The 71,600-nt window shown below is 38.3% G+C and overlaps 3 protein-coding genes across 4 annotated transcripts; 1 reads left to right on the forward strand and 2 right to left on the reverse strand.

Moving 5' to 3' along the window:
* Positions 1-571: 571 nt before the first annotated feature.
* On the reverse strand, positions 572-4,012 carry mpc1 (mitochondrial pyruvate carrier 1). Of its 2 annotated transcripts, none has more exons than XM_076882319.1 (4): positions 3,816-4,012; positions 2,252-2,348; positions 1,835-1,967; positions 572-1,490 (listed from the first exon to the last, which is right to left on the reverse strand). In XM_076882319.1, the coding sequence occupies exons 1-4, from the start codon at positions 3,888-3,890 to the stop codon at positions 1,466-1,468; spliced, it is 330 nt and encodes a 109-aa protein (XP_076738434.1). In that variant the 5' UTR covers positions 3,891-4,012; the 3' UTR covers positions 572-1,465. The 2 variants fall into 2 exon arrangements, with proteins under 2 accessions (XP_076738434.1, XP_004539507.2); XM_004539450.4 differs by lacking the exon at positions 3,816-4,012 and adding an exon at positions 2,916-3,718.
* A 10,724-nt stretch (positions 4,013-14,736) lies between these two features.
* ddx21 (DEAD (Asp-Glu-Ala-Asp) box helicase 21) lies at positions 14,737-24,148 on the forward strand. The gene is made up of 16 exons (XM_004539873.5): positions 14,737-14,973; positions 16,366-16,602; positions 16,770-16,898; positions 16,998-17,073; positions 17,427-17,605; positions 17,701-17,818; positions 18,320-18,505; positions 18,836-18,981; positions 19,329-19,478; positions 19,589-19,750; positions 20,638-20,757; positions 21,058-21,131; positions 21,392-21,551; positions 21,826-21,960; positions 22,473-22,517; positions 22,659-24,148. The coding sequence occupies exons 1-16, from the start codon at positions 14,764-14,766 to the stop codon at positions 22,923-22,925; spliced, it is 2,394 nt and encodes a 797-aa protein (XP_004539930.5). The 5' UTR covers positions 14,737-14,763; the 3' UTR covers positions 22,926-24,148.
* A 1,409-nt stretch (positions 24,149-25,557) lies between these two features.
* Positions 25,558-49,465, reverse strand: chs1 (chitin synthase 1). Its single transcript, XM_023152231.3, has 35 exons — positions 49,382-49,465; positions 49,142-49,222; positions 43,172-43,307; positions 42,296-42,481; positions 41,638-41,839; positions 40,593-40,753; positions 40,387-40,462; positions 39,493-39,605; positions 38,777-38,957; positions 38,354-38,447; positions 38,011-38,107; positions 37,671-37,792; positions 37,077-37,172; positions 36,232-36,396; positions 35,989-36,136; positions 35,192-35,257; positions 34,926-35,101; positions 34,659-34,717; positions 34,149-34,349; positions 33,873-34,041; positions 33,565-33,680; positions 32,194-32,373; positions 31,995-32,099; positions 31,773-31,890; positions 31,191-31,272; positions 30,881-31,116; positions 30,512-30,612; positions 30,272-30,353; positions 29,948-30,101; positions 29,676-29,780; positions 29,254-29,364; positions 28,947-29,084; positions 28,730-28,809; positions 28,336-28,402; positions 25,558-26,771 (listed from the first exon to the last, which is right to left on the reverse strand). Exons 2-35 carry the CDS (start codon positions 49,186-49,188, stop codon positions 26,694-26,696), a joined length of 4,248 nt encoding a protein of 1,415 aa, XP_023007999.3. The 5' UTR covers positions 49,189-49,222; positions 49,382-49,465; the 3' UTR covers positions 25,558-26,693.
* Positions 49,466-71,600: the final 22,135 nt, after the last annotated feature.

The following is a 71,600-nucleotide window of genomic DNA, read 5'->3' on the forward strand; positions in this document are numbered from 1 at the left end:
GCAGGCGGTTTCTTAATGTTAAAAGGAAATGTTTCCTTCCCCATTGTCAACAAGTGCTTGCTCATAATGGTTCATTTGATTGCTGAGATTTTCTCCGCATTATTGTAGTCTTTATCATATAATATAAATTGCCTTGAGGGGTATGTTTTAATTTGGTACCAATAAAAATGGAACTAAAAGATCAGAGTGCCTCTTCAACCACTGGTTATTATAGTGCAAACAAGCTATTTGTTCAGCATTAAATATGGACAAAATGTTATTGCTTAATATAGTATATATCAACTGTTTTCACTGAAAGCCTTGGGTGTACATGTGAACAAAAAGTCATAAAGAATTCACGTAGTTATTCTGATTTGTACTTTCTATCTTTGCGGGAAAAAAAAGTGTCTTCTGTTTATTCAACAGTGGCAATGCTGAGTGTAAATACAGAGAGGTGACTTCTTGACTTTTCCATAGCAGAAATATCTGATGCAATTAAATGTCACTGGATCACCAAGAGTGACAGAGGACATGACTGAGACAAACAAAAAGTTCAAAGTCAAAGTAAAACAAACAAAACTCAGAAAATAAATCAATTTTGTCGTAGTCAGTTTATTTTAACAAACTTATAGAATCCAAATATTAATCAGGGAAAATAACGTGAATTATTCAGTGACAATAAATTAATGGGAATGACACATAAAAACACACAGTGCATGTTTGAAAAGCACCGGCAGAAGCAGCAGCTCCTCTTGTCTGGTCATGCCAGATGATAACCTAGCCAGTCTGAGTTTGTACCATGAATATACTGCTTTATAACGTGGACAGTTTCACCACATGAAAAGATGTAACTATTGATTTTGTTTTAAACATTTGTTTGAATGTATTTTGACACTTGTGGGAAGCTAGTTTGACAAGTTTCCCACAGATATACTCATATATACAATTTACAGAATAACTTCCAACTCAAAAGACAAACAGCTTAACCCCCGTGTGTTCTGAATTTAACAAAAAAAAAAAAAAAAAAACAACAAAAAAAACCCCCACACATTTCAAAAGCGTTACCTCAAGTTTGCCAATATTAGACAAATAATCGTTTGTTTTGTTTAAAAGTGTGCCAAAGCAAGTAGATCTTGGGTGCAAGACATCTTACTGTCAGGCTGCTTAGCCTTGTGTACATTCTTCCACATTATATTTTGGTGCGTCATATTGAATGTTGCCAAAAAAGTAAAAAATAAAAATTATAACAATTATTCACACCAATAGACCTTAATTTATAGAGCAAAGCATCAGTTTTTAATCCCTGTTTTTAATAAAGTGGCTGAAACTTAAGGTACAAATCATGATAACGTCAAGTTTGTTTTTTTACTAAAAAGAACGGAAGTGCAGCAGTTTACTAATTAGATAAGTTCAGAGACAAGATTTCAAGGTTTAGGTGAGTGTTGAAGCAGCACAGTGCCACTCTGGAGTCCATCTGCATCAGGGACTAAGAGCCCATCTTCTTCTCCATGCTGAAATACAGAAACGTAAGGCATTAATGTTTCTATTACCATATCTAATGTTGTTGGGGTTTTTTGTTTGCTAAAATCTAAAGCACTGCAGTTAAATGATGAAATACTGATCTGGGTTAAAGGTCACAGTGGGAAAATAGCCAAAGTAAACAAAAGCTGTACCCTCAGTCAGAATTTGAACCAGGGCTCTTGAATCAGAGTCCTGATATGTGACATCATGTGCACAGACTTTGCCAAAAACACAGTCCTCATATCTTGCAGAGTTATGATCTTCTATGAACGGGTGATTGAAAATTAGAATGTACTTTAAAAGAAACCAACCCCAGAACAGAAAAGTTTCTTACTTGTATTTGATGAGACGGCTACCCTGGATCAGTTGGGCTGACTCATTGGTCAAATGGCAAGCGAACAGTAGCCAGTTGCGAGGTTGCACTTTGTAGGCAAACCTCATGAACAGCAGCGAATAACAGCACAGAGCTGAGGAGAGAAACCATACATTTAATAGAACCATATTTTCTTATATACCTACTACAGCTCTAACGTTAAGTCTTTATATAAGACTCTTCGGCATCTTAACAGGAAAGCATGGAGATCAAAGAAAATCTTAAAACAAATCAAAAGACCAGTGCAGACATCACGGCTTCTCTCAAAGCCTTCTTAGTAGCCTTGAGATAAAAGAACCACTCACAAAATATATCAATACTAACTAGAAAATTATTAGAATATTGCATGTATACTGGATGTATCTGTGACCATCTTACCAAAGGTCATTCTACCACTGATAATTTCAGGGCTCTTCTTCATATCTGTGATGGCAGCGATAGGAAGACCCCAGTTTGCTACAGGACCCCAGAAATGCTGCAAAAAGTCACAACAGTCATGTCAATGTAGAGAAGATACAGTTACTAATAAATTACATCAAAAGGATAAAAGTAGAAAAAGGGAAAAGAAAAAATAAGCCTTAATCTATTAAACAAGACTTTTCGAACACCACAAGCAGGAGAAATAATCAAAACTAGCATAATTTTTTTTTCTTCAGCCACTTTTTCTAAAGTGGGCTTTAACTCCTTCAAGCGTAAAATTCATTTTAATTTAACAAATGGACAGAAAATGCAAAAAAAAAAACAAAACAAAACAAAACAAAACCCCCCCCCCCCCAAAAAACAAAAAAAACAAAAAACAAAAAAAACAAACACCTTCTGCTGCACAAGGTAGCACAGACTCATTGTTTTAACTATATGTGAATCAGTCAAGCTTGTGCACTTAAAGCCAGACATAACCGTAAGATAAGGATCTAAAAACTCAGTGTCATATTTTTTAAGTTAACACTGTAAATGACATACAAGATCAATAAATAGTAAGGTACAGTTAAAACTACAGCCTGTCACAGAAAAGGATATACTAACAGAAAAGATGGTAACTTACTGTGCTGTTTGGCGTTTGTTTTATTTTTTTCAGTTCCACATAAAAAAAGAAAACAAATAAAGATAAGTCACAAAGACACGATGTCTTTCACACATCATTACAACTTCAAGTAGGTAGCAAATGTCAATATAATTTTGCATTTCTTAGTAAGGATATAATGAGCGAGGTAGCATTTTAACACCCGCATAATTCGGTGGCAGCTGCAAGTCCTTAACAAAAGTAAGCAGTAAAACTCGTTTGTGCAGACTGCCAACACACAGTAGTTTTGATTTAAAAGAACAGATATTGCACAAGTATACACCAGACGTCATAACGCTTGCCCATCGATGGTTTTAAAGTGTTAAAACAGGCAAAGCTCTTCAGATAACAGTGATAACAACTGTGTATATTTGTGACAAACGCAAACAATGCTGACCAAAGATGCAAAAATTTGGCCTTTACTCCAAATTTCAGACCTGTGGCTAATATGTGGCATGTAAACACACTTACACATTTACCAATATCTTGACAAGTAGCAGGAGCAGATTTCTCCGCCAGCTTTTGACGCAGATTCAGACTTTTAAAGCCGTTCACCACCATCTTAAGAAGCTAACGTTGTTTCACCGTCAGGGTTCGGCCCACTTTCTAGGTTACCTGTTTGTTTTAGTGGCTTCCTTATAAGTTAACAATCAAGCTGATAATGTGGAGAAAATACGGGAGACATGGTCGCTCTTGAAAACAAACCAACTTAAAACGAAGTAGAAATCTATGCATGAAGAGAGATATCAAAAGAAAAACAAACTGTTTAAAATGTTCATTAAAATTTTGTTATAACTTTAGTTAGGGCAGGTGAACGTTAGCTAACTCTGCATGACTAGCTTAGCTGCCGTGCTAACAGAGAAATGTTCCGGCTTCTGACACAGACCTCGTCAAGTAGTCCCTGAACTCCTTGCTCTTCAAGTGTTCAATAGCTTTCCGTGCAATCGTCCCTGCCATGGTTTCACGTTAGGCTGGTGTCTGTCTTGGGCGAGAAGAGCGATCTTTATGTTTCTTTCTGTCGGCTGAAGGGCGACTGGGAGATCCGCTCAGAGGACGGTCAAATTTCCAACCAATAACATTACGTTTTACGACGCTGACGTAAATACGTGGCTCGACCTCAAACGGCTGGGTGCTGCCCAGCATAACAACCAATCACTGGAGACCGGCACTCCTGTTAAAACCAACGCCCACTATGGCAAATAAATAAATAAATAAATAAATAAATAAATAAATAAATAAATAAATAAATAAATAAAAATTATAAGATCAGGTCAGAACTATTACTCCAGGTAAGGCGAAGTAACTAAAAAAGTGGTGAATGTGCCTTTCTTCAGTCCCGTGTAAAGGTTGGCTGACGCTTTAGGAATTGCTGGAAGACGGCATCTGACCTCTAGAACTTTAGACTACCAAAATATAGTTAGCAAAGATGTTGGTGTAAACATGTGTAAGTCAGAGAGGATATCAGAGACAGATATACTTTAGATGCTTCAACTTTTTCAGTTACAAAAAATAAGTATAACCTCCGGGGGGGGGGGGGGGGGGCACGTTTTTGGCGACATCAGTTTATGAGGTAAACATGGAGGTAACTGAGTTTAGCGTTTACATTTTTATTTAGTACTGTTTCAAGGTGATATGCAGTAGAAGCCAGCTGTTTCTAATAAAAAAAAGAAAAATAACGACATCTTCTTAGTTAGGAGTTTCATGATAAGACAGCTTCCTCTTCTCTGTGGAGATTTGGGTGAATGTAAAGTAACCAGAAGTAGTATAATGTGTAAGGCAGAATTCACAAACAGAATTCTTCCGAAATGGCTAAGGCTCACCTTTAACTGATTTTGAAACTACATCTGTCAGTATCTCCACGGGACTCTAGAACCAACGCTCTCAGTTCAGACACACACCTCCTCAAGAGGGATTGGATTATTTTGAATGATGTAGAAGTTCACACTGGAGTCACGTTGTAGAAGATCTAACCTGTATCTGATTTAGATGCATATGAAAGTAACGCTAATCAGAATTTAAAAAAGAAAAAAAATTGCAATATTCATGCTTGTATTTACCCCATACACCCCAGTCAAATATGTAAAAAAAAAATTGGTCACCTCCTTCATTGTGAATGCAGCCAAAGTTTGGGACAAGCCTAAATGTGTATTATATGTCTGCTGTAGACATATGGTTGTGTTATGATCTTGAATTATATAATTTTTCTTTTATTAATTAAGTGCATTTTCTTGAGATTAAACCGAATACATATGGAACAAGATGTTGCACTTGTCCACCAAACCCGGTTTTCATCTCTAGTTTAGTTTTAGCAATTTAGTTTTGAGCACAGAAAAATGAGCAGCAGCAGCCGTAATCAGGCAGTGTTTTGAAAACCTTCATAGCACATAGTGCTGGTGTGTTAAAATTGGTCCAGGATGACAAAAATGCACAGGTGTTGTTTTTAAAATATCCTAACGGAAACACATCCGCTGATTTCCATTTGAATTTAAATAACAGTTTTTATCTTTACTTGAATTTACGATCATAAAAAAAAATCACAATTCACATTAAAATATTTTTCTCTCATTAAAACCTCAAATCTGCTCTATCTGTCAAGATTTATGAGTCTGAATCTAGACATAAACTAATCTTTTGCAGTATTTTTGTTACACGTACATTAATGTAAAAAGCACACATGCTAATATTGCACATGCTGCACACATACTCTGATACTTTTCCTTTTCCTGTTTTTAATGTAATCATAATTAATTTGTTATCCGGGGTGGCTGTAGCTCAGGTGGCAGAGCAGGTCAGCCACTAATCAGAAGGTCGGTGGTTTGATCCCAGGCTGCCTCCTGCCTGCATGCCAAATATCCTTGGGCAAGATACTAACCCCGTGTTTGCCTACTGGTGGTGGTCAGAGGGCCCGGTGGCGCCAGTGTCCGGCAGCCTCGCCTCTGTCAGTGCGCCCCAGGGCAGCTGTAGCTACAATGTGGCTTGCCATCGCCAGTGTGTGAATGTGTGTGTGAATGGGTGAATGACTGAATGTAGTGTGAAGCGCTTTGGGGTCCTTAGGGACTAGAAAAGAGCTATACAAATGCAGGCCATTTACCATTCATTTTCAGGGGCACCTTTGTACATAAACAAAGCAGAAATGGCATTGTCAATCACACATCAAACATAAGCTCCAGTTTGGTCAATGAACTCATTATTTGATGTGCACAGTGTATAGAATTAAAACAATTTGACTCATGGTATGTTAGTAATGCCAGCTTCCCACTGTGGGGGGGTCCTGCTGTTGTACATGCCGGATCATTGTCGTGGCTTACTGAGAGACTGACTCGTGCTTTTCCTGCTGTGATGAGTCAGGGGACACTATCTGTTGTCTAGATTCATGATTAGGTTGGTGCACTCAAACAACACCAGGGGGCAGTATGTGAACATCATGATCTTAAAGCAAGAAAGTAAAGGTTAGAGAGTTTGCCATGAAAAATCAGATTCTGTGTACTTGTACCATGAAGAAATCCCCCCATAAATAATAATAAAAAAAATTGATAAAAAAAAAAAAAATTAACTCGGTAATGAATTCTGATTTCAGAATGTTTGAATTAAATTTGAAGTCACTTTTGTTAAACCATTTACCCACTGTTAAGAGGTGCCACCTGGCTTCAGTTCTTGAATATTTTTGACATCATGGTCTATGGTTGAGTTACACCTCAGCATAGCTCTTGACCAACTGGAAGATCCCAATGACTTTAATGTCTGATCGAAGGCCCTCTGGAGACAGCACCTTGGTTTACTTTTTGTATAAAAGAGGAAACAAAATGCACTCACTATACCTGCTTAAGTATGAGTGGAGATATGGTGTAAGTCAAGAGAGTTAAGAAATTCCAAGGTAGATTCTCTTTTCACACATAAATTAGTATTAATATTGACATTGTACATGTTAAGGTGACTCTATCTACCACACTGATTCTTGTCCTCCTCTGTAACAGTTTGAACAGTTTTTTCACAGTTTCTGAGAAATTACAAGAGGAAGCAACAGATAAATTATTGCTGTAAATGTAATAGGAACTATGTTTATGAAATTACAAGAGGAAGCAACAGATGAATTATTGCTGTAAATGTAATAGGAACTATGTTTATTTTTATTTTTTTAAAAACAGGCAGTGTTTTGAAGGCAAATCTTTTTGTCCTTTAAAGGTCTAATTCAAATAAAAAATGGGTTTTGGTACTTGAGAAGAATGTACATGCCCTCAGGTATTCACCCCAGACAGCTGCAATGCAAACAGTTTCCTTCACCAGGAGAGATGTAGACCTTAGTGATGGGTCAGTCGCGAATGAAATGGCTCTTAGAGCCGTGGGGTTTTTTTGGGGGGGTTTTTGGGGGGGTTTTTCCCCCCTTTCTCTCACCCTCTCTCTCGCACTTTTTTTCCGCTTCACTCAGCATGGGAGCCTTGTGCTTTACGCTGGGAAGAGGGGGGAGAGGCGGTAGTTACACTCAGTAGCACAGGAACAGAGCAGGAGTGAGAGAGAGAGAAAGAGAGCCAGGGACAACAACGTCACATTAGAAAGGTATAGTAATCATCCACAACTATTTTCAGTTGCAGATGATAAAGGATTCAGAAAGTTAGTCATGCAGGTTCATATGACAGAGAATATGCATGTTCTTTTTGTTTTCACATTATAATTTATATTTAATTGTGTTATGGTTTGCAGTGTTTTGTGTGTTTCACTTTAAATTTATAAAAGGAAAAAGCTGAAAATTTAAATAGTTAAAAGTTGAAATGTGAATAGTTGATTTTTGTATTATATGATTTATTTATTACATTTTATGTGGAGTGAATAAATAAAAGTATATTTACGGTGGCCCCTACAGACAAAGCACACACAAACTTCAAATCACGTATAAACCCTGAAGCACGTACAAACTCCAAAACAAGTAAAAACTCCAAAACACGTAAAAACACGTACAAACTCCAAAACACGTAAAAACTCAGAAGCACATAAAAACTCAAAACACGTACAAAAGACAACAGAAGTGCTCCAGGATGCTAAGGGCAGTGTTGAGTTTTTGTTACCTAGTGGCTACACAAGCCAGCAAGTACCAACGACCGGATTTGGTGTGTGGTAATAACAGGTAAATGAACTTTTTTTATTATTATTATTTTTTGACTATATATGAATGCTTGTGTATAAATACACAAACAATACACATATGCTTTCATGCTTTCAATTGTGTAATTTAAGTGATCTAGGTAGCTCTGTTTGGAAGTTCAGTTCATGCTAGAAATGTGTTTTGGAGTTTGTATGTGCTTTTTAGAGTTTATACATGTTTTCTCTCTAGGGGCCACTGCATATATTTATATATTAATATATATAAATAAAACCACTTTTTTTAACATTAGTAATTCCTTTTGTGCATAATTTTATATTATTGTTAATAATAAATTAATTAAAGCAACAAAACAACCTGAAGAGCCGGTTCGGAGCCGAAAGAGCCGGCTCTTTTTAGTGAGCCGAACCGAAAGAGCCGGTTCTCTAAAAAGATCCGGAAATCTCATCACTAGTAGACCTTGAACTGGGAAGTATGAAGTATGCCTCAGGTTAAGTCAGTGGTTCCCAAAATTTTTGCTAAAAATGTTCGCCCCCCCCCCCCCCCTTCCGACGTGTGCACGCGCGCACGCACAAACACATCCTCCAACCACACACACACCCATATTTTGCTCCATTGCGGTTTCTTTCACACCTCAAACATTTAGTAAACAATTAAGCAAATGCAAGTAATCTGCAATAAATTATAGGTAGTAATAAAATAAACTACTAACTCTTTTAGGCTATGTCCACACCTACACGGGTATTTTCGAAAACGCAGCTGTTTTGTCCACATGTAAACGGCGTTTCGAATCACCGAAAACTGAGATTTTTTTAAAACTCCTTTTTTTCGTTTACGTGTGGACGAGGAATACAGAGTTCCTCGCAATGTCAAAGGTATGTGCCTTTTTTCACGTCATGCTGTGCACACGTTATTGTTTACATGAGATTAATTGCAGAATGGCAGAGACAAAATACTGTTAATCTGACTATCTTCAGGTTTTACACGCTTACATATACACGCAGTTACTGTCCCTCCATTTAGAAAGGCAGAGGCGTCACGATGTGATTATTTTACTGTAGTTGGTTTTTTTTTTTCATGTGTAATAATATACAACATTGCTATCAATGCATTTTTCAAAAAATGCTGCTCTGTGCAAAATGGGTTTAAAAACATAAACAACTGTGGGATACTGTTTGTTGTGATTTGAACCGGGGGACAAATTGTGGCAGGATCAGCCTGATATTATTTGTATCCTGCTGTAACTTTACTGTATAAAGAGCTAGAATCTCCAAAATGTCAGGAGTAGTTAGTCGTCACAACAAGTGTTTGTGAACTAAAAATCAAGAATGTGGGATACTGTTTGTCCCTGATTTGAAGAGCCCAGCGCTGCTCCCGACAAAGGGAAAACCAATTAAGCAGGGGAGACCTACCTCAGCACTTGTGCAGGTGAAACCAAAGGGAAGATATTCTTCACCATACTTTCTAGTCTTTGGCTTAGAATGAAGTTGGTTTGGAAACATATTCAGCAATGCTTCATGTCCTGCTTTGCCCGTGCTAGCAATGTCCAAGCGTTTAGCCCCCCCCCCATTTTCATACCACGCCCCCCCCCCCCCCCCCTAGGGGGCGGGCCCCACACTTTGGGAAGGTCTGGGTTAAGTTGAGTTTACCAGACATATTGTGGTTTATAACTGTGTCAGACTCAAGACATTGGATATGAAATGTCATCACTTCATGATGCATTGTTACTGGACGCTCGTGTAAAGTTTTTTCATAATAAGTATGTGGTTATTCTTATGGTCAGTGGTTGGACAGACAGACTGCCCAAAAGCATATTGTTTCTTTCCATGACTATCACTGAAGCATAAAAATGTTTAAAGGCCTTTGCTATACATTAAAGCATAGCCTTGGATTATCTTTAGAACATCGGGGTAAACAATGATACGGTAAATCATTCATAGTATAAAAGGTGAAACCATGAACAAAACAACATAAATGACAACTTCCATAAACCTGAGGTACATATGATGCAGGAAAAGAAATTCAAACCTTGTAGTGGCCACGATGAAGAACAGCAGACAGCCGACTGAGTGACTCAGCTTCAAAACAGTTATGGAAGAGACTGTCCATCATAAAACATAATCTGCCTCATTATGGATCTGAAAACATGTCAAACACAGTGTGAAATTACATAACTCACAGAAAAGCCTGTATAGAATGTCCAATAACTAATATTTAAACATTTACATAATGTAAAGTTTTTTATATATCTCAGAGAGTGATTACACACCTGTTCATTAAACCTGCTTATTTTTTCCCCCTCTTTTGTACAATCTGTGTACATTGTGACAAAACTGGGCAAGAAAGAGTTTAAAGCATCAGGTGCTGTAACTAGAAAACTAGAAAAATTATTGCTTTTCTTGCTGCGTGCGGCTAAACTGCTTGTCAGTACTGATGGTGGCACATTTCATCGTGCTAAGTACTATATTGTGCAAGCAGTTTGCACTGGGAAGATAGACAACAGAGATCTCGCCTTTACCAAGTTGAAACTAAAGTGATTACAAAAAATAAAAATAAAAAAAATTCCTAAACAAACAAATGAATTATGCATCTTCTAGCAACATTTACAATAATACCTTCAGTGGCTACTTTATTAGTTACAACTTGCTAGTTTGGGGTTGGATCTCCTTTTGCCTTCAGAACTGGCTTCAGTGTTCATGCATAGATTCAACAAGGTGCTGGTAACAGTCCTCGGGTCTTGTTGGTCCACATTAACACAATAGTGACATACAGATGCCACAATCCAAGCCAAGATGTACCTATACAGTGGCTGTTCAGTGTATACAGAACAAAATTGTAGCTAAATGACTACCCTTCACTCGGCCAAATCAAGTAGAAAATCTAAACCAACACTTTTGTTTTTTTAATAATATATAAGCCTAACGCCATGGTGGCAAAGAAAAACAATTATTTAATTTCAATTTATTGTTCCAATGAAGTGTTTCATTTGGTCAGAGGCTTATACAAGATTTCATTAAAAAGTTATATGGCACCCTGGAAATAAAAAATTGGCTAAACTCTTGAAAACCTTAAAAGTCTGCCACTGTGTATTCAAAAGGCAGGAGTATCTTGGTCATATCCACTGGAGGAGTTCCAGCATATACCTCAGATGCAGGATTCCCACAGAGCGATCTCTAAACAACAGGAATAGATAAATACAAGGAAAAAACACAACTGTAACTGCATTAGGGGAAACATTTCCATTATTATCTTGTGAGGCTGCTGTGTCAAAAGACGTTCTCTGTTTCTAAAATTATCATGGCTTTAAAACTGTGCTGTCTGTTTATCACGTATGGATTGAAGTTTTTATCAGTCACTGCAGCTGTCAATTCCTGTGCAGGGATTTGGGAGTTTAAAGCCCTTCCCAGCAAAGATTAAGTTCCAGCCATGTACACATGCAGGGGTAGTGTGGTAGCAGGGCATTTAACTGGCAAAGCTGAATCCAGCGTGTGCAGATGCATGAGAGCGTAGTTACTGTGTGGAGTGCAAACCTGTAATAAGGTAAACCAGCAGCAGAGGTGCACCAGTTTTTGTTTTTTTGCCATATTATACATTTATGAGACATTTTACTGCCTGATTTAACAATGGTAGAGCACTTTATGTAGATTTTCTTTACAGCAACACAATGGATGTCAAGTGTACGTCAACCAGCTATTAACACTCTGGATTCTCATCTACTTTGCATTATGAGGTCTCCAATCTTCCATTTGCAATTGTCTGAGCGATGCTTTTTATCTTTTTTCTTGCTGAGCTGCTTCACATCTGGCTTGGGGTTATCATTATATGAGCTGCAAAAGCTCAAAAAGGAAACAGTATTTTTTAATATATGACAAGATGTCACTGATAAAATATATAACAGCAAATTGTTAAACAGTTTCTAAGAATTGATCAAATTCATGGGATGATTCGGCAGTGACAGCAGTAATGAATACATTTCAGTGTGCAGCTTCATTTTAAAATATTACATTGCCTGCTGGGTGTTTGTTTTATTAAATTATAGCTCTGTGCTGCACAATTCTCACTTCACTTACCTGAAGAATGACATGGTATTCCCTGGGTAGATATAAAGGGTCCTATGAAGACACACGGTGTTTAAGTGTGCTATAGATATGATAACATGATGATCTTTATTTTTTACATGTTTGTGTTCATTAAATTCTTCTTTAGGAGCACTTGTCTTGCGTTTAAGGAGTTACCAAAGAGAACAATATTTTCTTGCAAGTGCTGCAGTCCACTGAAGCCCTACTTTTGGCATTATTGGGCTCAAGAGACATAAATTATATGGGTTTTTGTTTGTTTATGCTCATTCCCTTAATAATGAGTTGTAGTGAAATAGAGCAGCACAGTTGGAAATACTTAACTCCCCCAAAATGAGAAGAAAACCAAACCCGATCAAACTGTTGGCTCTAGCTCTGCTAGGAAACATGTCAAGTCTGTGGTTATTTTTTAGGGTACTGTCAGATCGAACTGCACCTCTTCTCACCTTTAAAAGCACAGGTTAACATAGACTAAACTAAGTTAAGTGGGACCTCAGTTTGTTGGTATTGTCATAAAGAAGCTGCATGAAATAAGACGGACAAAGCCATAGGAATAAAATGCACAGAGAAGAAAACTACTGCAGTTTTATTCTTTTTTTCAGAGTGCATCTCTTAAAACTGATGGTCCAGAAGTCAATTTAAATATTTAACTGAGCGCACTGTGAGACCAAGAGAGGATATATAAAGGCCTTCTGCATCTGATTTTCTAGAACATTAAAAACTGCCTCTGTAAAACTGGGTATCTCTGCCAGTGGACTCTTGACTGGATCCTGTAGTTTCTGGCAACACGATACTGGTGTAGTGAAAATTTCTCTGATAAAGAATTGACAAATAAGTGCTTGTCTTTCACCATTTTATTCATCACACTTGTAAGAGGTCACAATTAATCTTCAAAAATGGCCTCTTCTCTCTATTGTAATTGTTCATACAAAGCAAAGTGACAAATGACTGGCAAGCAATGCAAATCAAAGTGTAAATTACTGCTGCTTTTTCTGCTTCAGAACCACGGAAGGTCCTTCTGTTTATATAATCTCCACATGATTACTCCGGTTTCTCCTTCCAGTGCAAGAACACACAGTGGGTTAACCCTGCATACCAGGACACAGGATATTCTCCCAGTAGGGATAAAAAAAGCTGTACAAAATGTTAAAATATATCTTTTGAAAATGTAAACATTTGTTAGACAAACATGCAATATGTGAACAGTATACTAGCATCTTAAAATCTGCTTGGAATAAGGTGATTACTCTGTGTGAAACAGTCTGTACCATAATACTGATCAAAAAGATGGCTATATTTAAATAAACTGAAAGTTGAAGACAAAAAATGACTTATACTTGCTTCACTGTTGTAACAACCAAGTTTTTGTCTTTTTTTTATGTCAACCTCAGCAAAGAAGTTTTATTTTCCACTGAGATATCCATATTTATTTAGCTCTTCAAAACAGTGGAGCTGAATAATGATCTTGAGGATTTGATTTTTGTAGTTCCTCTTCACAAAACTGGTCTTTGAACACAGCAGGCCCATATGTGTGGGTAGTGTGCATTTTTGAGCGCCACAGTTTTCTTTTCCTAAGGAGCCTAATTATTAATTCTCCTTCACATCTTTCCTTCAATTTATAATTATTTTCATTTTCATTATTTTCTTTGCCCAGGAGTAGCAATCTCTCAATGACAAAGTTGTCATGTCCTAAAACACCCTGTTTTATTGTCTGTTTTACCCTAAACAGGATCATAACTTGCACATGCTCCACTTAAGAAGACTTTAACTATAGTTAAACTGAAGTTATAGCCGAAGGTAGAAGTTATTACTTTATTACTTTATAAAAACCGTCTTGGCTTTTGCAACCAGGGCTGTCACCTCCTGCTTGCTGTTAAATAAATTCAGCATTTGCAAAAAATAAGACTTCACTTTCCAAACCCAATTTTATAATAAATATTGTTTGTAGAGGCGACAAAACGAGGGATTGGCTTTACAGAACATACATGAATGTTGTAGTAAAACAAAATGAGCTGCATTGGATCATTATGTGACAAGTCCTTTAACCTGTTTACTTGTTATCAGCCATTAACCCTTTCACGCATAGTGGTCACTACAGTGGACAGCTATTCAAAGGATGTTTTCTTGCATTTGTGTCAGTGTTGATGGTATACTTGGACATAAACCACTACATTGGACACTGATGTGTAACTCCATACCCTGCCACCCACTGGTTATTTAATATTACTATAGATGTATGACGTGTTTCATTGCAATTATTGTTATTTAACCCCATCATGCATGAATTATGACAACCTCAATCAGTATTTTTATTCATCTTTTCATGCCTAAAGACGAATAAAAATACTGATAGGCTTAATAGACAGTGTACAATGTGAAACTACTACAGACTCTATATGAAGTATGTTGATGTGGTTGTGATTAAATTCAATTAAATACTGTTAGGGCTGTTTGGCTACTTTTTTCACCATTTCAGTTACTTGATTCTAAGATTTGTTTTCCCTCTTGAGATCCGAAAATATTTTTTACCTAACATTTGATTTTGTTTTCATTGTTATAATTCGTTGTGATTTTGCTGTAATTATTTCACGTTCGTAAGAAAATTGTTACTAATATTCTTTCTTGTCTTTTGCTTATCCGGAGACTGGATATAGTGTCTATGAGGTCTATTTCTGTACCCGGATCGCGAACACGCGTCGTTGCGCCGCCCTGCGCGTTCCTTTCCGTCCGCGTGCCCGTGGGTTTTACCTGTGTCTACGCTGAGGGTTTCCAACAGGGAAGAGAAATGCCATCAAAGATCATTTTTGAAACTGAGGATCAAGCAATGGACGAAGAAGTAGACACTGTCGTGGAAACTAAAACCCTAAAGGTGAGCAAAGCAGGTCGTCTCGACCTGGAAAGAAAGAAAAATGGTTTTACTCGCGGCTCGGCTCCTCCATGTTTTGGCAGCATGTGGCTGAACATGCTAACTAGCTAACCAGACAGCTAACTCTACTTAACTGTTAGGAAAACTGAGAGAGATAAGATAACAGTGTGTAGCGAACTTAGCAGTGACGTATTTTTGCGCTCATGTCCCGTGCTGTTTAAAACTTAAATTTTGTAATGAAGCGGAAGAGCAGCAACGTGGTCCGATGGTGAGCTAAGTTAATGTTAGCACACAATGCGAGTGTTAGCCATTTAACCATAGCTAAGAGAAGATCACGTGGCATGCCCATGTGTCTGAGAGTTGATCGTGTGGTCTGACGAAACTGTTTACATTGGAGTATACATCCGAACTAAGTTTTGTTTACTTTATAGCCAGACGTTCTAAAAAAAACCCCCAAACAAATACTACGTAAAACAGTAAACAACACTTTACTTATAACTATAGGTGCTGCCGAATATCACTTTGGTATGCTAAATACACTAAATTCGCTAAAGTTTGTATGGCCGCCTAGAATTAAGTTTTGTCAGACTTACAAGGTGGATGGCTGATTAGTGTTCGTATTGTCAACCTCAGGTCAGGATTAATAAATCAACCGTTTAAACTGGGAAACACAGTTTGGCTGGTTCTTTGGTCGAAATGATTTATTATAAGTTTGTTCGGCTAATGTTATCTGCGGGTGGCAGTGCAGGAGAGGAGCCGTCTTATTAGCAGCGGGCTCATGTCTGGTTATTAAAGTAGTATTCCTTTTTTTATTTTTTATTTCATTAAGTCATTAATTTATTCAATAAAATGTCAATATTTGGGGTCAGTCACCACGCAGATATCCATATAGAAGTGTTTTGTCTTTTGTTTAATGTGTTTTCAACGTCACTCATTTTTATAAGTGGCTTCATAGTCCAGTGGTTTACATTAAGCAAAATATTCCTGTTATGATGCAGGGAGGAGACACTAGTTATTTTGGTGTTGTCAGGAAGAGCATCCAGCGTAAAAATCAGCCAGACATGCAGAGCTGCCCACTGAGGTGGACCCTACTGAATAAGAGAGCAGCTGGAAGTAGCTTCAGACCACTTTAATGCCAAAAACCACCCAAATAACTGTAGTCTTTGAATATTTTGCCAGCAGAAAGGTTGTGTGATACAGCAGATGCACATTAACCACTGCAATATCTAAATGACGTTTTTGCTGATAGTAGGACAAAAAGCACAACATTAGCCAACAATGTGTGGAGGAACTGAACACTTTTAAACTTTGAGTAGCTACAGAGTCCTTGGGGTTCCTGAATTTCTTACTGTTTTGTGTCTTAAAATGAAATAAAAAAAAAAATAAAAAAAATAGAACAAGACCAAAGAGGGCAAGAAGCTGAAGAAGCAGCAGCAGCAGCAGCTGGAAGAGCAGGAGGATCCAGATTGCGAGCCTCCTGCACCCAAAAAGAAAAAGAAAAAAGACAAGCTTGCGGCAGACCAAGTGAACGAAGACCTCGATGAGGCCACTGATATGAATGGCAACAGCAATGGTGTTGAAACATCAAAGAAGAAGACTAAGAAGAGCACTGAAGAACAGACAGACACAGAGGTCAGTGTTGATTGTCCTTAGCCAAAGGTCTAATTTTGGAACTAATGGACAGTTTATGGGCATATTAATACATCCTGTTTATATTAGGGGAATATAATAATTTTGCCTATAAAGTGATCTCTCTGTAATATTTGTAATATTTGATCCACTTCTTTTCATGGGATTAGAAAATCAAGAAGAAGCAAAAGAAGGCAACTGCAGAGGCAGCAACCAATGGACATTCCACCCCAAACACCCCGGTTCAGACACCATCCCAGTCGAGCGAAGATTCGGCCAGTGACAGCGAAAAAGAAACGGTAAGATCTGCAGAGAGAATGTCTTTTGCTTTTCCCAGCACATCTTCTGGCTTCAGTTACAGGTTTTAAAAACAAAACTGACTTTGTTTTCTTGTTTAGGAAGAGACACCAGAGCAGAAGGAAGGTGCATTCTCCAACTTTAGGATCTCTAAAGTCACTATTGACAAACTGAAAGGTAATGTCAGAACTTTCTACCCTATTTTCATTAATTTATTTTTAATTCTATTTATTTTTATACAGTGCCTCAGAATTAGAAGGTCACTGGCACATGCAAAGTTCTTGACATGCTTGGTGCGTCATAGTTTTGGGTAGTCATGTTGTTAAGTCTGACTTCAGCTTTTTATGTAATGAAGAATTACAGAATTTATTTGAATATTTATAGACTTCTGCAAGCTTTCTAGGGCTAATCTAACATGGGCATAGGAGTTGTTGAAGTGCTTCGAGGTTTGCTAAATAATTAACTAATAACTAATTACCATTGATTCTCTTTCTTTCTCTGTGTTCCACACTATTACTGTCCCTTTTTAGCCCGAGGAGTCTCTTATCTGTTTGACATTCAGGTAAAGACATTTAATCATGTCTATGATGGAGAGGACGTAATTGCCCAAGCCCGAACAGGAACAGGAAAGACTTTCTCCTTTGCTATCCCTTTGGTGGAGAAGCTCCAGAAGGATTCAGTGGACATGGCCAGAGGCCGTCCTCCCAAGGTACACGCCCATACACAGCAGAGGTAGTGAATATTTATGGACGCTGTGATTCTGTGTGACTGAGTATTTATTTATTTATTTTTTTTTAACTATAGGTTCTGGTGTTGACTCCAACCAGAGAGTTGGCTATCCAGGTTGCTAAAGACTTCAAAGACATCGCTAAGCGCGTATCTATCGCCTGTTTCTATGGAGGCAGCTCCTACAACCCACAGAGTATGTCACATACAACAACACAGTTTTCTTTAAGTCAAATAGTTTTGGATGTTCCAGTTAGAAAAGAGGGATGTTATACATGTATTACACATTTTAATTTAGCAAAAATTGTGGTTCTATCCACCTTTTTTGCTTGAATGCCTCAAATGCACTACTTTTAACCTTTTGACTGCAGTAATTCAGGGCAGACACAAGGTGGCAGGACTGTATACTGGAACAGCGCATGGGCTTTTTTTTTTTTTTTTGTAGTGTATGATTCATGGGATTTGCAAATTAACTTAATAACTGGGATTGCTTCAATCATGACTTCAGTTTCAGTGACTGTAAAATGTCGATGATAATCAGGGTAACTGAGACCATTCCTTCACTGCTGTTTTTTCTAGAAATAGATTCTTAAGTAGATGTCAGAATATTTTTAAATGCAGTTTCTGTTTGCTGTTTTCAGCTTGCTTTATATATTGTTATGAAATAAAACTCTTTTTATTAACCTTTTCCTTCCAGTTGATGCTATCCGTAATGGTATTGATATATTAGTTGGAACCCCCGGTCGCATCAAGGACCACATCCAGAACAATAAACTCAACCTCACCAAAGTCAAACATGTTGTTTTGGATGAAGTGGACCAAATGTTGGACATGGGCTTTGCAGAACAGGTCGAAGAGATTTTGGGTTCATCGTATAAGAAAGGTAAAGTTCAATCTCTGGGTTTGTATGTTGAAATATGTATATAGGCCAAAATGAGCTGATAGTGTTTTAGTTTATTTATCAAACTGCCAAAACGTCTGCCTTTGTAGAGGTGCTCACACTTCCTGATGATCAGTTAATCCAGTGTGAATGTGATTAGCAGCACCTTGCTGCTATTTAGCCTCTTATCTGCTAGGGTGCAAGGGTGTACTTAGTTTCTCACAGGACTGCATAGAGTCCTTTCCTTTTTACACGACTGTTTACTGAAGTAGTAATTGTTTTAGTTTGGTTATATATGTAAATTTTAATGTCGTGCACATCTCTCCTGTTTAGACGCCGACACCAACCCACAGACTCTCTTGTTTTCGGCTACCTGCCCACCTTGGGTGTATGAAGTGGCAAAGAAATACATGAGACCCAACTGCAAACATATTGACCTGATTGGCAAGAAAACTCAGAAAGCTGCGACAACTGTGGAAGTAAGTGTGTTTGTGTGGGAGGGAGACGTAGAGGCTGAGACTGGTGCAATTTAACAAGCGTTACAGCAGTCTTGGGTCTTTGGTTTACATTGCTTAGAGATGCTTGCATGCAGGGCCAGTTAAAGTAACGGACTGTAAAATGAGCTCGCATACATCTCCACCAGGAAAACCCAGCAAGTTCATTTGCAGTAAAAATTGCTGTATTTATCATCATCCACTTCAGTGAAGTTGTAATAAAGTACAAGTTTTTAGCCTGCCAGTTGGATTAATGAAAATCTCTCTCCTCTCACGCCCCGCTTTCCCCCGCCCTGGTGAATCATTTGTCTCTGTTTCTTTTTCTACTGTAGCATCTAGCCATAACATGTCACTGGTCACAGCGTGCGGCAGTGATAGGCGACGTGATTCAGGTGTACAGTGGCAGCCATGGGAGAACCATTGTCTTCTGTGAGACAAAGAAAGAGGCCAATGAGCTTTCCATGAATGCATCCATCAAACAGGTAGATGCACATACTTGCATGGTGCACATTTAACAGACTGATGTGTTGCACATTAAATTGGTAAAATCCTCAGTAATTTTCTTTTCTTATCTTTTTTTTTTTTTTTTAAGAGCACCCAGTCTCTTCATGGTGATATCCCCCAGAAGCAGAGAGAGATGACGCTGAAGGGATTTAGGAACGGCGCCTTTGAGGTTCTGGTTGCCACTAATGTTGCAGCCCGTGGATTAGATATCCCTGAAGTTGACCTGGTGGTCCAGTGTTCTCCACCCAAGGTGAGAAGAGTTTCCAGTTATCTATAAGAATTCCTTAATTATGCCTTTTATATTTATTTATTTGTTTAAATATTGTAAGAGTGTTGATTTTATACTTGTGAAGATGATGGATGAAAATGAGTGATTAAGTTGCGGTGCATGGATGTTACCTGCACACTTTCACACGATTATACACAACAAGATCACTGGGAGAGCGCATCTGCCCCAGAACGGCAAAGGTGCTGCTAACACTTTGGTGTTTTTATAATGTTTTATTACAACTTGCCGAAGTCAGCCTGATTTTTATAACGACACGCTGATGTCTGACCTTTGACCTATGACCTTGAAGCATTCCATACTAAAGTGGTGTATTTTGTTCTTCTCCGTTGTTCATATTCTTTATTATGGATCTGTACACGTGGAGTAGAATTGGAAAAAAGCTTTGGGTCCTATAAGCTGTTTAAGATATATATGATTGCTATACACACACAGATATGTAGTGTGATTTTTTTTCTTTTTCTTTTTTTTTCCTTTTTTTGTGAAACTTTAATAACTAATTCAAATTAATTTTTGTCAAGGTTGATCTAGGTACTCGTGTCCTCCAAACCCATTTCTATTTGTATATAGTTTATATAATTTGACGACTCAATAAAAATAACAGTTTTGTAGATTTTTCACATTTGGTATGACTTTGACCAGATTTTCACTAAAATAAATTCTGCTCCAGCTGTTATTGGTACCTAACATCACATAAAATCTGAACAGGATATCTTGGAAACAGCAGATGCTACACTGCTAACAAACAAACAGACCTGACATATTCCATGCCTTCAAGGGAGAAATGTTGTAAAATGATGAAGCCTCAAATCTTTACTTTGTCTGAAGTTTTTTTTTGTGTTTATTCTCAGGATGTGGAGTCATACATCCATCGTTCAGGACGTACAGGGCGTGCAGGCAGGACTGGAGTCTGCATCTGCTTCTATCAAAGAAAAGAAGAGGACCAGTTGCGCTACGTAGAAAACAAAGCAGTAGGTATCTTTTGAAATGCTCACTTGGGCAAACAGGAGTGACGGGCTTACCTTTTTGTTTTTTAAAAAAAGAAGCTGTAAAAAAATCAGAAAAAAGAACACAATCAGTCCTACTCAGTCTTTTCTCTTTACGTGTGAGAAGGAAATGGATAAGATCCAAAGGGAAAAGAACAGAAAGGTAGAGGAGGAGGGTGTTTAAGAGGCACCGGCTAAATAAAGGCGCTTTTTACACAATCTGTGACAATGAGGCCTTCCTATGTGACTGTTAAACTAACCATTTTTTATTTGCTCTTATTTCAGGGCATCACATTCAGGCGAGTTGGCGTTCCTACTGCCAACGATATTATTAAGTCATCAAGCAAGGATGCTGTCAGGTAGGTAATTAAGGGGAGTGAGAGCCAAGGGCAAGCAATTATATTTTGTTACAGGAGTATGAAATAGTTTTAATTGTTTACTATTTGAAAGCTTGTATTCAGTCAGCCACAAGGTGTTATTAATAATCAAGGGCGATGCTTTAGTACTGGCAGCTTGGTGGTCCCACGAAGCCTCTGCCTTAATCATGACACTGCTGAATGTGAAAAATCTTTCCTGACTGCGAGAGTTTGATTGTTGACTTTTCCTATACTGTGTCCAGGTTTCTGGATTCTGTTCCAGTCGCGGCTATCGGGTACTTCAGAGCATCAGCTGAGAAGCTGATTGAGGAGAGAGGAGCAGTTGATGCACTGGCTGCTGCCCTGGCCCACATTTCTGGAGCCACAAGTCTAGAGCAGAGGTCACTGCTCAACTCTGATGCTGTAAGTTATTTATGCATGCGTACAGAACTCGCTATTATGTCGTACTAGGCACCGTTCACCCTCGCATACAGCTTTCCTAGACGATAGATTTGTGTCTGCCCTTTGTTTTAAAGCCCGTGGGCGTTCTCATGCAGGCCTAACATGTTGCCCCTGCCCACCCACTAAGTATAGTGCTTGTCCTCCATCTAGTTAGAAATGCGCTGTGCCTTTAGGTGATGTATAACTGTAATTCTGCCTAATGTGTTGTTTCTGTTTTGTTTTTGTTTTTTTGCAGGGTTTCAGCACAATGCAGTTGGTGTGTTCCCAGGAGATGCATAATCTGGGTTACGCCTGGAGAACCATCAAAGAGCAGCTAGGAGAGGAGATTGAGAACCACATTCACAGAATGACCTTCCTCAAAGGCAGAACAGTATGTATACACACTCAATATGTAGATATGTGAGCTGTGGCTAGTGTATACATAGATGCTAGACCTTTGTAAAATAATGGGTATCTGTGTGAGAGGGGGAGAGGTTGTATGTTGATGGATGTCTGCGTGTGTACAGTTACAAAGGACTGGGCTCAGCGACTGTTCTACTTTCTTATAAATTGTACATTCTTGCAAAATAGTGAAAAAACCACACCCCAGCGTGCCACATGAATGATAGCAAATGGAAGTGTGAATTGGAAACTCACTGGTAAATGAAAATGCAAATTAAGAGAAGTAGTGAGTAAAATGTCTTTTTTTTTTTTTTTTTTTATAATGTATTGTCCTGTTGTATGGGAATTGAGTCTCTCTGGTCACACAATAAGCACAAAGCTAATTATCCACAGCATGTAAACAGAGAGACATCTGTTAGTATGAGTGAACATATGTGACCATGTCTGTTTGACACAGACATTGAAAAACTCGCCATCTCATGCTTATTGTTTTTCTAACAGGGAGTTTGTTTTGACGTCCCAGCTGATAAAGTCAAGGAGATTCAGGTGGGAACAACAATAACCCCAACATCTGTTCAACATATGTAGTTGACTTCTTGTAAATGTGAAAAAAAGTGAAAATATATATTTCAACAGACTGGCAGTCCTGTTTGAAATCCTTTGTCTCCAAACTTGTTCTTCCATTAGGAAACATGGCAGGACGGTCGCCGTTGGCAGCTCACTGTGGCCACAGAGCTGCCAGAGCTGGAGGAGAAGCAGTTCAGTAACCGTGGTGACAGAGGCTTTGGCAGTGGTAACCGTGGTGACAGAGGAGGGTTCAGAGGCGGCAGGGGAAGGAGTTTCGGTGGAAACGGTGGCCGTGGCAACGGGTTCCGGAACGGCGGCAGCGGCGGCGGCTACGGCAACAACAGAGGGGGACACAAACGCACATTCAACCAAGCGTTTGATTACTAAAGTACTAATGTGTGGACTGATAGGACAGACTGTCACTCAGCTGGGCTGGCAGTGGTTCTTATTGGCTGGCTAGTCAACATTCTCCATCATTAAACAAGTTTAATTGTGTAATTTCATATAGAATTCATTGAATTACAGAGTTTGAGACATAATTTAAACAAAATGTGCTATCGGAAGAGTAATACTAAAGGTGCAGTTTACCGTAAAGCTCGATATTTATTTCCTCTGGTCTGTTGTGCATGTCATCCATCTAGATTTTTTATTTTTTTGGCTCATCTGCACAGGTTTGGAGGCATGTGTAGCAGAAATGTTTGCCTTCTCTTTAATATAATGTGACTAAATTTCATTTAATCTGGGCTGCTGTTTAATGTAGGTAGTGTTTTGTTTTTTGTTTTTTAGTTCAGATTTTTTTAAAAACCCATTTAGGACAGCACACGTGTCTTTTAGTCCCGTTATATTCAAGAAAAGACGGACATCTTTACACCACACATCTCCAGAGTTGGGCAAATCCCACCAAAATATTCCAGATGGATACATAACTCTGCAGGACAGAGGAGATTTTTTTTGGGGGGGGGGGGTGAGATGTTACTTTAATTTACAGATAGTTATCTAAAAATGGTTTAAAATGAAAATCTGTGTACCGTACCATATATACAAAACTAAGACTGGCAGCCATTTTTGCGATGCCTGATGTGCATTTCTTTAAGGTGGCACTTTAGCTGAAACTTTTGGAATGACATTGCAACTAAATAAACAAGCTCCAAATGTAATTACTGGTTATATAACCTATATTGAAATCTTGGCAATATTCAATAACATGACCTAAAGTTGGAAAATGTCATCTATTGGGTTTTAGGTAAAGTGTTCATTTTTATGGGTGTTTGGGGAACATTGGCAGCAGTCACACTTAAGGCTTTTGTCCAAAATGGAAGAGGCACAATCTTGTTCACGTCACATTTGATGTACGAGTGTGCTATCAAACCTGTTCAGTATGTTGCACTGTCACGTTTGAGATGGTTCTACTCTGCACCCGCAGAGAACAGCGATGGTGTTGACCTTTACAAATGTGCTCAGTGTCAGATTGCTGCCTTACCCTCAGCTGAAACCTCTCTCCCCAAAAATATGTTGGATGATTGCTTTGCAATCGCCTCTATTTAATAACTTTTGTCTACTGCTTCCATTCATTTGAATGAAATGACTTCTTCATTAAAAAGGTCAAGTCATGTTGTGTTTATTCCTTCCAAAGGGGTAAAATAAGTACGTAACATGCTTATGAAATAGTTTAAGGCATTCGTCTTCTGTCAGAATCAGACTGGCAATAAACTACACTCACTGAGCACTTCAATAGTAAAGTATCTAATTAACTAGTGGTAAGAAGGCATCTCAGTGCATTTAGGCACGTAGAAATTTTCAAGATGACCCGTTGAAGTTTAAACTGGGCATGAGAATGGAGATTCAAATAAGTTTGAATGTGGTGTGGTTTTTGATGCTAAACAAGCTGGTTTGAGTATTTCAGAAACTGCTAATCTACTGGTGTCTTTTCCACACAATCATCTCTGATTTGCAGAGAATGGTCTGAAAAAGAGTAAAATATCCAGTGAGTTCTACAATTGAAAATGCCTTGTTGATGCTAGGTCAGAGAGAAATGGTCCCAAACTGCCCAGAGTTGATAGGAAGGCAGCAGTGACTGTAATAACCACCCCGATAGCCACTCCTATCACAATGGCCAGAATTCGCACAGAATAACCAAAACTGGGCAACAAAAGCTTGAAAGACTGATGAGTCTTGATTTCTGATGCATCATTTAGCGTAAACGGTTTGAAAACATGGATCCATCTTAGTTTGTATAAACAGTTCAGGCTATGGGTGGTGGTGTAATGGTCTAGGTCAGTGGTTCTTAACCTGGGTTCGATCGAACCCTAGGGGTTCGGTGAGTCGGTCTCAGGGGTTCGGCAGAGCCTTCGCCATGACATGCATGGCTCATTTTGTGCACCAGTAAAAAAATCACATTTTATTTTTCACTAAAGAGGGGTTCAGTGAATGCGCATATGAAGCTGGTGGGGTTCGGTACCTCCAACAAGGTTAAGAACCACTTGTCTAGGTGATGTTTTTTTTGGCATGCGTTGGACCGCCAAGTGAGCAACATTTAAATGCTGCAACCTACCTCTGTTCCTTTGTGACCACGGCAGCAGGAAAATGCACCACGCAAAGCTCAAATAATCTCAATATGGCCCCCAGTCATCAGATCTCAATCCAATAGAGCACCTTTGAATCTATAAAAAGGTGCATTTACATCATGGATGTGCAGCTATGTGGACCATAATCTTTGAGGAACATTTCCAGCAACTTGTTGAATCTATGCCGAGAGGTCCAGCCCAGTGCTAGCAAGGTCGGCCTAATGAAGCATGTGGTAAATAAATATAATACTAAGTGCACGGGTGGATTATTAACAGTTTTGTTTCTGCTGTGTTTTATGTGCAGTGAGACTTTCACACCACACTGAGAAGAAACAAGTACACAGAACTAAACGTTGCAGGGTTAGTCCACTGATTCGGTTCCTTTACCCAGCACACAACCAGAGCAACACTATAACTCTGCATTACACCAAAAAACAGACAATCTGAAATCTGCATGATGTACGTTTAATTATTTAAATGAGCCAAACATTGCTATAAAATAACAAAGTTGAGTCACAGTACATAAATATTCATTTTACTGTATTGGATCGTTAGATCAGAAGTTGTAAGGTTATATCGTTGACAGACAGCTTGACATTTTGTTTGATCGTTATTTAATTTTTTTCAATACAAGCATATTATTGCCCACAATATTTTTTTAATTTACTTGTACCAATTTTGTCCACTTTGTCTAGCGCATCGCTGTACTTGGCAAACATAATCACAATATACTGACACAATATTGGAAGGGCAACACAGTTTAATTACACCACAATATAAAATAAACTAAAAGAATTTCTTAACAACAGTCTATGTGCAAATATTGCATTACTGGCACTGTTTCCTGCACATTCAAGTACCTGTCAATATTTTAATATTGACCAAGGATTTAGATATACACTTTTCATAAATACCCAGACAGGTGAAAATATTATACTCCTCTCTACATCTAGCCCAGTATTGTAGTTTTATTGATTTGGATGCAATAGTTGAAGAAGAACAATAACAGGATTTACACAGATTTTTCAGTAAACTTAAAATCCATCTTATTCAAAGAGCTTTTTTAAAAAAATCTGTTTTATAGTGAGATGCAAAATCAGTAAACCTGATGGATTCAACTATAGTTCTGATAGCAAAAACAGCAATCTTACAAGCAGTTATATTAAAATTAAACAGCCGATCTTTAAAATCACTCCATCCTTTGATATTATTGTGTTAGGTCCCATTCTCACATGTTAATAATTCATTGTGCAATGACAAACAAAGTTTATTGGATCTGTTCTGACTGATTTCCCCTGTGCCATTTGGCCTCCCCTGCTGGATTATACCGGGAGGCAAAACAGCTGCTACATAATAGATAAAAAGTAAATTATTTCCTGTGATGGAAAGCTAAAGACATGGGATGTCTACAAGGACTGTGTGACAGTGTGTGCTATGATCATGACCAGAATGTACCGTGTTTAATGCACAGTGAAACCTGAGGAAAATGAACCACAGTGGAGGAAACAGCCCTGAGGTGGGAAAAAGCTTGCTAATGATGCCACTTTCGGCTTGTTGTTGCGTCTCTGCAGCTACATCTTCTTGTTTCTGACTACAGGTCTTCAGTTGTCAGGAAAATTTCATTGTGTGCGGGGTTCTCCATAATGAAGTGGTCATCACCAGTCTCGTCCTGGATGACAGGGAAAAAGGTCAATCAGCATTTTCCAAAATACAGGAGTCTCTATGTTTTAAGCTTTGAGAAGATCCCGTGTCTGGATTAGTGTTATGGACAGTTAACAGGTTTCATTGAGACCACACTGGTGGAATCTTGGAATGGTTTGATGCGCTAAATTCGTCGTCTGTGGCATAACTGTTAGCCTTGAACGTGACTGTGTCAGTAGCTGATAGGACTAATACTTTCTTGTATTGCTACTTTTACTTAAGTTAAAGGTCTGATTGCTTCAACCACATCTGCTGATGTTATTCTCCCCAGACGTTTCAATTCCGTCTCCAGTAAATGCTTTTAATGATCCACACTGCGCGCTGCAAATGCCCCCTCATGTTTACTGGTTTAGAAAAGTTTTGCGTCCCAAATTCGCTATTAAGAGGTAACGGTTGTAAGGAAAGCTTTATGCCAAAAAGACAATTTAACAGAAATGGGCACTCGTCAGAACTCAGCATCATGTACGATCATCAGATTTTTAAGATTTCTTTAGTATTAAAAAAAATTCAGTAATAGTTGTGAATATTACACAAATTACACATTGCTTACAAGTTTACATTATTTAGTTTAGTTTATACTTCTTTCATATATGTTTGTTCTACAAGTATTAATAACATTTTTCACAATGGTGCATTATTAAAAACGTGCATTACAGTTACATCCAGTTTCTCTCGTATAGTACTGATTATTACCCACTTTCACCTTTTTTAATAATTTATGAATCTGGTTTACATAAATACATTTTTTGTCACTTAATTAAGAAACAAAGTCATAAGACAACACGTTTGTGTGTCTACGAATGCCATATGCTTCTATAAATGTGAATCATTTTATTAATAATTAATAACTATTTTAAATATTTTGCAGTCTATAAAGAATTCATCATGGTTTAATAGCTTCTTTTCCCTGCAGGGACACAAAAGTAACTGAACTAACAAAAAGCAAGTAAAACCCAAAAGCTCTCAATTTTTATGTTGTTATGTTATTTTTAAATGTATCTATTTGTTGAAAATCATATGGAAACTAGTTAGTTATTTTCATTCAAGTATTAATTAATTATTGTGGCCCTGGTAAGTTTTGAACTGTTCCTAGCAAGATGAAAACATTTCATTTCATCGTAAATCGACTGAAATGTACAGAACGATTAAAACAAATACTTAATTGCTATATTGTGATTAAACCGTACTGTATGTGAAACCTGTTTAAACGTCAGCTGTGTTGGTCTGCACTATGTGAAGCTCCAGGCTTAATTTGAATACTTTAGTTTGTATTTAAAAAAAGAAAGGAAGACATTTTAATGTTTGTTGTCATGTCTGACAGCCTGATGTAGCTGCTATTATGTTTTTAGCGTTTGTGAAGTTTGGATTTGTGCAGTTATTCTTTCATTTATTTTGTTGTTTTAATCATGTTAAGTCGGCTGCAGTTTGATTTTCTTGCTTTACTGCCGGTATGTGTGGGGCCCATGTGACGTAGTGGCCGAACATAATCAAGCCTCATGATTATTTGTATGCTTTTGAGTGTAATTACTTACTTCGTCTTTCTCTTTGTAGTTTTTCTCTGAGCTGCGATAGGACACCACATGGATCAGGGTGTAGACTCTGAAAACAAAAAGGCACAAGGATGAAACATGAGGGGAAAATGTGGGAAAATGAAAATGAAGAAATCGATGGATAACAGTGACAAGGACAAAGCCATTATAACTCTCCATAAAGACAGAACTCAAAGACTCCCTGCTCATGATTGCGGGGTGGGGGGGGTGGGGGGTGGGGTTATTCAGTGCCAGATTAATAACTTTGATTAAATTTCTCTGCTTCTCAATCAAGCCTGCTGGATTGTCCTGCTTCATTTTCAAGGTCACTAAATTAGTCAAAAAGTACAACCTGTGAGGAAAAAAATAAAAGTTAAATGTGAAATGATGTTATTACCTGTGATATAACATGGCCAGAAACTGCACAATGAGAAGAATAGCAAAAGACAACAGAAACATCAAAGTGAGAGGCTCCACCTGTCAGAAAAAGAGCAATAGAATGGATTACTAATTACATCAGATGTTACAGGAGTTCAAACAATTATTTAAAAAGAATCACAATCCTTCTTTAACTGCAGCACATGCATTTAGGAGTGTCTGTTGTGGGTCCCAACCTTGAGGAATTCATCACTTTTAGTTCCATTGGGATAATACTTTGGGATCCTGATGCTGATGACATCATTTCCAATGGCCTGCAAGAAGAAGGTAGCTACCACCCAGAGCACGTTTATGATGAAATACAGGAAGACGGCCTGTGGAGAGGTAAGAGAATTTAATATTTGATTTCGTTTTGCCACATTTCAAGTGGATAATTGTTTTTAAAGGTTTCACTCCCAACCTGCAACCTGACGCATCAGAGTATTTTTTCATAATGATTTGGGATCATTCATTTGTTATCATTGTCATCATCAGAGTGCTGACCTTGTTTCTCAGTGACTTTAGTTCTCTGTTGACTTCCTCCTGATGTTCTTTAGAGTGAGTGATTGGTTTCAGGTAGCGCTCGATTAGCTTGTTCCAGAAGTCGTTCTCATTCTAAACACACAAAAATGCACACAGTTCAATAAAAAAAATTTAATTGATCACTTTTTTAACTGACTAACTCCATTTAGCAAATATAAATTTTATTTTCCTTAGAAGATCAGAAATCTGCTAATGAATAACATTTCAGGGCGGTTGCTTTGTTCACTATACCTTAATTACTGAAAATGAACGGCAAAATTTAGAAACATTTACATCTACCGTGCATTGTGAAGTAGTAATACTGTGTTTAAATACTCATTTTAAATACAACTTTTTGTATCTACCTCTATCTCACAGACCCGACAGCTGAATAAACATCTTACCTCTTCTAGCTTTTGCACTTGTGGGGCAGCGAGTGTTTTCTCAATGGCTAGCTTTACTCTCTTTTCCAACTTCTCCATTCGATTGGTCTTAAGGGTTTGCCGTGCCTGAGACACAGAGAGAAGTCAGGTCAGTTATGTATTTTCTGCAGCAGCAGTTTTCAGAAGTTTTCAGAAGAATAGAAACTCTGGAAATCAGGTTTCCTCTCAAATTAATTTCATTTTGTTTTAAAAGCAACATGTCATTATTTTATTTACACCAAAGTTGTCATCACCTGTCTGTTTAGCGCAAGTTGTAACTCCTCCAGCTGATAGTCTGAGAGAACGTCTTCAGGCCCCACTGAATTGAGCTCTACATTGAGTGTGTCTGTTAACATCAGCACCAAGTCTTCGCACACTTCATCGTAATCTTTGTTACGGAGTGCATATCTGAGGAGAACAAAAGCAGTTTAACTACACAACTGCAGCTTTGCCATCGGGGTAATTGTACAGCATCTTACACAAACGTAGTTTTAGTGTAAATGTTAATTATTCTTGTAAAAATGCCTGCAAGTGAACAACAAAAACATGCAAATACTTGGATGATGTTTATTATTTACCGTATTTGTTCTTGTAGATTTCTCTTCATGTTGAAGTATGTCAGCTTTTTCAGAAATTCTTCCTTCACTGGGTGCACCCAGTCTGCATACACATGAAAACACACACACACACAGATAGCATCATTACTCTGTTTTATATGCTACATAATGTATAGTATATAATGATCCACAGCTACATGTATAGCTGGAAATTACAGTGTGGTGCACTCAGGACCTAAATGCATTTAGAGTGCTTCTCACCAGCGGCGGGAATCTCTGCCTCACGAATCATATAGTCATCATCATGATCACTGTCTTCTTCATCAGATGAACTCATGCTCCTGTTTTCAGCACCATCGTCACTGCACACAGCACACATGCACTTATTGTGAGCTTCTTAATTCCAGCGCACATCTCATTTTGTCCTTATAAACAGCTGTGTTCAGTATGAGACTTGAATGGAACTGTGTTATTTTCAAGGCCAGTAGTATATTGGATTTCTGGTAAAATAATTAATTAAATTCAATTTGATTTATATAGGGCCAGATCAGCCTGTGAGCGAACAACATTAGAAATGACTGACCAAATAAAGGAGGAGAAACAACCACGACAACAACAACAGAACGCTACCTGCTACTGGAACCCAGGTCACTGCTCTTTGCTGCCTTCTTCCTCAAATCATCAACTAGAGGTCTTGCAATCTCTTCCTTGGCTTCTTCTTTCTTGGCGTGTTGTTTGGTGTGAGGCTCCAGCATTAAGGCTGGGTGTAGAGGTGTTTCGTTTTGGGTGATTGGATTGGCTGGGATGTGCTGTATAATCTGACCCGCGAGCTGCTGAAATATCAGACGCTCTGTTTCCTGGGTTATCTGTAAAGCAACAGAGTTCATTAATCCATTCATCCATCACCTGCTGTCAGGTATGTCGGGAACTGTAACCATACCTGTATCTTCATGTCCCAGCAGCAGCATCTACAGGTTTTGTCACAGAGAAGATTGTGTAGTTTCTTCTGCTCTACACCTCCCCTAATGGACAGACAGATATGAGGATGTATGGTCACAAAGAGTGATTGATATGACAAGATTAAAAAAAAAAATCAATTCCCTGCTGTCTTATTTGTTTTTGTTTCATGGATGAGTGTCAAATATGGAACAGGAAGTGGATGAACTAATGGATTTGGTCAGCTAAAAGTTCTGCACGACTATATATACACACTTTCAGGCTAAGACTTCTCTAAAGGCTGAGGCTTTTTTCTACTCTTCGATCCTTATGATGTCAAAGACAGGCGATATTCTTGATATGGTCATTTTAGGTCCAGAGCTCTGGCTGTAAGCACAGCAGCTCCTCCACCGACTCTTCAGATCTTATGAACTTTACACAGTAATGTTGCGTTTTGGGGAAATGCAACATTTCTGTTTGAGATTTGAATTTGTTATAATTTTCCATTCTTATTTTGATCCCTATAATATTATTGCTATTTCATGATAATTAATTAAACAAACAGTGGTCTAAAATAATGCATTACTTGTTGGTTTCCCTTGTGCCCCAGGACACATTGTTCATGTTAACCAGCGAGTAGATGGTCAAAAGGAGATATCCACTGGGGATGCAGATGAAATACATCAGACCATAGATAATCAAGACTGCAAGAAAGAAAAGGAAACAAAGCCAAAAAATGTCACATGACATGAAGCAACATCACACAAAAAATGTGAAATAATGCTTAGAACAATAATAATGAACATACAAAACTCCTCAGGGTGGAGTAAAGCTGTTATCAAGTACATGATTGCCATTGAAATCAAAAACAATCCAGTGGGGGTCAAGAAGGTTTGCTGAATCACCATGTCACCTAAAAGAGAAAAAGGCATTTGCACATTTAATGGACATTTATTTGAAAGATATGAGACTGCAACAACATACAGTCAAAAAACGATTCTACCCACCAATGATGGAAAAGAAGGACGCAGTCATGAGGAATGCATACAGAACACTCATGATGCCGGCAATGGTTATTTGGGTATTCGACTTGGTTAAAAAGCAAATGAGGATGTAGAACACGGGGGGAATGCACGCGACGGCGATGGAGAGTGTACCAGTGAGTCTGAAGACAAACTGGAAAGCACCTGGAAGGAAAAGATGGAGGGGGAGGAGAGAAGGAGAAATAAATGACTGATGTAAAGTTATTAATGCACAAAAATTATTAATGCAGATGGGCTTGGCAAAGTGAATTTCCCTGTAGTTACCATTACAAGTTATTACTAAGTCTGCCTTCAGTTAAGCCAAGTGTTTAATGAAAACTGGTGGTTCACACTGTAGTTACCTGCATTAATGACTGCATTAAAGTTCAGATTAGAAATATTTGTTCCAGGTTTTGCTTCCAGGATACATCTTTACAAACCACGAGAACTCAAATTTTTAAACTCACTTTACATAATTAATGTTTCATCCTTTTTTTTCTTGTCCTTTTTACTGTTTTTGTGGATGCATACAGGTATTCGCATTTGGAATAGTACAAATGTGGCAATTTTCTATTAAAAAAATATAGCACAAACATCTGCCCAGACTTGAATTTGGTAGGCAATGGTCAGAGGTCATTAGGACCTCAAACAGGCCACCAAGCCATAATTCAGAATAAATAAATACATAAATTAATTATGGCAACATTTCCCAGACAAGTTTAAACAAATGATAGAAGAATAATATTTCACGTGCTAAACAGTGGATTGAAACAATGAAATCAGTGTGGTCTACCATACTACACAATGTGAACCCTAATAAGGAACTTTGTAAACGCCAGTTCTGGTAAGTGCGGTATAAAGAATTTGCATAAAATGACATGCAACAAAGATTATACCATACAGTAAAGATGTTAATGTGTGACATGCAGTGAACTGGATCAGAAGGATTTTAACAAGTCTTGTGCGTTTCCATTTGCCGGTGATAAAACTAAGTTTATTGACACCATAAGGAACAAGTAAGGCATCTGAATTTGGTTCAGTCAAATCTTTAAACAAGTTATTATACAGCTTACTTTATGGGAGCGGTCTTAAAATGAAACCACTATACCATATCTATTGTAGTTGTGTTTGCTCAATTACTTTAGTTCTGTTTCCTTGTTGCAGAGTAGCATAATTTAAAGACAGTCACGGGTTTCTGAGAGAATCTGTAGGATTTACTTCCCTAACGGAACTTTTTATATATTTCAAAACCTAAAAAAGTGTTTGAAAGCTGAAAGGATAAGAGATAAACTGCAACTTAATGGCATGAATAATGGTGATAAATGTGTTAGAGTCATTAACTAGACTTAAACCTACTTGCTATCATGAGAGTTACAGAGGCAGGTCCCAGGATAGAAGATCCAACAGTGAACATCTGGTAGAAGACGTAAATCCCTGAGATGGACTCGTTTCTCTTCACTGTCTCTGGACCACTAAGATTCACAACCACAAAAGAGTTAGTATGGCAGTAGAAGTGTTTGTAGGATTTATAGCCTACAAACATAACCAGGAAACCATCAAACTAAGAATGAAAAATTTTCTCTTTTTTTTTAAAATGTTTTAAGTAAAAAGCAGGATGGCTATAGAATGAAACCCTGCTATTATTAATAACATGTAACACTAGCCTGTGGAGAAGGTCCAGTGTATTAGCCAATGTTGAAGGTCCCCATCGTCTCCTCTGGTTGTAAAACTCTTCAAATTCCTGTGGTGAGTTGGTGTATGCATCTGAAGCAGCATTATACTCGACTCGCCAGCCTTGTTGCAATAGCAAAGTACACAGCCATCGATCCTCCCCTAGAAGAGCACACACGAGACACCAAGAGTTTAAATGTCAAAACACTAAGAGTACAAACTAGACGAGGTAAAAAAGTCTACTGATCCTTTTGGTTGCGTTTACTAACCTTGATCATACTGCACATATTCTTGAGCTCTTTGTGCAGTTGTTGAGTATCTTTTTAAAACATGGTCATCCATCAGGGCCGACCCTCTGAACAGACTGAAGCATCCCGGACTGCACAGCACAGAACCAAACACATGCTCTGCTGTCTTCTGGAGCCAGTGACCTACTGCATACTCAAATTTCTGGTACCACACCATGGGACCTGGGATGGCAGAGAGGCAGATGAGAGGAGAGATGAAGCAAAGGAGGTTGAAGAATAATAGGCATTTGGAAAAAAGTACATGTAGTACGTTGTTTCTAAGTTAGTCCATCATATATACAGAGCTTAAAAGAACACTGCAGAAGCAAAAATCCCACTAAATGCTGATGTAGGGAATGTCAAGAACTAGAGTGGACCTATGAAATATACACGATTTCCAGTTTATCAAAAGGCTTTCTTTAAATGTTTATTTTTTAAATGAAATACATTTAATGATACATCAGTGGCAATACATATGAAATGCCCACTCACCCATGCCAGTAGGATGGATTCTACCACATGCTGCACCTACATTGTCATACATCCTCAACCTGTGAACACAAATATGTTTTATAAATTGACATGTTTGACAAGCAACAATAACTAAAATCGACACTTTCTAACTGGATGACTAAATAGCTCATAAAATGAGTATTTGTGGTATTTGTTGTCTACAATAGCATCAGTGATTTATGGAGGAAAATGATGTAAATACTGAGCCATGACAGATTTTAAGAAGTTGACTGTTCTGCTGCTCACCTGTCTACAAGCAGAATCACAGCTTTAGGGTGGAAGTCAGTGTCTCCGTCAAGAGCAAGAATATACGTGTTGTCGTCTGAGATGAACTTGCGTTTGTTGTCGTTGTCATACTGAGGCAACACGAAAGTCTCACTATCCAGAGAGACCAAACTGGCTCTGGAAAAGTTATTCAATTGCTAAAAAAAAAAAAGATAGGTCATTGAAAAATTATAAGAAATTATACACAATGCCAAAATAAGTTGACTCGAACAGCTGAAAAGTCTTACTGGGATCTTTGAAGGGTTCTTCACAATGTAGCCTTTCCAGCCAAGCAGGTAATACATGTACATTATCTAAGAAAAAAGAAAAAAGCAGCAGTATTGAATGTTAAAATCCAAGAACAGCCTTTTGGAGACTCACTGTTTAATAGTCTAGATGACTTGACAGAGGTGATTTGTCAAATTAATTAAACTTTTATCACACAGGTAGAAAATACAGAATGATTATACCAGCAATACTAGCAAGCATGTTTTAAATTTTAACTAAGCATTTTCATACATTTACAATTAGAGTTGAACACACATTTAATTAACAGCACTTCCAGTATCTCAGTATATTTACTACAGCCCAAATCATTATTAATAATTGCATGCAGCACAATAGAGCAACACAGTTTCTTATTTTGAAATACTGAACAGCACTGAAATGATTTCAGCCATTTATTTTCATGCCTAAGATATATATATAATATATATATATATATAAATAAAAATATCTAGTTTTGGAGTTGCTGCTTTTCTATCCCATATTCAATAGTAAATAGTTTTTTGAGTAAAACATATATTTTTGACACATTTGAGTAATAATAATGAGTGTTGAAGAACCCGTCCCACTGTGTGAGGTTATAGAATAGTAGAATCAGACCATACACATGATGGGTCCATTCAAGCTCATACAATTCCAATACATGAAAAAAGAAAACAAGTCTGCATGTTTGAGTGAGAGAACTTGGTTTTTAGTGTTTCACAATCACATACACATAAATAGGGATATAGAGATAGAAACTTTCACAGCTAATCTGTACCTGGGACCATCTTTTTTTGTTCCTGATGAGTAGTTTGTCTTTTAGGTGAACATAGAGCATGTTCCCTTCTGGCAGAACAAACATCAACCTGCCACCGTAGGGAGTCTCAATGATCGACACATCGTCAGGCTCTTTGTTGGTGAAGACCCTGAACGGAGGGATGTGTAGGTGATCAGTTTGAAAGATGGATAAAGAGAGACATGCAGATGTACACACATATATTTAACTGTGGGGTTATCTCACCTGTAAACTTCAATGACAACATGGATCAAGTCATTAACATAACTATTAACCAGCCTCTTGTTTGTGTCATCGTCAGTCATGAAGGCATCGTCCATTAAAATGTGACACTCAAAGTCAAAACAGTCCTTGTGATCTTCCTTTGGATCCCCTCGATAACGGTCCAGCCTGAAACAATAACAGATGACTGTATAACACAGCAAAAGCCTTTTCATTTAGGTCTTATTTTTAAGTGTGAACAGTCAGTGCACAGCAGGAAATAACAAGAATGACAGGAAAATGCATTTTTTAAATGTTAAGCAGCCCAAACACTTGGCATTTTAGGCCTTTGAATATATTAGGTCATAAGCTAATGAATTTGACCTTTTATTTACATTTTTAAGAACCACTTTACATCAGACTGAGAGGCTCTAAATGCCTCTCTGGTTAAAAATTTCACCTGTGTACTGACACCTGCCTGGTGCGAAATTAAACAGGTGGAGGTAAATCAAACCCATATTTTAATACGCTGTTATATTGCTCTTTAATGATATGTAAAAGAGAAATTAAACCCACGCTGTGTATGTGATACTAGTACACCTGGGGCTAGATGCTTTAAACTCAAACTCGTTATTTTCATCAGAATTATAAAGCCGTGCTTAAGCATGCTTGTTGTTAAATCTCAGTCACTGTGGATTTGTATGCAGCCTGATCTACTTTATGTCTGTATGTGCAGATAAAATATATAATGATAAGAAATGTGATAAGAAGTTCTCATCATAGTGACTGGGGTATGCACATGCATGTTTTTGTGCCTACACTTATTTATTTGTCTGGCCCCTGATGTTTTCAGAGGTACTGGCTCTAACCTGAACATGGAGGTGAGAATCTTCAGCATCTCGTCGTAGGTCTCATGCCACATGGTGGCGCACAGATAGAGCACACACTTCTGCATTTCATCATGGCTGTTAAGGAGAGGAGAAGTTGTAGCAGAATTTTTAAACATTTCATGCTGTGAACACGCACATCTTAGAAGCATCTGCTATGGAGGCTCATTAATGTTATACACCCATTGTGGAAATGGCTTCATAAAATGTGCCACATGTGCAGCTGCAGTGAATTTGGGGATGCAAATAAGCGAGTTTCCAATTTTGTTGAGGTCGTAGATGAACATCAATTGTTTTTGGGTCATGTCTGTGTGTATGTCTTTACACTGAGACGTGCTCTGCTAGCGACACAGTTTGCATGAACTCAACTTCAAATGCATTTTTTTCTACCTATACTTCAAATAAATTATTCACTGCATAATTGCATACTGCCTTTCCTGTTGAAGAAATGTCTGTGCCTCTACTGCATTTGAAAAGTTATCACCCATTATGATTGATTTTTTTTTTTTTTTAGGTTAATTTATGGCCACACTGAAATAATGTTCAACAGGGAAGCTATTCTCAGATCACACTGACCTTTCTTGGGTTTTGGCTTTTGGAACCTTCATCTTGGTGTTGAGTAGCAGAGACAGGTCAATGAAAGCAGATTCATACAATCGACGAACAAAGAGCTGAGATGTTCTTTCTATACGCTGGACCTAATGGAAGGTGAACCACAAAGCTATTTAAGTGTATGTCATTTTTAAAAAAATCAGATCTCAAAAACAATATGCTTTAATATGTTGTGGTGTGGCTTTTCTGGGAGTTAAAATAAAACTTCCAAATAAAGAAATGACTGAATTCATTTAAAGCATACTTCTTCTCACAGCCAATTGAGTGAAAGTGTGTGCATATGCGCTGTGTTTTTTTCTGATACCTTGATCTTCCATACGTAGTAGGTACATGTGACGAGGCCTGACCACATGCACACTCCCTCCAGTGCCAGCATGGCAAAAGGCCATTGAAAGTAGTGGCTGTCAATCAAATGGTAAATAAATATTTTGAGTGAAGTGTGCAAAGATAAGAAATACAGAAGATATCTGTACTTAATATATTGCTATAGGACATGGCAGATGAGGTTGGACAATAAATACTTCCATTTTATTCGCATTAAAAAAAAATTATAAATGACCAGGCTGCTTGAAGTGTAAGAAGAATTAGTGACTTGAAAAACTCACATGCTACGTTTCATTAACACATTTCTCAGCATACAAACACACCTGTTTAGTGAAGTCCGACACATGCTCCTAGTAAGCTCGAGTAAGACCGCAGACGTGTTTTTGGAGTTCAGATAGAGCAACTTGTCACAAAATTCTGCAATAAAACAAACATTTTTTTTTTTTAGCTTTATTACATGTAGTTTAAATAACTAATTTATTTATAATTATAACAATTTATACATATAAATGATACAGTGCATCAGAGGAGTCATGGTGTATTTTTTCAAAGTGTATTTTCATGATGAAAATATTGAGCTACTTAAGTGGAAACAACGTTAAAATTCCTGGAAACTCCCCTGTGCTGAAGCGACTCATTAAACAATTAAAAACTGAATGCAAAACTTATTGCAAGTGAATTTTTTATGAAGGTAGTTCAATTTGTCTTGACCTAAAAAAAAGAATAAAGAAAAAGGAAAAACTCACCTATGATGCTTTCTGCTTTTGTCCCATTATCCAGTTTCCATCCCAGTGTAAAAAACAGCACTATTCCCAGCAGTAGCATTGCAGGTCCAGTGCAACATAGAGGAAGGGCAAAACTCATCCTGACAGAATGAATCTTACAGGCCACAACTCCAAACCAGTGGCAGGCTGCTGAGCAGAAGGCCTGAGACAGAAGATGAGGGCAATATTTATTAAGCCTAATTTACAGTCATAAGGACAAAATTAAGATTGTAATGTACTTAATTTACACGTTAGACCATCCTACCACCATTAAAATATGTTTCTGAACCAATTCTTTGTGGAAAAGTAAGAAAGAAGTGCAAAAAAGTGCTTTACACTTCAAAACTCAGATCATAATTGGAACATGTGATTATTATCATGCCTCGGGCAAGTAAGTAGTGGATACAGAGACCCCTGACTGATTAAACCTGCGGCTGCTAAAGAGTCTGTGTGAATGAGATTTGATTGGTTTAAGTAAGTTTTGTCTTATTAAGTAATTAATCTAGACTAAACCTGCTGAGAGCCATAAAAAGAAAATGATCAAATGCAATAATGGGGAAAAAGTGCTTTTTGCTAAATCACCATCAGACACAGTTTTGTCTGCTACATGCAGTGATAAATCAGATTCTACATTTATGGCATCTAGTCTTCCTACAGTAATTTTAATACATGTTGCATGCTCTCTTCCTTCTACTTACTTGTAAGAAAAACAACACTAGTCCTGTTTTCAGGAGTTCTCCGTCACGCAGGATAAAATTGTCCCATATGATGGTTTTCGCAATTAGCTTGTGGTAGATCAGGTATACGGCCCCTAGAACAGACAAAAACAATTTTAATTTTACATGCTTGCCACATTTAAAAATGCACCCCTCTTTCACTCAAATCATTTAGTTCACAATGAAACTATTTTTTATCACTGTTCTTTGTTTGTGGTCAAGTAAATATTGTTATGGTATAGAAATACATTGATTTAAAAAAAATACTGTAAATAATAAGAGTGGTAACGTTTTAAATTCCTGCAGTGATAGAAGAAACAATTTAATCTGCAACGTGTACAGAGATACGGTACAGATAACATAAATCTGCACTGTTCTGTAGATTGGGTCATCTACCAATCGGAAGCTTGCGTTTAACTATCCGTAGGCAAGATACTGAACCCTGACCCCTGATTTGGGTGTAACTGGGTCATTAGCTTGCAGTGCTTAGTTACAGTAGAAAAAACACTTTATAAAAATCAGCCCATGTATCAGAACATTTGCAATAATAATTTTACAAGTTAAGAAATACATTGGATTTTAAATAAATAAAAATAAAAGAGAACATATTAATAGTGGTTTATTGTGCAGAATAGAAAACCTAGATTTACTAATACTGAAAACAACAACTGAAGAATTCATCACAGCTGGAGAACATCCTCTGCAATCCATCTGCACCCCTGACATCACAGAAATCTGTTTGTTCTCCAGTGCGAATGTGGGAAATTAGATTTTTCATCACGCGTCCAGTGCAGAGTGGGTGTAATTTTGCCAGCATGTTTTTTTTTCTCCTCTCCATTCATTGCGTCAATACAGACATTGATGGCAAATAATTACCTATCACTAATATCCTCAGAATGCTGCTGATGACAAACACAAAGTCTCTGAAACCATCCAGTTGTGACAACGTATCCTGTGGGATAAGAGAGGAAAAAAGATCCTCAGTGATCGTGTAAAAAAAAAAAAAAAGTTTCCTTATCATAAACATACAGACTTGGAAGAATGCAAGCTAGCTGAAGCTCCACTATAGAAAAACAGTGTACCTGCATGCGGTTGGTTGCTTGTAGTGAATTTTCCCACCAGCACAACGAGACAAGGAGGGAAGAGAAAATTCCAAGTGCCACGTAGATATAGCAGTCAGAACCCTGTCTGTCCACATATGACGTTACACGGACATAGTAGTCAATTCCCAGCATGCAGTAACCTGTTGGTCAAGTTAGTCAGTTAATAAATGCATATCTAAACTTTCTCTTATATCAGTAGATACAGTGTATATGGAATACGCTGTATCCACTGTCTATCCAAATGTCCTAAAAACACACCTATCACTCACATTTTCAGCTCCATAATATTATTCTTGGACTCTTCATTACAAAATAATCCCTATTTATCTCATTCTGAGGTACCTTCTCTCTCTTTTTTCCAAATACTTGAAACTTTGGCAAAGTTTAATATAAGTTTGCCAATATTTATACATTTTTTATACACCATATTTTTTTTAAATCAATCATGGAACTTGGAGCTTGCAAGCTTGGTGCTAGATTTGAATCTTAAGCATCAAAACTTGACAGAGTTGTTGTTTTGGCAGTTAAGACGTTTTACATCATTTATATGAGGCAGTTGTTGTAATGAGGGTGACAGAATTACTGTGTCAGAATTGGATAAACAAGACAACAATGGAATGATAGTTTAAAAGAGCTGACAGACAATTAGTAGCAGATCAGTTCAGTCAAAGCCTGAAAACACAAACCTTGATTGAGAAGTGTTCAAACAATTGGGAGAAACGAGTGACGTACAGAACTAAGAAAATAACTGTCGACTCTACTGCTTTCTGCTTCATTCACTCCCTACCCCTAATTTGTGAGCAGGTAAGGTTTGCCAACATGACTGTTAAACCTCCTACTATACCTGCTGTGAGCTAATTATCATAAAATGTAATTAAGGATTATATTATATTTAATTTTTGTAGAGCGGCTCTCGGTTTTTTGTGTTTTCACCACACCGAATCTATGAATGTTCAGGGGACAAAGCTAAAAAGAAAGCCAGGGAAACAAGCTTGCACATAGAAGCTAATTTAAAAGGAGTTACCAATAGAGGTGAGTATGAGGGAGCAGATTGGGAACACAATTTTCCAGTTATCTCGCTGTAGTCTGAATATTATCTGCATAATTGCAGACACAATGCAGACTCCTCCACCGATGAAGAGATTAGTCAGGACGTCAAACTGAGGCATAACCACCAGCACGAGGACTGAAGTACCGAGAGAGACCAGGACCTCAATGAGGCAAATCTGGAAAAGACACAAAACCAGAAAGATGTCCTCACTTATGCAGTGTTTCTATTGGTTTTGGACATGGAAATAGAAGCCATTAAAAATACTTTATATTCACCATTAATTTGTATCATTACCATCAAATGTACATTTTACTTTTTTTTCTTTTCTGTCTTTTGACCTAAATAAACCTTTCTGTTATCGTCTGTATAATTCTTACAGAAATGGCAATAAATACACAAACAAGAACAACATAAATAAGAATAAGACAAAATTCTCTTTATAGCATTTTGTTGAAAATACTATTAGAAGATAAACTCATGATTAATTAACTGCGCCCAATGGGACCTACTTTGTGCCAAAGATTAACAAAAAAAACATTATTACTAAGTTTGTCTGTAACGATTTGTAATTTTACATTTTTCTGCTGTCTAGTTATAGGTACATAAACTAAAAATATGTAGAAAAACATACAAATGCCATGATCTTCATTTTGGGTGGTACAAAGCTCTTGAAGGAACATCGCCACAGCGATTTCAAAAAGACCAGGACGTTGGGGAAGACTAGGCAGAACATCATCATCAGCATGTAGAACTGTTTTTCCTTTGAGGTGCGCCGGGACATTGGACTGGACAATGTTGACAACACCAGCAGGGAGCCCTGAAAGGATATATGATCATTGTGTGTTAAGAAAATTCTATTTCCAGGAATAGGAACTAGATGGGGAATCCCAGTAAAGAGAGTGCTGGGTACAAAGGCATTCAGTACTGTAAACTCTGTCCTCTCATAAATAGCATGAATCTTCTTCGTGTTACTTTATGATCAGGCAGGCAGAGACAGATAAGCTTGTTGTCACATGATTTGTACTTTTCACACAATGCGTTCTTTGCTGAAATGCCTGAAAGAGTTTTTTAGACATACAAAAAATAAATTGATTTGCAGAGTGCGCTCTGATGGATAAACTATGCAACATGAATTGGGAAATTTCTAATATAATATATCAGTCAGACTCTAATACAGTACACAGTGGTCTTATTTTCCATATATGGAACACAGTACAGACTCAGAGTTTAAGAAAGCAATACTACTGTTCAGTGGTGATCAAATGAATCAAAATAATCCAAAGCACTTTCAAGAAAAAAACCAAAAACACTAAAACAACAACAAAGCCATAGATGCAGATTTTTAAGTGTCTGTCTATGAAAGAAAATACTAGAATCTGAGGAGTTGGAGGCAATTTTGCTGTGTCCAAAGTCAGCATTTTTTAGCCAGAGCTTGGACTTCAGCCTCAGTGGTAACCAGATGAATAACTTCACAGAGAGAAAAAGATAAACTCACAAATGGTCCTACCTTTGCAACAACAGCAGTGGTCAAGACAGCTAACCCCACCAAAACAGCCACTAGATGTTGAGCCAGCTGGAAACATCTTCTCTTTTGTTCCTTCTCAGCTCCTGCGGGGTTCAGCTGGAATGGATCCCATGTATCCCTGGAAAATAGATATTGGTTGACTATAAAAACAGAAAACTAGAACGACTGTTTAATAATGTACTAAAACAATGGTTACCTAATAATCTATTAAAGTCAGTTGAAGGATGACAGAGAATTAATAATAGAGTAGAAATATCTTTTAGTTTCATCTATGTGAAAGAGAAAACACTGAGCTGTCTCAGTTTACTGATATTGAACTACAGCGCAGTGCCCTTCCTGATTTTTTTTGTATTTTGTGTGTGCATATTTTCTTTATCCTCAAAAGTTTCAGATCGTCATAAAAAAAAAACATAGACAAAGACAACCCTAGTAAATAAAAAATGCTGTTTTTAAACGATGATTTCGTTTATTTATCAATTATCATTAGGGTTGTGTGGTATGACAAAAATCTCATATCCCGATATAAGACATTTATCGTCCTGACAACGATATAAATCACAAAAATGTAATATTTTCTGCAAATTCTGTGAATCTTGGGCAATTCGACTTGCGTGAACTTTTTCCACTTTTTCCGTCCTTTACCTGGATTCGAGTGTTTTAACCAATGCATGAAACTATACATTTTTAGACATAAGTTGTAATGGCCACCATTTTCTTTCAAAGTTTGAGTCTAAGATTAATTTTTTAGCACTTGACGGCTCTTTTTTTTCCTTCTCATCCGTAAACTCTCTGCATAATCTTTCACGTGATTCAGTTTATTTTGAAAAGTCTCAACAGGATCTTGAGCTTTATTGTGAAAGGTTTATGTAGAAAACAAATAAGTGGACAGCGGAGCCACGCGATGGTTTTATTGTCGTTGTTGCTATCGACAACACGTAAAAACAGGCGCTTGATAGTCAGTAGTGTGGTTATATTAAATATAAGAGAAAGCGAGAACTCATGGAAATTAATATAGCCACTACAGTGGCCATCAAAACGATGAAAAAATATTGCTGTAAACAGTTTATTTTACGACACCACGAAACAAACGATAGGTTAAAATAGATGTTTTTATATCGTCATCCGATATATATCGGTATATCAAACAGCCCTAGTTATCATTTCATTTATTAAGGGAAAAAGTTCTCCAAACCAACTTAGCCCTATCTGAGAAAAGTAATTGTCCACTAAACCTAACAACTGGTTACACAACAGTTGGCAGCAAGTGCTGCAATCAAGCATTTGCAACAACTGGCACTGAGTCTTTCTTGTTGCTATGGAGGTATTTTGTCCTATTTGTCTCTGCCGAATTGTATTAATTCAGCCTACATTTTTTAAACACTAATGGCCTTTTTAAATTCATGCCAAAAAATCTAAGTAGGATTTAGGTTCATACTTTGACTAGGGCACACCAAGACCTTCTTTGGGCTACTCAGTGATGGACTTGGTGGTGTGGTTTCTGATCTTTGCCCTGTTGCATAACCCAAGTGAACTTGAGCTTCATGGCATAAACTGAGGGCCAGACACTCTACGTCAGAAAGTTCTGGTAGAGAGCAGGATTCACCCATTAGGGCTGGATCAGGTGACCCTGAATCCTCCCTTAGTTTTGCTGCAATAAGTGTAGGCTGCTGGGGGATTCCCATGATAAGTTTTTCCTTTTCAGTCACCTTTCTCACTCAACATGTGTTAATAGACCTCTCTGCATTGAATCATACTTGTTATTAATCCCCGTCTCTCTTTCACAGCATGTCTTTTATCCTGTTTTCCTTCTGTCACCCTATCCGGTCGCAGCAGATGGCCGCCCCTCCCTGAGCCTGTTTGTTGTTTTAAATGTTGTACTGGATTCATGAGTTGTCCATGTGCTCCTGAAGTAATTTTGGTGGGCCTGCCACTCTTGTTCAAAATTTTCTCCTTTTGTGAATAATAACTGTTATTGTGGTTCATGGGAATCCATGGCTTTGTAACCCTTGCCAGACCGATAGATGTCAGAGACTTTGTCACACAGGTTCTGTTTATGTGACTTCTTGATTCCACAGGTCTGTCAGTAATCAAGGCTGCCTGGCAGGGCTAATCAAACTGAACTCAGGTTTCCCAAAAATGTGGTTAATCACAGTTAATTACTTTAACTAATATTGTTGCTCAACTTTAAAATTATAAATAATTTAGCCCCTCGTTATCTTGTTGATCTTCTTAGTCTATATGTCCCTGGGCTCGCCCTCAGGTCTTCAGCCCAATTACTCCTGGCTCAGCCTAGCTCTAGGCTTAAATCTAGGGGTGACCGTGCTTTTGCCCTGGTTGCACCGAATCTGTGGCACAACCTTCCTATCGCTTTCTGTGCGTCAGACTCCGTTTTATCTTTTAAATCCCGTTTAAAAACTCATTTATTCAACATAGCTTTTCCATCTAGTTAGTGTCCCTATTTTATATTTGGTTCAATTTCTTATTTATGTACTTTATCTTTTAGCTATATCTGTTCTTAGTACTTTGTTCTTATATTCCCTTCTATTGCCGTATAATTAGTGCCCTTAACCTGATGACATATGTGGTACTTTGTTAATAGTCTTTTATTTAATGTCTTAATTTTCCTGTTTTTATTGTAAAGCACTTTGGTGTACCGCTGGTCTTTTAAATGTGCCATACAAATAAAGTTGTATTGTATTGTATTTAATTATCTTCCTGATTCCTGAAAAACAGGAAGGGGGGCGAGGTTTTCACAGCACTGTTTCTTATCATGATACTTTAACATTTGTATGGTCATGACTACATTTATTAGGTGCAAATTGACTGCAGGGACGTTTTTAAATGAATATGTGATAAACCATGGGTGCATAGTCAATGGATGAGCCTGTAACAAGGAATTAAGTGAAGAGTTTTACATTTTATACCTCAAACTATTGCTGATTGTGATCATGGTCTGTTGGGTGTTGGTTACAGCACAAAATGAAGAATCCTCTGTTATCTACAAATCTGCCAAAGCCCTCAGTTCATCGCAAAGGTCAGAGTACAGTTTTTATTGAACAGTATTCTTTCAACAGTGCGCTGCATCTCTCTCTCTTTTTACCCATTTTTGGGGGGTCTGTGTTTATTTTTGTCAGTGATTGTCACTTGTCAGTGTGAAATATAGCAAAAGCTTTTAGCATGAAAGGCACAGTGTATGGTTTTGGTGCTTCCAGATTAGAATGTGACTGGCACGCAAACAGGCATCTAAGCTAAGAGATTCTCAAGCAACCCTTTGGCCATAATTACACTCGATATCTGTGTTTCCTGGCACATTAAACGTCACCATCTCTGCCACCCCGATGATTAATACAGAGTGCAGAATAATTATCAGGGTGTGGGTTTTTTACCTTGAGATTATGCTACACTGTGATCTCTGGCTTTGCCATAGCAACTGAAATACTGTTAAGTCAAGGTGTAGTACAAAATGGATTGATGCTGGCAGAAGGTTGTTATATAAGGACTAATGATATTACACTATAGCTGTTATTATTATTATTATTATTATTATTATTATTATTATTATTATTATTATTATTATGTGACGCTTGATAACTATTGGATTTTTAGGATAAATGACAGTGGCAGTTTTTAGGAAGTAAAAAAATCTGATATCGGATAATCTGATACTGGATAATCTAACTTTTTAAAAGCAGTGAGAAAACAAAAGTCTGCTGTCTTTAGCTTTTCCCCCAATGGCAAGTGACGAGCAGACAAGCTACTTATTTTTTTGTGTATTTATGAAACTAGTGAGTCTTCATTAGACACGATATTGATGGAAGAAATTTAACTTTTCAGATGTTTCTACCCAAAGCTCACTAGGATACGCCACCGCGGCCCCCTATGGTGAAAACTATTCGAAAAAGATTTCCTGCTTTCTGGAGAGGTATTTAAAAAAATAGCTCTCAGCTCCTTTGCTCTGTGACGTCAGTAAATCATTTCCTTATGAGTTTATGGAGGAACTTGATTCAAGTTCTTTTTGTAAATTATCCCTAACCCTATAAAAAAAGGAGCATTATCCAAAGCTTTGTCGATCACAGGTTATTAGTCAAAAACAAAAACACCCCCAAAAACACCAAGATGGTAACAGTGGAAAGACGCAGCTCGAAGCCTTGGTAATCCAGTCAGTGAGGTAGATTTATATGAAGAGCAATTTGTGCTGAAAAGACCAGCAAAATCAGGAAAGGACTTCAGTTCCCCAGACTCAAAAAGTTTTTACAAGAATGACTCACTATGACAACAAACTTCAGATTACAATATTTACTTATCACACTGTATGATTATCTGCAGACTGTAATCACCCAGATTCAACTTGGCTCCATCACATCATAATGTCATAAGGCGTACCCCTATTTAAGAGTGCACTCGATTACATGGCCCATTAAAGCTCAAAAATCTTTTATTTCAGTAAGGTTTTTTTCCCCATTAAAAATTAAAACTGTCACACAGTTTGGCTGCCATATGTTAGGAGTTTGGAAACTGGTGCACTGGCTCACTTTGCTGTGACCTTCTAGTCAAGTTATATTACTCTCTAAAGTTGCGTAACATTTAATAAATTGGGAAACAATTAACTGGAATGATTTATATAAAAGTAGTTAATATTTAAAAACTTTATAGACACCACTCCTAGCTTTAGTTTAGTTTAGTGGAAGTTTAGAGGCTTTCAAATCAAAAGTTGCTGATAAAATATTGTTTTATTTTTCTTTATAACTTCATAATCACAACAAGGGTGGTGTAAAAAAGCTAAACTCAGAGACAGTGTCATAATTTTTGTGTCAGATATACCTACATGGAGAATTTAATTACAACTTCAGCGTGTATTTAACATTTGAAATGGAGGCCCTAACAGCAGGCAGTAACAGTGGAGATGATATTAGCTACAGCAATAAAGCGAAGCACAGCAGTGCACAGAACAAATTAACTGTTTTCTTGGCTGTGAATTATATCAAATGGAAACCTGGTAACACAATACTTTATGGTGAAAAATAATATATATATATGTAATATCCATTACCAACACATATCTCACCAACAATTAACCTCCTAACAATGATGAAGAGGTTATTAAAACTGGATAGCGTATCCAGGGACAGGAAATTGAATAGCTGCCTGGTTCAAAGTGGCATGTGGTGTTGAATGTATTTCTGTCTCATTCTCAGCGCAGCAAATAGGAAACAACTTTAAAGCCGCCGTGATGACATGAAACACGTTCCTGCTGCAGCTTGGTCAGTTAAAGAATAACATGTGCTGACCCTGATTTAGGAAACAAATTCACTAACTGTCTGACTTCAGTAAGTTCCTGTGGTAGAAATAAATCAGAGGCAATGTTTTTACAGTGAACATAGACTAAAACCAAAAAGCTTACGTTACGGTAATTCAACATGAATTTCGTTTTTATGGCTTAATAAATAACAATACAATCTTTCATTTTAAACACGTTTTTGAGATGTTTCTAAAATATTTGTGTTCTTGTTTTTATGTCACCCTATCAATACAGATGTTACTTTTGATTTAATCAGGTGAAATTGTTTCTTTTTTTTATTCATATTTTCCTTCTTTTTTTCCTCCCACCGCAAGTTATCATGCTTCCACAGCACACAGCCAGTTTTATTAAACACCGCATGGGTCACAAAGCATAAAAGACCCAGAGGAGAAGATGGATTTCTACTGCCTAGAAAGAAAGTGTCTGCAAGACCGCTTTCTTCCTCCATTGCATGTATTTGATCAAGCAGGTTAATTAAGATCAAAGCATGGTTGGTGGACTCGTGGCCTGTCACTCATATAAATGTGATTTCCATATTTAAATTCCTCTCATGTCACATATTATGCTCAGTTTCACATCTGTGCCATTAGTTAAAGCAGAAATGAAACCACATAACCTTTATGATGCAACACACACTCTTGAAGATTTTTTACCTGTGCCTTCCTTCTCGTTTCTTTCCTCTTTCTCTCAGATCCTCCATTCTTCTTGTTTACTCCACTGCATCAACCAGGAACCTAAAATAGATCGTTTAAAGATAGTTTAAAAAACTGGCTTTATAGCACGCATTTTAAATTAAACCATGTTCAGGACATAGACAAAAAAAAAATCTTTAAACAATATTGGCATTGACTTAATCGACACATATTTAAATGTAAAACATAGAGATTCTTTACCTTGATAACTGCCCTATGATTAAATCTTTTCTTAAGTGTCCAACTATCCACCCTGCTGAAGCTCTTGAAAAAGTCTGCCTTCAGTGTCAACCCAAAATAAAAAATAAAATAAAAAATCAAACACCAGCTACTGTTTTAAAATGAAGTAAAACATCAATAAAATGATGTGAAATGCCAAATCAAGACTCCACACAGGTGTAAAATTCAATTTAGAAATGCCTATGCTAATAATTGGCCTGACCCAGCTGCCTCGCTCCGTTGGTCTGTCAGGGAGTTTGTCCTTTGTACATCTGATTTATTTTGTGCCTTATCACAGTTTATGAAAGTGACACCCATATAGACAGTAAGGCACAACCCCCGCATGTATGTGCTCTGATGATCATAGTTTATGAAAGCTATGGAAACCAGGAAGTTTGTGTGGATTTCGCAGGAGACGATATTTAACCACGACCAAAGGTTGCTGTAATCACTCATCATGAGTAAGCTAAACAAACTAGGAATTTGTTCCTGCTTGTTCGGGTGATGGAAAGGGCTCAAAGCTTGTCACTGATCAGAAATTTCTGGTTATCTATCCACTTCTTTATGAGGGGCGGTAAAGTGGTACAAGGTTCAAGTGGTACGCACAAATGTGGACTCTAGCCTGTTTATACTTCTCGTACAACTGCTTTTGGATCACTGTTTGTGTACACACCCTTTTTGCATTAAGTAACTGTTACACTGATAATGACTAAAGTTAACCCTGGGCGATAACAATGCTTCACAGAGGGGCACTACTAATATGTTAGAGGGTCTCATCTACATGAGATGAACAAGTAATTCCTCTCAGTACAGCTAAATGTCATCACTGGGATATGACTCCAAGATGTCGGCTATGGTATTTTTGGAATGAGTTTTGTGTACTTATTAGAGGTAAACCTGAATATTTGGTCTGCTGTCAATCCTTTTACTGAAAGCAGAGATCATGTACATAATTTATGTTGGTTCATCCCATCGTTGCCAATCTACTATTTTTTAAATGACCTGACAGAAAATCTGCCAGTAAAAAAAAAAGTAAAGTCATATGTTGCTACCACCAAGGCTGTATATGAAAGATGTCTACAACTATGTTGAAACCTATTATTTTGATGATTTGAAATGTAATCACTTTGCTTTGTGTGTGAAATTTTCATAATTAGAACCTGCTAATGGGTCCTATGTAACTGCATGAAAATAAAAAGAAAATATCAGAATTTCACTCAACAAATACAGACTTTTTGGACTGGTTGTCTGTCAAAGCAGGCCGTATCATCAGTCAGGGCATGCTTTTTTGTCTCACAATAAAAATGCCTCAAAAAGGCACCAATAGCAGAAATAGGTGTAGGTGTCCAGTTAAGTGACTACGTTTATTGAGGTGAGTGATGGCTAAAACTTCAAAATCCAAAGAGCTGAGTTATCTAAAAAAAGTCACTACCCTATGGGAATTATGAAATAGGAATCAGCTATATAAATTTACTTATCAATTTACTTATCAGTATCCTGCGTTTAAAATGAGAGCATCTGCGAACTGAGCTGGATGTGGATCAAGCTACAAGTGGCTGTTTGAGGAACTGCAGCTGTTGGTGCCTCTGTGTTTCTGTTTATTACTATTTTTTATTATTTTAAGGTTAAATCCCCGTTGACTGTTACTGCAGCGAGAACTATTCTTCCTGAGGTGCACAGTGAAAACAGTACAGAACATTCCAACTCAAACTACGGACAAAGTGAATAAAAGAACACGATGAAACTCAAAAAGCGGTTTCAACTTCAACAGCAAATAGTCAGATATACCACAAAGCAAGGAAAAAATATTACAGATATGTGCTTCAAGAATTAGGTGCTGCTCTCACCACCGAAGGCACAGGAGAGCAGAAGGAAGGAATAGCAAGAGGCTAGTGTGGAAATGCTACAGTTGCTACTGTAGAAAGTGGCGCCATAAACAAAACAGTGGGTAATGTCATGATTGTGGTTGTATCTAGCTTTTAAATACACCTAACTCACATGTTGCCAGTATTTTTGTGAGAGCTGCTCTAATACTTCATAATTAATAAACTACTTTACTTGTAATTGACTCAGTGAATGCCAAAAATACTGATAATGCTTATGTTGTTTTCACCTAAAGCTCAGTAGGCATCACACTTTCGAATGTTGAATTACACTGTTATTATTTTCTAATTTGGTCTAAATCCAGATTTATGGTTTGGGGTTCAACATTAGTGGAAACGTTTTTAATCTCTGGGCTGAACATGGTTTAAAGTCCACCATTTTTAGCAACACGTAACAACACGGAGCTTCTTTCTTCTTGCTGGGCTCATGTGAAACCCTGTTTGACTGTTACCACTGGGTGTCAGTACAGGGCTTTGAGTTTATCCTGTGCTTATGCTTGAATGATTTTCAGTTTCATGTGTGTATGCAAAGAAATGGATTCTATCCATGAATGTTTGTGTGGGTCAATAGTTTCTCCATGCCACTTTCATCTTCGTGTGCTTTTTTTTCCTGTATGTGTGCAGCTATGGAGCCATGTACTTGAATGTTAATGTGTCCGTCTATTTGTGTGTGTCCATGTGCATTTTGTCCATATGTACGTGCAGTGTGAGCTCAAAAGAATGTGTCTGTCAGTTTGTGGACTCTCATTAAGATGCTTTGCCAGTGCATAATAAGCCGGCCATATGGTCAACATGGCAGTGGCATCTCCCCCCACCTTCAGGTGGTGGAGTTTGAGAGAAAAGCAGTCCCACAATAATAACAACACACAGCAACCACAGTGCAAGGCAGGGGAGAGAGAGAGAGAGCAGATTTAATGGGTTTAATTTGGTGAAGCAATGAAAAACCTTTATAAAACATCTCTAATTGTTCATAAAAGGAGCAGGCGTGGCTAAAAGACCACAGGAAGTTATATCAGGCATGAGTTTAGCCTTTCTCAGTAGCTGTGATCTCAGCTCAACAGTCCTGCTCCATGATCTGTAAAATGTGCTCGACATCACAGAGGTGATGTCACAGAGGGTATTGTTAGTGCTATTCACAGCTGATGCCTCTCAGATCTACAGAAAGGTCAGTGGCAAGGTATCCATGCCTGACTCCAATGTGGACTCGCTGAACTCTTTTGTGCCAAACTATAATTAGTAGCCATATGGGCTGTGTGTTGAGAATAAATACCTGCTGTAGACACACATGGACATGCTATGTTAACTCTGAGTGTTTATCAGTGGCTCAGGGGTTATAGAAGTGCAAGAGTTGAGCATGCTAATTAATCAAAATTTAGAATTTAACCCCTTTAGCATCCTCTTCCAGAAGATAGTTACTTAATTGCTCATAAATTAGACACTTTAGGTTAAAGGTGTCTGATGCCACTGTCCATTCTGCAGCTGTAGCTTCTATCTTCCAGCTTATTGATTCTGATGTTTATATTTAGATTCCCATATAAGAATGTGAACAACCACTCCCAGCCAGCTTGCTCATTGTGCAGTATCTGTCCAGAATGAAATGGTGCTGCAGTAAATGAGGGTGTTGTGATAAAAGTCACAGCTCCTGCAAGCCCAGGGGACTTAGATAGCTTTCTCAGCACTCCCAGCAGTCAGTAGACCAAACTAGGGCTAAAACGCTTTTAAAGACTTGAAGTATATTTGAAAGTTAGACAGAAAGCGGACTCCTGTGGGATGTCCATGTTGCTCTGTTTCTGTTTGATGTAGCCAGTAAATATTATCAGGCAGTAATTTGATGCATTTTCCATGAATAAAAAAGTTCATAAAAGGAATCCCCAGCCCTCGTTGTATTTTCTTCCCTCTAGTAGTCAAAAATTATTGCTTTGAAACTACCATTTAATGTGTACTTGAGAAAAACATTTAGCTTCCAACTGTTTCAGCAGATATGTTCAAAAGCCAAAGAAGATTGTACTGCCACTGAGCTGGATGAATGGGAAAGCAAGTATTGCTGATCAGCACACTAAGGGAAAATAAATACAAGCAGAAAGAAAGTTATGAACAGCAAGGGCTTTTTGCTGGCTTGAGGGCAGCGATTTGGTCTGATTGTGCTAAAGAAAAAAAAAAACAACAGCATTTAGGTCAGGATCAGTTAAGGTAAAGCACCCTCCAATCCATTCAACACACACAGCAAATATATTTCTCTCCTGTGACTAGGGCTGGGCCATATTATACCGTTCACGGTAATACCGGTATAATGTTAGGCAACGATAGGAAAATGAAATATCGCGATAGAATGGGAGTAAAACGCGCATGCGCAGTGCCTTTGTTTTCATACGCACATGGCCGATTGTTGAGGAACCAGAATTGGTTTGTAAAAATGGTGCAACTTCCATGATGTGGATCTGGTTTGGTGTTTGTCCGTCAGATACACAACAAAGCACATTTTTTTGCAGAACATGCAAGCGGCCGTTGTTATTGTCGTATTTGTCGGACCAAGATGCTCTTAAATCTGGGAGTAATCTGGGTCCCAAACTCCGTATATTTGACTTCAGGTCAAACAACACTGCAGCATCACTGAGAGTTGAAAACTGTCTAAATTATTTCAGCTTTAATAAAACGATCAGCATTGCTGCTTTACCAGGTGTAACTATGAAGTTTAACTTCCAGGCATCCATGAAAACAAAAGTTATTACATTTAACGGAGTTAGAAGTTAGCAGGAAGCTAGCGGAAGTTAGCTCGCTAGTTTCGCTAGTTACCTAAGCATGATATAGCACGTTCTGACTGAGAGATTTCTGAAAAAATTCAAACGTACAGCTCTGCTATCACTTCCAACATAAATGAAGACAGGAAACTAAACAGTGGTGACGTTTGTAGGGTTACTGAAGTTGGGCTAGCTGGTATATAATGATGTGCTACGTGATCGCTAGCGACACAGCTATGTTAGCATAACATAAACAGTGAAGCTGGAGGACGAACACTAACACTTTTCCACTTATAAAAGTTAACGTGAAGGTTCCTCATGGTTAGAGACAAATGCAATCGCATGTCCGGATGCTAAACGGACCAAACTTCAGTCAGGAGAACAACTGAGATAATCCATCCACTATACGAGGTTAGTCATTAATATACTGCAACAACATGGGAATAGATCAGCTGCCAGAGAATTCAACATTAATGAATCAATGGTACAGAAGTGGAGGAAGCAAGAAGAATGAGTTTAATAAAGTTTGATTTATCTGACTGCTTTGTTTCGCTTAATGTGCCTTATAATCCCGTGCACCTTATGGTCCGAAAAATGCGTACTGCACACTGCAGTTTAATGTTGCAAAGCACCTCTTTTTAACTTCAGTGGATATTATACATGGTTATGCTCAGGATATGTCAGCCCATTTCTACTGGAAATGCCTTTGGGTTAAACTTTCAGCAAGGAATTTGCATTTGCACTGATACATTTTTATAAAGCTTTAGTGTACATAAAAACCAGCTTCTTGTTTACGTGAAAATAAATGGAAGGTTGTCTTTTTGCGCTAGTAATGTTGTGGAGTTGTATTTTGTCTCGCATCAATTATATCGTCAGTTATATCGTTATCGCAAATTTTCAAATATATATCGTGATAAATATTTTTGGCCATATCGCCCTGCTCTACCTGTGACCAACTTTAAAGGAAGTCCCATAAAACTAAAATGATAAAACAGTGTTTACTACAAGCCACGATATAAACTGTGCAAGATATCAATTTGCAGCTCTATCTCGTATAAGGATTTAATTCATATTCAGCAAAAATGCAGGTTTTCTTAGTAAAGCATGAACAAATGGACTCAAGGACTCAAGGAGTCCATTTGTTCATTGACAAATACATTTTTAATGAATTTACCTTTGCCGCTGCTCCTTTCCAGGCAACAGCTTGATGAAACAGAACTTATCACCCTCCTAACAAACAAATACATGAGCCAGGGCTACTACAACCAATAAAACTGTTGGGGGTATATTTTAATTTGAACCATTATACTTTAAAGCCCTGTAGTTTTAAAAATAAATGGTCATAAACACAGGCAGCTCAGTGAGGCAGCGGTTAAGAGCATCAGAATAAGAAGAGGTTTGATTGTTGAGTTTGCATTTTTCCCGCATGTGTTCTCTCTGAATAGTCTGACTTCCTCCCACAGTCCAGAGACATCTACGTTAGGTAGTGATTCTAAATTGGGCGTAGGTGTGAATATGAGCATGAATGGCTGTCTGGCTCTCTGTGTTAGTGACCTGTACCTGTTGTGACTCTTGTCTCTTGTGACAGCTGAGATAGTCTTTAGCGCCCCCTGCCTGTTACCCCGAATGGAGACGCGATTTGGAACAAGTTTTTCCTCCTTCAAATATGGAGCTAAGAAGGATGTATCTCTGGGAGAAAGTCATACTCCTTCCAGATTAGAACATTTCCTTTGAAATGTAATTGAGAAAACAATTTAACGGAAATTAAAAGCTATTTTTAAGAGACACCGTTAGGAACGAGATTTGATAAGAATTTAGCTATTTTGATTCCATTGTTGATGTCACTTTTCGATTTGATTTAAATAAAGCTGAGTAACATATGTGGTTTACTCTACTGGTATTGCAGTATGACATATTTGTTTTAATATTCTTTGGAACTGCTTATACTAGATTAAGGAAAAACAATGATAAAAATCAACTAACAGAAATAAAATAGTGTGCAAAGGTATTAAGCCACCCTCCATTTCTTTACTTTGCCAAGAAAACAGAAAATTTTGTTTGTACAACTCAGTTCAGTTCAAATTGGCGACCTTTATTCTTCAACACAGCCTGAAATCTCTTAGGAAAGCTTTTTTGCAATCTCTAACTTGTCTTCAAGAACAAGTGCTTCCAACCAAAGCTGTTTTTTGTAAACTGGTTGCCTTTCGTTCAGCAGTCTGTCAGGATGATCCCACACTGCTTCAATATTGTTGAGGTCCAGGGTCTGGAGAGGCCATTGCATGTTCTTCTATCCAGGTATGCTTTTACTGCTTTGGCAGTGAGTTTGAGATCATATTCATGCTGAAAAATGAAGCTGCTGCCAATCAGTTGCTTTCCGGATGGTGGTTCAAAATCTGTCAGTACTTGTCTGTGTTCTTAATTCCATCAGTTTTGAGAGGATCACCATTTATGCTGTACTTATTGATGATGATTTAACCAGAAATATATTTGAAATATCTATCTATCTATCTATCTATCTATCTATCTATCTATCTATCTATCTATCTATCTATCTATCTATCTATCTATCTATCTATCTATCTATAGGGGTACCACTTTTTTGTCCTTGTTGGTCGAAAAAAAATTATGCCTGTCAAACTGTATTATCTTTGGTATTTCTCATAGATTCAACTGAAGAAACGGGAATATTTTTTTTAGTAAAGACAAATCTGGTTCATCCTTTGAGTTAGGAGTCATTTTTATTTTTCAGTGATTCATATGCTAGTGTTAGGTGTCTCAATAATAGATTAAAAACCCTCTAAGAATGGATAGATATAAGAACTGGACTCAAAATTTGTGATAAAGCAGCCATCATCCAAAGAAAAACCTAACTCTCCAAGCTTTAAAAGAAAGCTTGGAGAGTTATGAGAGTTATGGTTGATGACTGCAAACTACAGTGACTGAATCAGGCTATAAATGCGCCTCTACACAGTCACTGCCAATACTAGTATCCAGAGAAAATCCTAGGGTTGAATTTATTCTACTGATGGTGCAGTTTTTCTGTCCAAAAGATCTCATTCTGCTCTTTAATCAAACTCCACAACCGGAGCCACAATTCTCATCTCAGATTTTGTTTTTCTCCCCTGCAGCCTTGATAAACTATGTGTAACAGCATGTGAACCAGTTCACCACCTGCTGCTGCAAGTTTTGGTTGGAGAAGCCCACCAGCTTGCTTTGGAAGTCCCGGATCTCGCTATGACTACCGCTGCCAGCTACATGGCAAGATGGTGTGGTTGGGAACTGTTTGCACGACACTGGAGAGAAGCGGCCCAATGGTGACCTGGCAAGCCTAAAGGTATGTTAACCCAAGCAGTTACTGAAATTTCTAAATAAAATTCCCAACATTAAAACGCTTTCTATTAAAATAAACTGAATTCTTACCCTTTAAAACAGATTTTATGCCAAATTGTTAGTTCGGCCATATCTATGTGTTGGAGTTTGGAAAACTATCTGTATTTGTGTGTGTGTTGGTAAATGTCCAGAGAGAATGCTGAATATATAAGTGAGGCCATAAGGTAGATGTTTATCATAAGGCTCATATATACTGACTCTATTACTGTTCTACCAGTCAAACTGAATATTACTGCGGCTTCCATTCTGCTGTTTATTTGAGATGCATGGAAACTGACTCTGCTGGCTATTATATCATTCTTGTACATTCATTACAAGACGAATACCATAATTGTATGAATTAATATGGTGGAAATATTGACAGTGAGATTGACTTCTCTCTGCTCACTTATTGAGAATTATTAATTGGATTTGTGAGGCTGACAATGCCATTGTCCTAATCTTTTAGTATTAAATTATACCGTCAGCAAAGTCCAGTGGTACAGTGGATCATCTGGCAATGGTGGTTCGATTCCTCACTGCTGATTCCATGCCAAAGTGGCCTTGATCAGGACTCTGCACCCTTATGTGCTCTGGATGAGCAGGTCAATGACATTACCTTCTTGTTAGAGTGAGATGTACTCTTAAGTTGGTGACCTACATCTACACTGCTTCACATTTAATGTGCTCATCATTATAGACTCCAGACTCGCCCGGGACATTACATTACTCAGACTTGCAAGTAAATTATCAATGAGTGCAAAGATCTCCAGGTCACCTTCAGCAATAGATAGTGTAAAGTTGATGTTTTTAGACCAAGCCAAAAGAATATATAATGGTTAATTAAGCATGCTTTCTTGAGCTAGTTGGGGCACCTCTTCTGTACGATGTGTGTAGCTCATAACAATTTTTTAAGTTAGCTTTTCTTGTGCAATGATGTTTATTTTCAGGTTCAGTATACCTATATATATCTTTGTCAGTAAAGACTGGTGTTCATTTGAAGTGGCTTTTAAAGATATATGGATAACAGTGTAGGTTTACAACAGCTACTAGATCTCTACCACAAAATGTTATCAGTACTAATAATACTGCTTTTTAAAATAACAAGTTTGCAGACTTAGTGAAACAAGTTTAATTAAGAAGGAATCTCATTCATTTCAGTTAAAATTCATATTTGAGTCTGTTCGTTCTGTATTTATTGGACTTTTTTGCCACCAAAGTGCTAAAATTATTGGCACTGTTTGCAGTCTTAGTGCTGGTAAATTAAAAAAAAGTAGGTCAGAAGAGTTTAGATTTTTCCTCTCTGAACAAACCAAACAGAATATCAGATTTTTTTGGACAGAAATACTGGAATAAAGCTTAGGTTTGATTCATTTCACTTCTGTTTAGGACATTTAGTTTAAAAGGGAAAGTGAATTTTTTCCCCCACATTGAACAAAAGACCTTCTGGGATATAAAAAAGCAAGATAAATTTCTTTTTTGGATAAGATAATTGAAATAAGCGAAAACTCTGCTTGTCCTTAAAGAACAATTTGCGGGAATAGCTTGAGGGAGACTATTCCAGAGGTAGGGTGCAACACAGGCGAATGCACGGCCACCTCTGGTCTAATCCCCGGACATATTCCCTGTTTATAATAATGTCCAGGAACCTCACGTGTCTCTAGGTCAACCAGGAGCTGCCAGTCTCTTGCTGTTGCCAGCAGCCCACGCTGTATACTGTGTCGGGGGTGCTACTCCTCCCCTCTGTGGACCAAACTGATACGGTTTGCCGATTTTTGCTGTTTGTTGTGGTTTATCCGAACAGATGATATCTGCTAATGCCGGTAAAAACTTGGCCATGGTGTTAGAATTACAAGCATTACTAACATTACTCTTCCAAGCTCCTTGGCAGTAGTTGAAAATATGCTGCAGTGTCGCCTCCTGCTGGCAGAGATGGCCAGGAGGTGATCAGCCAGGCCTAAGCTGTGCAGGTTAGGGCCTCTCAAGGACATCTTATACCACCATAAGTTCTTGTGTTATTATTAGTTAGGATTTAGTTGAGTTTTATTCTAGTTTTTGTTTCATCTAGGTCTCCATTGTTATGTGTCATGTTTCCAGAGTTGTGTCCACGTTGTGGAGCTTGTGTGTCATGTCTACGTCTCTCCATGTTTCCTGTTTTATTTTGAAGGGTCTAGTGTTTACATGTTCAGTGTGTTTTGTTCAACTTCCCCCTGTGGCCTCATGTGCATTTGTGTCAGCTGTGTCTCTCCAGGTGTTTCCACTTCCCCCATTATCCTCTTGTGTATTTAAGTCCTCTGTCTCCTGCTTTTCTTTGTTGGGTCGTCTGTGTGTGTTCATGTTAAGTCACAGAGTTTATGCGGCCCAATGTTTAGGTTCATGTTTGGATTATTTCATAGTTACTTTGTCTCCTGTTCAGTTTCATGTTCTTGTCTCTCGTTGTTGTTTTCATAGTTAGTTTTTCCCAGTTTAGGTTTCAGTTTAGTTTCGCCTTTGTTTCACCTCACCTTGTTTTTCAGGGTTTTTTGTATCAGCCACAATAAAGGCTCGCTTTTTGTTTAAACACCAGTTAATTTCTCCCGTGTCTGCATGTTGGGTCAGTTTCATAAACACACTGGCCTACCCCATCGTGATAGAGCCTTCCAGAACCTCCTTACTTGACCATACCCACGAACCTAATATAACAAGCTTCCTCCTCTTTGGTACATCCTGTTGAATGAGTTGGTGGCACTGTTGTCCCTGAGTGCTGCCGGACAGAGAGCTTCAGTAACTTTCAAGCCTTGGTTAATTGGTTGCCCGTGTGCCCACCAACCGTATGTTAGTTAACATCAGTTTACCTTTCTTTTAATGAGCTTCACCTATGAGGAATCATGATTTTGTGACTCTGGCAGGTAAGTGTGGCATTTCACCCTCTTCAGAGTGCTTAAATGTTCTTATAAATATTTCAGTATGTTTCACCATTCCTTTGCAAAGTCCCATTCTGTACCCTCTAGCTGAGTGTCTTTGTCACTATCTTAAATTTTGAAACCGTCATGAGAAACGTGTGGTTTTGACTGAGAAACTGACACTGTGCTCTAGGCTGGTAACTTATCAGTGAGATGGTAGTGCACCCACTGCTTTATCCTCCTTTTTATTGGAACAAAGACCATCATTTACAAATGGAACATTATGTATTTAACAAGGATTGAAACCTTAAACTCATCAGAAAATGTTTACTGAGGGTATAAAGCAGTGGAGCACTGGTTCAGAGCATAAAATCTGCTTCAGTTATCTTGTCATCCACCACTTTGGAACAACTGAAAGACTAAGTGTTGAAGTTTCATACTTATTCCAATGTAAGGCCTTTAAATAGGCGTAATGTATTCACTCCTTCTGGTCCAGGTTAGCACCTGGGAGTAGAATTCAGAATTAATTGTAGCTGATCGGGGCCAGACTGTTACAGTAGTCCAGCCTGCTCAGTGAGAAGCATTAGTTTCATAGGTGCTCATAGAGAGAGAAATGCTGAAGCAGGCTTTATTTACAAGATAAAAGTGAAATAGCCCATGCACTTTTTTCTCTGACTAACATGGCGCTGTCTTTTCTTCACCAAGGTACTGTAAAACAGTGTCTTCAGCTAATATGAACACAGAACATGACATTTTCTAACAAAGGTCCCGCAAATGTCATATGACGCTGCGCGTACTGTCGGTGAACTCTACTGATCAAGCCACGAACAAACTCTGAGTGTGACCCCCGGTCTGTTTCTGTCTGCTCTCACTGCCATTTGCAATTCTATCAAGTCCCAAAGTGGCATATTCTACTTTCTGTTCATCTCGGGACAGAATTACATTAAAATACTGCTGGTGTCCTGCAGCGAGAGATGCTGGAGGTGGTGGTGTACTCAGAGGATGTTTGTGTGTGGGCGTGTGTACATATGTGCAACAGCTGTAATGAAGAACAACAAGACAGATGGCATCAGCTTCTTTGCTCTGCTTTGTTCTCTTGCTCACTCACCTCTGTTTTCTGAGTGCCTTTCCTGTTCTTGTTCTGTCTTTGAGTTCAGAATGAGGTTTTTGTTCCTGTCATACATGGAAATTGGGTTGTATATTCCTTTTGAAGCATTTGAATGAATGATATCATAGTAGATGTGATCTACTCAAATAGGATATTCGTGTCACATCCTGAGTTTGTTGTTCTTTTGTTTTTACCCGAGCCGCCTTTTCTCTTAATTTGTTTTTAATCCTCTCGTTTTTTTGACGCAAACGGATAACAACAAAGAAAGGTATTAAGAAAGAAAGTGTACTTTATTGATCCCCATGGGGAAATTCCCCGGCCTTCCGATCGTGGGGCCACCACTCTACCTACTGAGCTATCCCTGCCCCCTACTGAGTGAAATGAAATGAAATGAAACATTTTCACTGCATTATCTGTGTGTCAGATCAATAGAAAAATAAGGGCAGAGGTGGGAAGAGAAGCTTAGCTTGGTTATAATATCACTTAACGCCAGTGTTCATAAAGAATAATACCACGCCGCTACAAATGAATTATGGGACTGCAGAGAGCCAGCACCACCACTTTTGGAGGTCAATATATCTTGATTTTCAGTGTAAAGAAATGTCACTTTTATTAAACTGTGGGGCAGTTGGTTCTGCCATCATATATTATATCTATCACTCGCAGCCTGATCGTTGCCCACTGGCACACACTCCGTCTTTCTTTGTCTTGCCACAAACTTTCCTTACGGTACTTTATTTAAAGTGGTAGGAAGCCCATTATTTTAGCTGTTCTTTCCCATTACCTCCCACATCCTTAATTCAGTGCAGGCTTTTAATTTTTATGAGCAAACAGTCAAATTCATGAAAACCTAGTGAGAAATTATTCTTGGTTGTCATCTACTTGCTACCTTTCAATGCCCCCCCCCCCCCCCCCCCCTTTTTTTTTTTTTTTGTCCAGCTATTTTCACTGTTACTCATGAATTTATTTGAGCTAAATGACACTGTGGTATAAGGTAGAGATCACATCGACAGATCAAAGCAGTAAGTATAGCCTATAAAACCTGGTAGCATTCTTTGAGCTACTGTAAGTGCAGTCTGCAGCACTCTCAACATCTCAAAATTGCTGTGCCGCTCCCACCACAAGACATTATTTGTGCCTGTCTGAAGTTGACATGAAGATGAACGGATCACAAGATTATTCCACTTGGGAGAAATCCACAGCTCGATCAAATAACTGCAATATTCAAATGGCCAAGAAGTCACAGTGGGGCAGATGTATGATGCATTCTCGCTCAGACACTTGTATGCGTATATAAAAGAGCAGGTATTAAAAAAAAAACAAAAAAAAAAAACTGATAGGTGGTAGGTGCCATGTCCATCCATACAGCGGCATTTAGAGATGCTAGACATCCTGTAGTGTCTCTGTTTTCAATGAAAACAAGCTCAACTGAGCTCTATGTGAAGTCAGTTCTGCACCACCACTTTTGTGCTCTTTTAGTGAGTTTATCACTTGTTTGTGCTGCTGGGCAGTGAAGATGAGAAAATTCATAATCATTAAAGGTCTTATTTCACTTGATATCCATAATAGATCATTTAAAATGACCTCATTTCAATAAAAAAAAGAAGAGAAAATTTAATATTTTGAATTTACCCACTGTATTTATCAGAGCACACAAGTAATAATTTGGATGTTGAAACAGCAATTCAGTGGTCACGCTCTTAAACTGCAAACCTCAACTGTGACCAGATGCCCTCGTGAGATGGCTTTTCTGGGAAAAAAACATCCTCTAGTCTGAGCCTCGCTCTTGAACTGAGTGATGCATTTCTTGGTTGCTTGCTTCGAGATCCGACAGACATGACGCCGAGGTGGACGAGGGAATCGGGTGACACCTGGTCCTGTTGTGCTACTCAGAGCTCAGTCCAGTGTAGCAACTTCATCCTAGCTGCTCTTTGTGTGGCTTCAATGTTGAATGAACTTTTACTCAGTTCTTTTCAATACTTTATAGGGGGTTATAAAACTCTACAGTCTCTAGAGTACAATTTTCATTTTTTAATTAGTCAAATGCAAAAGGTCAATTTTTGTCACCTTAAAAGTCATATCTACATGCTGTTGCTCATTTTGATTGGTTAAAGATAGGCTGAAGGCCTGTGTGTGTGTGTGTGTGTGTGTGACAGTGTTTAGGTAAGGGACTTTAATGTCCACATGGTATTGTTGTCTACTGCCACTGTCAAAAATATGTGCAACAACTGACATCATGGGTGACTTTTGTTCATGTTTCTGTTAATAGAAAAATCATTTCCTTGTAGCTGGGTGGCATTTCCTGTTCAGGCTAGCTTATCAACCAATAGTCATTCAGTTTGCACATCCTGCTGTGGAGTCTTGTGCTATCGGGTTTTTGGAGGACTGGCTGCAATTGAGTCTGTGTAGCCTCTAAGTTGGTTGTATTCCTATAATTCTTCTCTCTTTGTAACCAGACAGCTATGCATAGAGTCACAAACCTGAGATCTTGTTATGATGATGGTGGACTGGTGGAGGTGTGAAGGACTCTAGAATCAAATAAGCACTAAAATATGCGTGGACTTTAATTACATCTCAGAGAAGTTGAAGTAACTATTTAGTGTTAAAATGAATCATTGAAATCTTAACTGTTTAACCCTAAAACTTCAACGTTCCAATATGTGTTTATCCATTTCTGGCTTTGGAGGAAACGTGCCAGGTTAAGTGTCTCTGCTGTCATGTGCAGCTAAATGGAAAAATTAGTTAAATAACTGGCCTTTGCACATCACTTGTAGTTGCTTTGTTTTTTCTGGTGATATAATAGGCTTTCACCTCCACCTACCACTATAAACTACAAGAGTACTCTCAGATACTGGTGCGGCTTCCCTTTCTTCATAAAACCTAATTTATCCATGTTATTATTTGTTATAAGGCTGTTGTGTTTTGGTGCACTAATGTTGTCCTACTTTATATTGAAGCTTTTTAATATGCTTGTAATAATGACTGTCCACCTGAATTTACATACTCAAGCATAGCAGGATATTTTAAATGTCTCTCATCACTCTTGTATAATAAAATATATGCAAATAAGAGAAAAATCTACATTTTTACTGGCTCTCTTGTCTACTTGTGCTGTGAAGGATCATTGAGGACAAAAATCACTCCAAACATGCTTTGGAAGTTGACAGTGGACAAGCTAGTCTGTCACACGCTAACCAAATTCGCACATTGTAAAGAGGACTGCGCACCAGCAGTAATGTGCATATTTTCAGTCTTTCAAATATCTAAAGATTCTTTGTGACACGTGGAAAACCAAAGAGAGAGGTTCCTGAATCCTTTTTTCATGAAGTGACATTAATGGCAGTTGATCCTCTGTGCTGACTGGAAACAATATTCGATTTTTTTTGAAATAAAAAGAAAAAAGTTTTTTTTTTGTTTTTTGTTTTTTTTCCCCCCCAATTCCTTGTGGGGTTTAAACACCAAAATTACTCAAGAGAGAATTGACAAAAGAAAGAATGAAGAAATGGATGGTTGGATGACAGTGCAATGATGTGCAAATAGTAAATCGAGACAGGTGGGTGGGCAGGCGCAGAGAGGAATGAAAAACAGAACAAGGAAGGGAGGGAGATAGACTGACAGATGAGGAGAAGAGAAAGATAATGAGGCAAAGGGATGGAGATGAGAGAGAGGAGTTGTGCCAGCAAACACGGAAAATCAAATGGGGAAAATTAAAAAGGAACCTAGGATTGAAAGGATGAAGGCAGAGGAGGAGGAATTAAGGCCAGGTGATAAGAAACGGACAAGAGGACTAATTGAAAGCAAGTGAGGGAGAAAAGTATGGAGTTGTGTTAGTAGAAAAAGTGTTTGGGAGACAAAGAGAGAATGTGTGAGAGGGAGATAGGGTAGCAAAACAAATTAAGAGAGGAGGTCAAAAAAGAAGGGAAGGCAGAAAGAGTGACAGAATGAAAGAGTGAAATCAGATGGAAAGGCCTCTTTTGTTCATGCAGGCTGAAAGTTGAATCACAGTTTACAAGCGTCTGCCTTCAGAAAACCACGTTTGTGTGTTTTCATTAGGCGCTGATACAGGAACAGAAGCATCGTACCATATGCTCGTTGTTCTATCTTGTACTTCAGTGGAGTGCACCCAAATCAACATCTTTTCTTGGCCTAAGTTTGAAGCGATTGTGTATATATTGTTGAACAAACCTGGCTAGTCTGTGGAGGAGAAACTTAAGTGATTGTTGTAACAAAACAAACAAGTGTGTTCTGATGTGATACACAAAATATCCTGTTAGTGTACTGTAGTAGCCACAATTCAAACTGCTTAAGGAACATACAGTAAGATGATGAAATGTTTGTGAAAGGACTGAATGCAGGAGAGGCTTGTGCTCTGTTGCAACTTTAATTATTCCAGGACCTCTTTGTACCACATAATTCATTTCTGACCACTTCCAGTCACCTGATATGGCGCTTGCATTTGCAAACGATCTCATCTGTCATAATGATTCCCACAGAAAATTGCAATGAGCTGTCAAGGAATGATATATAGGATAGGGCACAGGTCCACTATTCAAAGGCTGGCATTCCTGCCAGACACAGCAACCACACAATGGGGGATTTTAGTGGATGCAGAGACGAGGAACCGTGCACCCTGCACAGGCCCAGATGTCCACTGCAGCTACTGTTCTTGAGCACAGTACACTATATGTAAGGGAGGATAAATAATGACAGATTTCATACCTGTGGTCATTTTTTTCAGGCAATAATAGCTGATAAAAAAAAAAAAAGATGAAGAGCTGGAAAGCAAATTTAGATGTTTGAAGTATAATGTTGTTCAGTTTGACCTTCTCAGGTGAACTCTAAGCTTGTGGGGAGCAGCCTTTAGAGACCTGCTGGACTTTGCAGTCAAAGACCTGCAAATTGTTTGAAGAAAACCAGATTTATTATCAGCCTTGATAACCTTTCTCTTTTGCACAGGCTGTTCTTGTTTTTCTTCTGCCATATGAGAGAGCAACTAAGCGCAGAGTCTAAGGCCTGAAATCCAGTCAAAATACAAAAAATACCAGGTATCTGCAAATCTAGAGAGCTCAGAAAAGTTACCTTTTCTTGCTGTCTCTTCTCTTACACTCAGTAGTTGCAGTAAGTGGAATTCTACATGACTGTAGGTGACCGGGTACTGTCGAGCGCTGGGCCAAACAATTTTTCTGGAGGAAACCCTGGACTTTATCCTTGTCTGTCTGTCTTTCATTCTTGCTATCTCCAAGATAAACGGTCAGTATAGAGATAAATGATGTGACGAGGACATGACGAACGATGAAAAAAAAACCCCAGATGATGATAAAGATGACAGAAGGATGAAACATGGCTTGAGGGAAAGTTTGTTCAAGGTCTTGTGTGCAGTTTTATTTTTGGGAAGCAAGGGCACAGGTGCAAAATGCAGTCAGCTGTAGAGATCACACAGGGCATGGTGTCTATGTCTGGTATTTCTGAGGCCAGAGACATGGGGTTCACCTGCCTCGCAGTGAGAAACTAAGTGGGATTTTGAGGAATAACTTGGTGAGTGGGTGTGCTACTGTGGGAATTGGCATGGATCCATCTCCTCTCACCTCTTTAAAAGCAATCCACTCTCCATGAAGCAGTGAAGTAATGACTGTTTGGTAAAGTGGAAGAGTGTCTTTTTCGTGGGATCCACATTTCCTAAAGTATTTATGAATAAACATAAATCATACATAAAAGGGGGTTCTTTTTGGGGGGGAGGCAGGTGATAGTGGCTGCTTTTGCCACAAAGTAGTAAAAATAGCACAGTCTGGAGCTCTGCTTTTTGGGTTGTGAGACAGCAAGCACCTTCCTTTCAGGCACATGCTCTAGTGTACCTGTCCTCTTTCTTTGACAGTCTACATTCTAGCAAGAAATGAGCTGAGATGCAAATCCCCCAATGTCTGAAAGTCCTGAAGCGAGTGTCTGAAAATGTGGCCCATTATCCCAACAATTAAAAAATATCACGTCTCAACTCTCTCTACGATAGCCAGCTTTACATTTGACCTTTGAGTGTGGCAATTAGGAAAAGCTATAAAGTTTTGAATTCCAGTCAGACAGTACAAATATGAGTTGGTTCTTTCAAAGCATACCTCGGCTCCAAGGAGTCTAAAATCTGCACCAAGGACGAAAACGCTTCCACCTGTAGCTGTAGCTTTTCCTCTGATGGCTTCTCGCTCACATTGCTTTTCACCTTGTAGCTTTCAAAAAGAAAGGTACCCCCACACAAAAAGTACTTGGTTAGTATTTTGTCAATTTTCTTTCAAATTGCTACCCAATTTTTTTATTTGTCAAAATATGTTTTGCCATATTTGCTATAGACACACACACACACACACACTGAACCCTGTAATTGACAACCCGACATCTTCATCCTGGATATTTCTGTGACTCATCAGGCTGGCCTTCATTTTACAGCGTGCACCATTACCTGTGTCAACGTGCCATACACATACACACGTCTGATATGCTGGGAAAAAAAATACCAGACACATGGGAAACTGCAAAAGAGGGTTTTGTGAAGCTATTTTTTTATTCTGTACATTTGTATGTTTGTGAGAAGAAAAAACGAAACCGCATTTATTTTTATTAGTCTTCTAATTTATATAAACCTGTTAAATGTTTCCCATCAGTCTTACATGGATTCATATGATTGCTGCAGATGTTTAAGATTCTGGAAATTTTTTAATATTTTATTTACTTAACTCTGTTTAACCTGCAATAATGCATCATAATGGATGAAATCCTATTTTTGTAGTGTCACACAATGCACTCAAAAAACAAGCCTACACCTTGATTTAACAAAGAATGATAGAATATATGTATATAATAAAAATAATCATAGCTGACCATTAACTGGTGACCACTGACATGGTTAACTGTGAATATCTAAAAACTAAGGTAGTGTGTTAGCGGAACAACTGGTTAAACTTTACAAGTTTTTTTCAAACTGCACTTTTCTACCTCACACATGGTGACCAAGCTGAATAGCAAGAGAGAACAGAAAAAAAGTGAAGGCTAAGCTAAGGATACTATGACTAACATGCTGGGCTCCCATTAAAAGCCAGAAGCTTTATCCACAATGTTTGTGTGCAAACGCGAAGGCCACTCACCTCTCTCTTTACTTCCAGGCTGTGTTAAGGGGACATCAAATCAACGCCACGTAATCAGGGTAGCTTCTGGAGATGATAGCTAATTGCAACAGCACGATGGAAGTAATTTACATTTAATACTCTCAATAGTCTTGAGACACCCTTCATTTCCTCATACTTTGCCAGGAAATGATACAAGGAAAATTCTAATGTTCTTAAAAGTCAATATTTGGTATGACCACCTTTATTCTTGAGTGCAGCCTGAACTTTGTTGGGAAAGCTTTTCTGTAATTTCTTTAAGTAGTCTTTAGGAACGGCACTTCTTGAAGGACATTCAAAGCTCTTCTTTGAATATTGGCTGCCATTTGCTCGGATCTCTCTCAAGACCAATAGCACACTGCTTCAATAATTTCAAACTTTCCAAGTATGCTTTTACTGCATTGGCAGTGTGTTTGCAAACATAGTCATGCAGGAACATGAAGCTGTTGCTAATCAAACAATACTGCACGATGGTTTCACGAATTTCTGACTCCCAAGTCTCGGATACAAGCAGTTAAAAACTAATAATGACTGATGAAATCATTGAGCTGTAGTTGGCTAACTGTATTTCCTAATTAAATTCAAGCTTAGTGCCGTCCAATTACAGTAATATCTAATCTGAATTGATAACACAAGATCTGATCACATTTTGGGAGTAATAAAGCTGTTATTACTGTAATGCAACTCCCTGTGTTTGTTTGAGAGAGAGGACAGGAGAGAGTGACTGAGAGAGCTTTTTTTTTTTTTTTTTTTTTTTTTTCCTAATGACATCAGAAACAGCAGTATGCGACATTACGTGATGGCAGAGCTTCAGTTCATCCTTTGTCATTTTTTTTTTTTTTTTTTTTAATAAATAGGACAGGGGGAATGAATGAGAGAAAGAGGGGGAGAGAAAGAAAGAAAACCAAAGGGGAGAAGAGACGGTGAGAAGGGGGGGGAAGAGAGAGAAAAAAAAAAAAGAACTCCTGGGTCACCTGTATGGAGAAAAAAACAAACAAACAGAGGAGACAGCAAACAACAAAGAGCAACATAATAATAGAGAAAACAAAGCACCATCACAATAAACTAGCTAGTCATAGATATCAATATTTACTAAATAATAAACGATATTGTGCAGCACGCAAGATAGACAGCGCACAGTGTGCTTTGAGGCAGCAGCCAAGAAAGCTTTAGTCCGCGTCTGTGAATACCCATGTGTGCATACCTGTGTGGATCAGCATGCTTGCATTCCAAAGGTTTCTCCATGTAATGATCTGCTAGGGAGTGTGGGGGGGCCACAGCCCCGTCCTCCAGGGTGTGAAGTGGGTATGGAGGAGATCAAAACTCCAGACATCCAGAGGCCCCCAGAACACAAGAGACCATGGAAGACCAACAGAGGGGCAGCCGCGCCACTGTTCCAGTAAGAGCTGAGGAGAGTCCCAGATGAGGGCTCGCCCAGCAGCCGCGGAGCAGAAGTCAGGGGGAGTTGCAGTGACGCGCCCGTGAGCTCCGCCGGCCCCCAGCTGTGCCTGAGTGACCGAGCCCCAGGCCGAGAGGCCGGGGGCACCCCACCTCCAAAGGGGCCCGAGCGAGCCCCAGGCCCCAGGCCCCGACAAGCGGCCGCCAAGGAGTGAGCCGGTGTGTACCCGGACGCCCACCCCCAGATACAAAGAACCACCAACACACCGACACCTGAGGGAGTCCGCCACCGGCAGGGGAAGTGGTGGTGGGTGGAGATAGGCCTCCAAACCTGACTGAGAGAGCTTACAAAAGCAGAGTACACAAAAAAAGTCAGAGAGACTTTATAAGAGCAAGAGAGAGGTATACACGGAGAGGTATGCAGGAGAGTCTTGTTCTTTTGAAAGAGAACTTGATTAATTTCATTGGGCCTGACCCCCTAAACAAATCCAATATAACTGTCTGCTAGCTGCTTAGCTGTGTATGGGTTGGTGTGTGGGTTGTTTGTGTGTGAGTACAGGCGCTTCTGTATTCTTCTTAGGGTGTCTATGTTTGTGCGTGAGCATGTCTGTATGTTTTATCATTGTGTTTTTCTTTGTATGCCTCTCTGTGAGTGTCTATTCATTTAGTGGCGGATAGGTCACGGCTTGGGTCAAGGTGACTTGGTGAATCAAAACAAGCTAATTAGCTGCTAACCTAATTAGCTTGTCTAACAACACAGGTAAAAAAAACAAAATCGAAAAGGCAACATTCACCCCTCCCTAAGCCTCTCGCCACCCATTCCTTAATGAAATATGTGTCTCCTCTCTCTCCTTTCTTCTCCTTATCATAATCAGTCTCTTCTGGGCATAGACTCAGAGTTTAACCTCCTCAAAGTCAATTTACCTTCCTGCCTCTCTCTCTTCTTTGCCTCTCCGTTTTCCCTCCCTGTTCCTGTCCTCATTGTACCCCCATTTTTCTCTGTCTGACTTTTTCTTTCCTGTCTCTTCTCTCCACTGCAACTTCAGCTGCCCTCTGTCTCTCTCAGTGGGTGAGCTACACTCCTCCTGGGGGCCCAGGAGGAGGTAATACAGAACTAAATCTATTCCACTTTACCCCTGCGGGCTGGTTCTTGTGGAATTTTATTAATGACAAAAATACTGAGTGAACGCCAAACAACACTCTGCACATTAAAACATTCCCACGGTGCTGAACAAGCTCTTTTTCAGACTCCATTGGCTCAGGAAGATCATGTGATATGATTATAACTTCCATAACGGCAACTAAATGAGTCTGGAGACAAGGTTATTTTGTCAGCTGCTGCTTTCAATGCTGAGAAAAAAAATCTTTGAAACTGAACTTCTAAATCTTGTTTTGCTCTTACTGATCTGCCTTTCCTCAATGTTAAATTATTTACTGTTCGGTTAGCGCCGAAATTACGTTGTCTGTGTCCTTTTTCCAGTACCAAAGTGGAAAGAAACTCACTATGAAGATAATAGTTAATGTAATGGGATGCTGATATGAAATGGAGAAAGCATATTCAAAATTAAAGCAGAAGAATCACTGATTTTACACATCAAAGTGTGTTTGCAGTTGTTAGCTATATTCATTCATTAATATGTCAAATTCTGTAAATCTTTTCTTTATGTTGACTTTTTTT

This window comes from Maylandia zebra, linkage group LG1 (assembly GCF_041146795.1).
Source record: "Maylandia zebra isolate NMK-2024a linkage group LG1, Mzebra_GT3a, whole genome shotgun sequence".
NCBI lineage: Eukaryota > Metazoa > Chordata > Actinopteri > Cichliformes > Cichlidae > Maylandia > Maylandia zebra.

What these genes read in the sequence shown, in the direction of transcription:
- chs1 (XM_023152231.3), bottom strand. Translation starts at nt 49,188, where the DNA reads ATGGAGGATCTGAGAGAAAGAGGAAAGAAACGAGAAGGAAGGCACAG. An exon ending in ACTACGTATGGAAGATCAAG is followed by an intron (nt 37,793 to 38,010) that starts GTATCAGAAAAA and finishes ACCTTCCATTAG; the next exon opens with GTCCAGCGTATAGAAAGAAC. An exon ending in GACCTGGGTTCCAGTAGCAG is followed by an intron (nt 30,613 to 30,880) that starts GTAGCGTTCTGT and finishes TGCTGTGTGCAG; the next exon opens with TGACGATGGTGCTGAAAACA.
- ddx21 (XM_004539873.5), top strand. Translation starts at nt 14,764, where the DNA reads ATGAGGTCTATTTCTGTACCCGGATCGCGAACACGCGTCGTTGCGCCG. An exon ending in GTGACAGCGAAAAAGAAACG is followed by an intron (nt 16,899 to 16,997) that starts GTAAGATCTGCA and finishes TTTCTTGTTTAG; the next exon opens with GAAGAGACACCAGAGCAGAA. An exon ending in TCAAGCAAGGATGCTGTCAG is followed by an intron (nt 21,132 to 21,391) that starts GTAGGTAATTAA and finishes TACTGTGTCCAG; the next exon opens with GTTTCTGGATTCTGTTCCAG.
- mpc1 (XM_076882319.1), bottom strand. Translation starts at nt 3,890, where the DNA reads ATGGCAGGGACGATTGCACGGAAAGCTATTGAACACTTGAAGAGCAAG. An exon ending in GGGACTACTTGACGAGGTCT is followed by an intron (nt 2,349 to 3,815) that starts GTGTCAGAAGCC and finishes GACTTTTTGCAG; the next exon opens with CATTTCTGGGGTCCTGTAGC. An exon ending in CAGTGGTAGAATGACCTTTG is followed by an intron (nt 1,968 to 2,251) that starts GTAAGATGGTCA and finishes TTCTCTCCTCAG; the next exon opens with CTCTGTGCTGTTATTCGCTG.